We start from the raw sequence: 65,327 nt of genomic DNA on the forward strand, positions 1-65,327 counted from the left end.
CTCTTATGAATAAATAAATAAAATCTTTAAAAAAAAAGAATGTGGTGCAGATGGATTCTATATGGATGATGCTATGGAGGATGATGGATGTGAATAGGATTCACAAATCCAACCATGAACTCTAGTTCAAACAGGATTGATTCTTTATTTGGCATTCTTCTTGTGTTGTGAGACGTGTGAATGTGTCTTGGTAATCTCTTCATGTTTTTCTGGGGCTTGGAGATAGATGGGGGCGGGGTCCAAGCAGGTGCAAACCAAGCACCGTGGAGAATCAAAGAAAGGAATGCATGAGATTATGTTTCTGCATTCTGTGAAGTCCACTGTGGCCTCAGGCACAATGAGGTCTCTACAAAGCCATTGGTGACTTCCAGCTTCCATGCTTTTGCTATTTTATTTATTTATTTATTTATTTATTTATTTATTTATTTATTTATTATTTAGCTAGCTTTTGCTAATTTAATGCAGAAATCCACAAACTTTTTCTGTAAAGAGGCAGACAATAAATATTTTACATTCTCATGGCGATAGAGCCTCTGTCCCCCATATGCAACTCTGCTCTTGCATGAAAATGGCCACAGATAGTATGTCAATGAATGGGCACCAGCATGTCCCAATAATACCTTATTTATAAAAAAAAAAATGAGGCAGAGGTGGACTAGATGTCAGCCACAGGCTGTGCTTTGCCTACATCTGTTTAGACGGACATGAATGGAAATAAAAACACGCGTAATAGTGCACTATGGAATGCAGAGAAGGATCAACTTTGAGGTGCAAAAAAAAAAAAAAACCCATATTGGACAGAATTGCACAGAATTACCGTTCTCCTGGAGCATGACCTACATATCCAAGCCCCTTCCCGTATTCCTCATAAACCATTCTATTGCTCTCCATTCAGAGTTTATGTTATGTAGCTCACTCTGGCATCATTTCTAAGAATTGAGGCATAATTGACAATCTGCATTATATCAGTGTCAGGCATATGAGCGTAATGATTCGGTATCTCTATACGTTGGGAAGTGATCGCCATCCGGAGTCTAGTTAACATCTGTCAGCAAACATAGCTACACATTTTTTTTTCTTCCCGGGATGAGGATTCTTAAGATCTACACGCATAGCAACTTTCAAATATATGGTGTAGTATTATTGACTATAGTCACCATGATATACATCACATGCCTAGGGCTTGGGTATTTTTATAACTAGAACTTTTTTCCTTTTGACCCCTTCCACTCATTTTGTCCATCCTTTGTCCCCAACCACCAATATGTTCTCACTGAGGTCTGTGTTTTATTGGTCTTTTTTTTTTTTTTTTTTTTTTTTTAGATTCCACATATAAGTGAGATGATATACTATTTGTCTTTCTGTGACTTATTTTCTTAGCACAACTCCTCTGAGGTCCATCTGTGTTGTCACAAATGGCACAATTTTCTTCCTTGTGAAGGCTGGAAAATATTTCATTATATGTAGAGACCACATTTTCTTTACCCATTCATCCACTGATGAACAGTTAGGTTGCTACGCAGTGATGACATGTTTTTTTATCAAAAATGTTTAGTGTTGTTTCTTAGAAAGGTTCCAGTGGACATCCATACCATGGCTGCTCACATAATGCTAATGAAAACTTTGGGTCTTCAGTAAATGTTGGTTAGGATTACATGCAAATGACTTATCAGAGGATTCTCAAAAGATAGAAAATGGCCAGATTTGTTGGTCTTCCAGGCAACTGGAAAGAAAATATTCAGTTTTATTGATAGATAAAAATAACAGCTTCGTAGATGCAGGGAAATGCCCTGTATCTGGTGTGTGTCCAACCTCATGTCTCATTATTCTCACCCTACCCACATATGAATGTTACGTTTCCTAGAGGGCATAAACATTTTAAAGTTACAGGATTGGGGGAAAAGGAGAAAGGGACGGTGTTTATACAATAGTCACGCTGGTGATGGCGCTCATCTGAGTTTGCCTGTTTTAGAAGATGTTAGCGGTGCCAAACATTTGGAAAATCATTGAAAAATATTTCCTAACGTTCCTTATTAAGTTCTATTTAAGAAGCAAAGGAATTCTTTCGTCATTATTTTTGTGAAAAACTGAGGTATCTGTGTGAATGGGTATGTGCGTGTATGCGCGTAATTTTTTACTGTACTGATAACATAGTAATTTTCATTGTAAACGAGAGTGTCTTAAACAGATATAAAGTAAATAGATAATACATTTTCTTTGGAGAGGCGTGTCTGATAAGCACGTCTTTGGATGTTGCCTACGGGCTCCTATGTTCTGAGTTTCCTGGATTTCTCTTCTTCCCGCGTGTTAGGGCAATTGAGATGAATCACCAGGATCCCCACTAGTCCCTTTATAGAACATTCATAATGGTTGGATGGGAAAGTGCTCTAGTCCCAGTGGGGGTCTCTCTAGAAACCCTCTATAAATCTCCTTCTATTCAAGAAACCAGCCATTTATCACAATAAATAAGTAAATAAGTAATCCTCTTAAGATATGTGTGTGTGTAGGGCAATGAGAACTCTATAGTGTCTGCCTTCCCATACGTATTATGTTTCTTTTTTCATTTTTCTCCTTTTCATATATAATCCCAAGGGGGTCTGTCCCTAGACCAAGAGAAGTTTACCTATTTTACCACGAAATTAAACCATTCACACGTGTAATGAGAATGAGTAAGAGTAGGAAAAAAATCTTTCTTGCTAAAATGGTGCCTTCTCTTTTGTTTCAATTAGATAGTTAATGGTATCGACGTTTTCTGTGTTGACTCCTTTTCAGGTGTGTTTTAAAGTGAATTCTGCATCCCCCTGAAGCTCAACATTGGAAACCCAAAGGTCCTCTTCGATGAACATTTATTATTAGATACACAACGGATGCACTTTCAGAACGCCTTATTTATGCCGTAGAACAATCGGCTTTCCGATGTTAATTTTAAAGACTTAGAAAGGCCCTTTATAAATTGCTTCTACAATGAATGCAGTGAAATAATTCCTCAGGGGTGGGCCAGTTCACTCTCAGTGATTTTTTTTTTTTTTTTTTTTAGGGTAAGTTATAGAAGAAAGAAATGGAAACGTGAGCAGCCTGGAGTGGTATTCCATGGAGGGACATGCCCAAGGTCATATCTATGAGAATCACCAACTCGTGCTAAAGAGAGGACCGGGATTTGGTGTTTGCTGTTCACTTGTCAGAACAGTGAAATTTGACAGAAATCCTGGGATTTCCATTACTGTATCTGTGGAGTACATTTTTATAACTTCTTACCTTCAAGACATTTCAATATTTCATTACCATATTGAACCTCAGGAAAATGATCCCATCACTTTCTTCTTAGACCATTTTATTGTTTTACTCCCACACATGCACATGCCCTATTTTTATCCTGTGAACAATGAGTTTGAAATAGGAACATTTTATTTTCAGCCACCCAAAACTTTATTCAATGCTTGCCTACGGTGGTTTCGGTTAACAGCCGTTCTAGCTCAGTGTCCATGGGTGTGAAATGCCCTTGAAGGCTAGCTGATTTTTGAAGAACATATTCCTGTCCAACTTGGATCCTTGGTCTACACTGTGCCATCCAATATGGTAGCCAACCACCACACGTGACCACACTCTAGCTACAATGAGGTACAACTGAAATACATTTATTTCAATGCAGTTAAGATACGTGACATAAAAAGAAATGAAATGAAATGAACTCAGATGTAAAGCCCAGTTCCTTGGCCACATTTGCTACGTTTCAAGTGCTTAATAGCCACATGAGGCCAAGAGCTGGCATTGGCTTCTGGAAAGCCCAGGTGACATAATATTTCTATCATTGCAATGTTGCAAACTGCTGGACAGTGTTAGTTAGAAGAAGGGGATATTTTGTGCAGAATTTGGTAGCCAAAGAGCTTTTTAGAAGTTTTTGGGGCTTTTAAATTCCCTATTGCATGTCCCAAAAGTCCAGTATTCTGCAAACCCATATGTATTATGTTTCTTTTTGGATACAGGATTTGGATCCTGTATTTCAAATTATTAGATTTCAAATGATTTGAATAATCATTTGAAAGACATGAAAGACCAGAGTAGCACAGGACACCGATCTTTGTGCTGACTTTCGGAATGCGCGATGTGGACGGGTGGTTTCCTCTGTGGAACAAAGATGGTAGAAATCAAAGCAGGAAACCAGCGGAGAAATCTACTCCCTGTAAAGACAGCAGGTGGATGACATGAATCTTAACACTGTAAAATCTTTTCAAATGAACTTGTTTTCCATTTGACGGCACCTGTTAATCACCTGTATTAGCTTTCTGAGCCTTCTGTAACAAATGATCACAACCTGAGTGGCTTAAAGAAACTCAGAAGTTGATTCTCCATCAGTTCTGGGGGCCAGAAGTCTGAGATCAAAGTGTGGGCATGGCCGATTCCTTCTGGGGGCTCCTGGGCTCTCCCCAGCTTGTGATCCTCGGCATTCCCTGCTTTTGGCTCCATGTCATGTGTTTCCATGATCTCATGGCCTTTTTCCTCTGTGTTTGTCTGTATCCAAATCTCATTGTCCTTATAGGGACACACCAGTCAGCCAATGAGGATCCATGCTGACTCACAATGACCGCACATGAAATTGAATTTATCTGCAAAGACCCTATTTCCAAATTAGGCCACTTTCTGAGATATTGAGGTTTGGGACTTGAACATCTCTTTCTTGGGTGGGGGGGGACACAATTCAAGCCATAAGTATTCCTCAGCTTTCCAGTTAGACAGTGAGTATGAGTTTATAATGATTGTTGAATTGAAGGAACCAGAATCATTTGAAAGACATGAAAGGCCAGAAACTCTTGACATCTACATTTTACACCTTAAATGAAATATCTGGCTGCATCCTCTGGGGGATGTATTATTGGCCACCTCATTCTGAAAGGTGGTCATGGGTGTTAGATGTCTTTTGTTTTTGACCTCCCCAGCTGAAGCCTAATTGCAAGTGAGATAGGATGGATTCATTCTACACAGTCATAAAATTCAAGTAACTGCCCTGAAGGACTATTTGATAGCCTTAGATGGTGAACACATGATCTAACCTCTATGTGGATGTCACACAGAGGAAAGACACAGATAATAAATTTTACAGCTCTCGCTGTGGGCTGAGGAGTCTGACGGAGCTGCTGAAGACAAATCCATTGATAGCTGCTATTTTTATAGACTTCAACAAAATGCGCTGGAATGTAGGGTTGTTGCACAGAATCCCTGGTTTCTTTGAGGAGAAGGAGAAGCTAAGCGCTCAGGGGACATGGGAGAGTCTGGTCCAGTGAAGCAAATCCAGGACCATGGTAAGAGAGAGTGAGATCCCTAAAGGCAGGATTCAGAAAATCAGAACCTGAGGCTTCTAAGTTCAAATTCACACTTGGATGGGTCTATTGATTTAATTTCTGTTTTTATACGCGTCATCTGGTTTAGTTTTCTGGGGCGGCCATAACAAAGTACCACGGACTGGTTGGCTGACAATAATAGAAATGTATTGTCTCTCTCTGGTCCGGAGGCGAGAAGTCTGAAATCAAGGTATCAATGCCAATCTTGGCATCCCTTGGCTTAGAGAGATACATCGCTCCCATCTCTGCCCTCAGCTTCGCATGGACTTCCTGTCTCTGTCTCCACATGGCCCTGTTCTCCTAAGGACACCAGTCATCTAGGATTAAGGACCCATCTTCCTCCAGGATGGTTTCATCCTTAATTAATTAAAGCTGCTAAGATCCTATTTTCAAATACAGTCACATTCTAATATACCAAGAGCTAGAACTCAAGTATATCTTTTTTTTTTGCCAGGGGCAGGGTTTGGGGGAAGACACAGTTCAACCAGTAACACCCTCCATATAAAATAATCTGGTAAAATCATTTTTGATTTTTTGTACCTTTGAGTTTCACTCTCTCAAACATGCCAGGCCCTATTCATGACTCTGTTTTTCAGAAATATCCATACAACTTAATGACCAATTAATGACTAATCACTTCCTGCCTATTTGTTTTATTGTTTGGTATAGAATGAAAACTTTTTTAAAAGGAAAAAGCTATTCTTATAGGAGATTTACACTCCCCTCAACTCTAAAAGCCCTTAGTTATTAAAGAAAGGTGGGCTGAGCAACCACTTCTTTAAAGCAGTCTGCTGTATGCTGCAGAAAATACAATGCAATATCCTACGGTTTGTTCATTCACGGCCCCCTAATGAGATTGGAGGATACTTTCTCTTGTATTTCATGAGAAACACATTCTTAAATGGCAAATTGTTTTTATAAGTGCAGAGCAAGCACTCCGTAGGACAATTCTCAAACGGGCACAATCTCCTACTTCTTCTTTCTGCCATTCTGCTATCTGATGTCTTATGTGCTCCAACTGGGTTCTCTGGACATCTGCTTGCCCCTAGTTTCTCCTCAAAGGATGTGGTCATCGTTCCCAGGAAGACAAGAGCTTCCTCCTCAGTCAGTGCATCCAGAGGGAAAGTAGATTCTTTGCATCTCTGCTGAGCTCTCCAAAGTCAATGGTTTTCCTTATTTTGAGTTTGAAATGGGTTTTTACTGTACTGTTGGCAAATACCTACCTCGGGGATAAATGCAGTGAAGGACCCCTACGTTTATGTTTTGTTATCAAGAACCTGATACCTTGGGAAGATGGTCACATGTAGCATTGTGTGATGGGAGACACCGGAAGGAAGACAGAATTCTGATCCAGAAGGTGGTATGAGCACAGAGGGATCATGCATGGACATAATCGTGTATGTGCATCAAAGTTCTGAGCATCTTGCCAGTGACATGTTTATGAATTGACAACAGAATCCATGAATGGTGAGCCCAGAAGGTATCAGTCAGTCTTCCATTGAATACAGTCAGGTGTATACATACCTGCAATGGACACCAGGGGTTCCCCGCCTGCTGATTGCAGGGTGGCCACATTATGCCAGCACCAAAACCTACATCTCCAGATTTGGATATCTGCTTCCGTAAGATATGTTGGTAAAATGGCGGGTCAGCCACTGATCAAGACATTGCTACACACCTCTCCATGGTTTTGTATATCATTTTGGAGTTTTTAGGCTAGTTTCCAGAGAGAGAGTTTGCTGCTTATAGGGAATAGCCCAGGGTGAAAATGGATTTACCAAGGAGCACTACCACCCATTCCTTCTACTTTCTAGGTATTGTCTAGGCTTATGTCATCAAGATAAGAGCTTTCTTTGAAAGGGGCCATTTATCAGAAAGAAACCCCACAGGTGAATCCATCATCCTCCATTCTCTATTTCAATGTGAATCTATAGACTGTGGCTGAACCTGTGCTCCTGGCATGTGAGGTTATTGTTTAGCTCTTGGGCTCCAGTGAATTTAAATAAGATGGGGCACCAGCAATGCTCAAATGAGGGATTATTACAACCCCCATGCAGCAAGTCTTGCTCCGCTATGATGTCTTCTGTCTCATGCCTGCAGGTTCATTTTGTCTCCATGATTTATGACATAGAATGTTCCAAGAACATGTTTCTGAGTAGGCACCACCGTATGTGACCAGTAGAAAAGCAGGGGGAGTTTCGATGAGGTAGTAAGAAGGGAAACAGAAATATAATGGAAAATAAAGGCAAGAATAAAAAAAAAATTTGTAATTGAAGTGTGAAGAATGTAATGCATGTCACAAATATGGATGAGATGAGTCTTTTGATCACAGAGAGAATGGGAATGGCCAGGAGTGACACAGGCAACAGGCAATGATTCCTGTGCTCATTTATTGATTCCTATTCTTCTTCGGGAGGTGCACATCAGAAGACCATTTATTAGGCTTTAATTACAAGAGTAAATAACCCTAATGTGGCAAGAGAAAGAGCAAATAGCCAAGGGCCAAGAGTCTGGTTTTGGAGGAATGGTCCTGAACCTGAATATCTCAAACAGAAATGCCATGCTCATCATTGCTACAGCCTTTGGCAACCCAAATCCCTGTGCTTTTGCTCATGGTGAGGAGCATCCTTAGCACTCGCCAGTCTCAGAAGCCAGGTCTTTCCATGCTGCTGATTGAGGAAGATCAGTCTTCTAAAGAAGACTGAGCTGGATTGAAGATGCCCCACGATGTGTGATGCAAGCAGGGGAGACTGTAGGCTTTTCAGTATGAGTTGAGTATTAGGTCATTACATTCAATTTATGGCACTTACCAGCCTTTCCGAGCTCGTAGAAGTGTCACTGTGGAAGCTGAGCGTTAACTTTGAAGGTGGAAGGGGAGTATTTTATGGAGAGTAATTACAACTTGTAAAATCTGAACCCATCGACCCACTCAACCCCATGACCCGGAGAAATGTCAAGCACAGTGTCCTCTGGTTTCGTTTCTGGGAGCAGTCAGGCTGATGGCTCTGCTGTGAACTTTGGATCTTACCTTGATGGCAAGGCCGGGCCATTTCAGAAAGTCAATGAGAAGTTCAGTAAGAATCAGCGTCATGGTTCCCAACACCAGTTAAGAGACTCGTGAGTTTTACTTTCTGGCGCACAGCTATACACTCAATCTTTAAACCGAACACATGATACTCACATAAAGCCATGAAGTTGTTGCAAATGAATTTGCAAGTTACAAACAGAGATTCTAGAAACCTTTACAGGTAGGACAGTGGATGAACATGTGAGATAGTATACGAACATGTTTCTGAGGTCATAAATGTGAAGACGAGAACGGTGATATATTGGAATAAAATATAATGTGGGACCATATGATAGAGTATAATGCAATATGTAATATAACATACAACATATAATAATTATGGCACAGCAGGGTATATAATATAATATAATATTAATATAATATGACACAATATATTCAATTGTATTTCTAAATGCATACTTCTAGGCAATAAAAGAATAAGATAGACAAAATTCCCAGCACTCACCATTAGTGACATAAGACCCAATAAGCAATAGATATATAACGTGATTGACTCATATAGGATGCCAACAGGTGATCAGTGCTGTAGAAAAGAGAGGAGCAGAATGGAATAAGGGGATTTGGGAGTGCAGAGGGTGCAGGCTGCTGTCATGTGAAATAGGGGCCACCTACAATTCTTTGTGCCCCCAGGAGGTATTGTGGATGAGCCTCAGAACCACGATGCTCAGAAAAAGAACCCAGACACCAGAAGCCATGTGTTGTATGACTCTGTTTATAGGAAAAGTGCAGAACGGGCAAATCCATGGAAACAGAACGCCCACCATTTTGTTTTCTACCAATGAGATTAGATCAAGTTTATGACATTAGGAGGAGGAGATGTAAAATCAGTATCTTTGTTTGAAGATAAGCCACACTTTGCAGCTAAGTCTGTTTCTTAGAATGCTGATGGCGGAGGCAGCCATACTTATTCACGTTGGCTTTTGTTGCTTGTGGTTTCAGTGTCACATCTAAAAAAAAATTTGCTGAGACCAATGTGCAGGAACTTTATCCCATGAAGTGTAGTTTTCTCAGAGTTTTATGGTTTTGAGTCTTTTGTTTAAATCTAAATGCCTTTCAGTGGATGATTGGAATAGTACTGAGCCATGAGGAAGGAAGATGTCCTGCCATTTGAGAAGACAAGGATGGACCTAGAGGTCAAGAAAGTCCTCAGTCCCTAGACTCACTATCCCATGGGTAGGCTAATGTACAGACAAAGGAAAATACTGTCTTTGGTCAGAGCAAACTCAAGAATGTCTTGCCCCTGCCTGAGTGCGGAGACCCGCCTTGTGTGTGGACCAGCCATGCAACAAATGTGCACCAATGATGTTTGCCCAGGGCCGCTACGCAAACGAATAAACAAAGAGAAAGTCACGATTTGACTTGAGCCACTTGAGTCTAAGCAGTTTGGCAAGTTTCTTGTGTCACAGTTTGTCCATGAGAGGCTCCATTGTCTTAGAATCTCTCCCCGAAATTGTTCAACGCTCCATTTTGAGCGCTATTTTTATTTTGCTTTCTCATGGCTACGGGGCATCTAGAGTTCTGGATAAAGTAGGGAAACACACCTCAGAATCGCCGAGGGCACCAGGGGGCATAGGACGGGAGACTGGTTGGAGCCCCCAGGTGAAGGCACATGGATGCTTGGCCAAGATTGATGAAAGGGTGGAAGGCAGAGAACACAGGTGAGAGCCCCATCTAAAGCTTTGGGGCTGGGAGGGACATAATCAAAATGGAGTTTTAGTATCAGACAAGGCAAAAGTGTGGGTTTCTTTCTCCATTCTCAAGAAAAGCCCGAGACCAAACTCACCACAGAAGAAACATGACATTATCACAATGACGTTTGATTTATGAGCCTGAAGTCTCAGCAGTCACAGGAAAGTATCTTCATATTCAAATAAATAATTTAAAAAAACGCAAATAAATAATAAAATTTTACTGAAAGAAATTGTATGTGGAAATACGGTGTTTTCCTCTTTCCCCTTCTGTTTGTTCATTCATTCCAACCTCTCCTGCCTCCTTTCTTTTTCTTTTCTTTTTTTTTTTTTTTTTTTTAAGGGTGAAGGGTGGTGGGCAGAGAGTAAGGGTAAAAGGAGTTCAAATAAATCTCAAAAGCGTTCCGCGAAAAGTTGAAAGGTTGCGAGTCCCTTGATGCCTGGTTCCCATTACCAACACAGGCACTTCAAAGTGAAAGAAAAGGAAATCCAGATTGGATGCCTCCCAGAAGATTCGATTTAGATGCATTACTATTTCAAGGTTTGTCTTCAGAGGAGTGAGATGTGACCATCAGCACACACGTCACCCGCCGTTTATTAATACGTGATGGATTGCTTATCTTGCCCCTTTGAAAAATGCAGCGCCAAAATGCTTTTTCGCTTTTGCCCCTGCGTGGAATTTTAAAATCTTTGCAGAGAGCACAAGGTATTGACAAATGCATTTCTCTTAAGAAATAATAAGTTAGCTAGGTAAGCACTGTACAAAGTGGCTACATATATATTATTTTTATCATAAGAGCCTGGTGAGATAAGTGAGCAGAACGTTGGGTTTTAGGTCAGAAAAATGACACATTTTAAATTAATTCGACCCACCTAAATTTTGAGAAATACGGAATGACAATGCAGAGATCAGTAACCAGGGTTATTTTCATCACACTGCAGAGGGTATTATTAACTCATTCAAGCACAGGGATTCCTTATGATTTTTTGTTGCTGTTGGGGGTTTTATTTTGGATTATATGTGGTTTCTCTTCTCCTGCTCCATGATTCTCATCGGAATAGTGGTTGGTTCTGTTTTCCCTCCTCTATCTGTAAAGCTCTAATTAAAAAGAGCTTAGTTAATCAAAGACTTTCTTTCTGCTATTGTGTACCAATTGCAAATTAATTAGGCAAAAGGAGATTTCTGATATAAAGTGGGATCAAAATACAATAGTTTCCGTTAGTTGGGAAGGCGCTTAGCAGGGCCGATAGCTCACCACAGCCGCGGGGAGGGCCATCCCTGGGGGTCCCTCGACTTATCGCCAAGTGCCGACCCTCAAACCAGTATTGTGTACTCATGGTCACCACCACGTTGTGAGCCTCCATTTAATTTTTTAGAGTCACTAGAGCACTATATGAGTTTACAGTCTAGGAAAATTAGACTTTACCCACTGCAGAGTCTTAAACTTTAATATGCAAGCAAATCACGTGGTGATGTTGCTCGCGTGCAGATCCCAAGTCAGCAAAGGTAGGCGCAGGACGTTGTGCATTTTCCTCTCCGAGCTCTTAGGGATGCTGACCCTGCCTTCCAAGGACCATGCTTGGGGGAGCGAGATTCTTTGCTAAACGCCCCTCACTGAACACTAGGGATTTTCATCGCCCGACCACATGGTGTACAGGCAACCACCTTTAAGCATTGCTTGACTGTAGAGCACCTCTACTAACTCTCTGTCCCAATCTGCGACATCCCAGATTGGACATTCCCAATCTGGCTCATCGCTCTGACTCTCAGATATTGATAAGCCTGCTCGGTGTGATTCTAATGACGAGATCCGTAGGCCGGTGCCAACACGTCCTGTGGAAAGTGTCTTTTTGACATGGCTATCTCTACCTCTTATCTCTCTACAGATATTCTGGGCCTTTTTTCCCCCCTATTAACTTCCACATAGTCTATGCAAAAGAGATGAGCAGCTTTCAACCACTTTGTTTTTCTGGTGATAGTAGGGAACGATGATATGAATACATAAGATCTCCTCTTGAAGGAGGATTTTTTTCTGGTGAGACTCACCCATCTCTAACATGCATCTCTAGCTTCTTGGCTGAAATAAGAATCATTCCTTTTTTACGTGTCTCAGAACGCACTTTGAATACAGATGCCGATTCAACCACCTGGACTCCAGAAAACGTAGGTTCATCTCCTTTGCATTGGAAACTGTGCACTTCCTGTTAATATCTTTGCTATTCTCGGAGCCCACCTTCTTGTTTCAAGAGGTCCCAAGGATCTTTATTTTTTAAGCTGTAAATGCTAGAAATCTAGAAACTGTTTGTTTTAGAATGAAATTTCCTCTAGAGATGCTCATTTTCTCCTATAATGTGTGATCTTGCAGTATATCCTCACATTGCTAATCATTGTGAGCTCTTGCTAATCGCACTTGCTTTGACCATTGTCATGCAGCTGTCTTCCCCAAAAAGGAGGGCTGTGGTTCCCATTATGAAGACGTAGCCTCACAAATGGTGGTGGCCCAAAGGCACACCCAAAGACAGTCATGTTTTGCCCGTGTCCATCTAGCTAGTGTATCTGTCCTTAACGCTACAATAATCCGATTTTTTTCCCTCTTTTTGATCTACGACTGCATACAACACTGTGAAATCCAACTTTCCATGATGGTGGGAGTGCCCTTCATCAGGGCTGCCCATTGTGATGCTGCTCTCTGCCTGTGGCTATTCTACACTTACCATGTGGCTGGGGCAACAAGAGGAAATAATTTGATTTTTTTTTATGCCAAAAAAGAGCCATACGTGAAATTTACCATCTTAACTATCTCTAAGTGCACAGTCAGCAGTTTTCAGTATATTTGCACTGCTGTGCAGTAGACTCCCAAACATTTTCATCTTGCAAAACCCAACTCTATACCCATTAAATGCATTCTTATTCCCTTCCTCCAGCCCCCAGCTTGCACCTGTCTCTGTCTCTGTGGGTGCGACTCCTCTGGGAGCCTCATATAAGTGGAATCATACAGTATTTGTCCTTTTGTGACTGGCTTTTGCCACTGAGCACCATATCCCCAAGGTTCATCGACGTCTTGGCAGGTGTCAGAACATCCTTCCTTTCCAAGGCTCCATCAAATTCCATTCCAAGTCCATGGATGGACTACGTTTTGTTCATCCGTTGATGGTTGCTCATAAGTTTGACCACTGTGGCTAATGCTGCTCTAGAGTATGAGCAAACAACTATATTTTTGAGTTCCTGCCCTCAGTTCCTGAGAGTATGTACAGAAGAATTATTGGATCATATGGTAAATCTACATTTAATCTTCTGAGGCACCACCAAACTGTTTTCATAGGTGCTGCACCATTTTACTTTGCCACGGGGATCTGAATATTTTATTCTAATTAAATGTAAATAGCCACGTGTAGCTGATGGCCATCCTACTGGACAGCATAGTCTTAGTGAGTGAAATAAAAGTTATTTTCACTGATTACGTACAGATAAACAGAAAATAGAGATTGAGACCTGTGATGATTACAGTCATAATCATGACATATTTTACTTTAAAAATATTTGGACCAATGATCGGTGTTCTGTTTTGCACTTAAAAATTATCTTTTAGAAAAGCTATCTTGAAGTTCTAGGAGTCTGAGTATAAAAATGTTATGATTTGAGTAAACTAATACTGACTACTAAGGTAAAATTTGTGCTGGTATCATCTTGAATTCAGTATAGAGATGGGTATCCTGGCCCTACTGTTTGCAAGACCACTACAGGTGAAGCCATATGCAAGAATGTGTGCAAAAGTCCAGAGGGTACACCGTGTGTTGAGGACTCACTGTTCCACAGGAATTGGGGAAGTTTGGGAGACTCGGGATGGTAGATGAAAGTATCCCAGGGATCAGAAAGATCTCACCATACAGGTTACTATGGCTGCAAATACCACACCGACTATGCTAACAAAACACCACATGCTTATGGGCTCTGGCAACAGGAATGCAGTTCTGGAGACCAGAGTCTGAGATCAAAATGGGGAAGATCCAGTGAGTTCAGGTGAGACAAGGCCATGCTCTCTCCGGAGGCTTTGGGGAGCAGGTCCTTCATGCCTCTTCCAGCTTCTTGGGGCTCCAGGCATCCCTGGACTTGTAATCGCACCCCTCCCATCTCTGCCTCCATCCTCATGTGACTTCTCCTCTTTGTCCGTCTCCTCTTCTTTCTCTTCCAAGGACTCCTGTCACTGGATTCAGGGCCACCCTCACCCAGGATGAGCTCATCCTGAAATCTTCTATTAATTACGCCTGCAAACAACTTTTTTCTAAAGAAGATCCCATTCACATGTTCTGAGGGATAAGATATGGACATATTCTTTTGAGAGACACAGCTGTACCCACTGAACTTACCTCTGCAACCTTCTCTTGACTGCAGCCACCGCGCACTTGTCGACTCCAGAGGTGGGGGATTGAACTCCGTGTTATGATGGTGTGTTTTAAAGTCACATAGAAGAAGATTATTTAATTCAGGAGACAATTGTGTGGCCTGTTTTGAAAATACAGCCTGCCACACCTGTGAGCATCTCAATATTTGACCTCTGTCCAAAGCAAGTCCATTGGCCTGACCTGCTAACAGGAGGCATGGCACTGCCTCTGCTTTTTATTAAGGTTGACATTTTCTGACTACATTCAAAGTGAGCAGAAACAGCTACGGCTTGCCTCCTTTTGGGCACTCCTCTGCTTGGAGGTAAAAATATGCTATTGATTTTCTAACACACTGTGTTTTCTAATTGAAGTGAAATGATCAGTTCTTACCTATTAATGGATATTTCTGGTTCTTAGTGAGTGATTTAGCATCTTCACAGGTGAAATATAAGCACATATACACATTATCCTTCCATCAGTCCATCCATTTGTATTTCTGTCCATCCATCTATCTGCCCATCAGTCGGTCTATCCATCCACCCACCCACCCTTCTATCCATTTACCCATGAATCCATCTATTCATCCATTCACCCACCCAACCACATCCATTCATCCATGCATCCATCCATCCAACCACATCCACCCACCCACCCATCTACCCATCCATCCACCCATCCATCATCTGTCCATCCATCCACCCATCCGTCCACCCATTTGTCCATCTATCCATCCATCCATCCATCTACTCACCCATCTATCCATCCATCAATCCATCTATTCATCCATCCATCCATCCATCCATCATCTGTCCATCCATCCACCCATCAATCCATCTATTCATCCATTCATCCATCCACCGACCCACCCATCCATCCATTCATTAATCATCTGTACCTCCATCCACCCACCCACCCATCTATCCATTTACCCATGAATCCATCTGTTCATGCATTCACCCACCCAACCACATCCATTCATCCACCCACCCATCCATCCATCCATCCAACCACATCCATCCATCCACCCATCCATCATCTGTCCATCCATCCACCCATTTGTCCATCCCTGTCCATCCATCTATCTACCCACCCATCCATCCATCTATCCATCCATCAATCCATATATTCAGCCATTCATCCATCCACTGACCCACCCATCCATCCATCCATCCATTAATCATGTGTACCTCCATCCACCCACCCACCCATCTATCCATCCATCAATCCATCCACTCATCCATCCACATCCATCCATCCACCTACCCATCCATTCGCCCATCCATTTATGCATTCCAGTATGTTTACTCACACACACATGGAAAGAGATTGACAATGCTTCCCACCCTGATAAATTTGTTTCAAGAGGTTTCTTTCTGCATTTTTCAAGTGCTTATTTCAATGCTGATATGATGGAGAATTTGACATAGCATAATTGACTTGAAGGTCATTGCCACATTTTAATAATATATTGAAGAGAAGTCATCCAGCTGATCAAACAGCAGTAACACCCATTTAAGAGGGAAAATAATCCCCTGTGAAAATAAACCGGTACGGAGAGCTCTCTTTTGTGAGTCCTCTGCATTCAAATTGGTTTTGTGTGAGCAAAGACAAACATGGCTGGCCTTTCACTAACACAGCGATGCTTCAGAAATCATGACCCTTGTCGTAAATGACCTAACAAATATTACCAGGAATGAGATGATCCTCAATCAGAATGCAAATTCCTCCAGACGGTACTACCTGCAAGAGCCCTTACTTTCATATTTGCTTCTGTTTTATTAGTGTGTGGATTGAGGAATTCTCTTGACAATACCACCCAACTCAAGGCATGCGATTGTTTTCTTGTTCTTATGGTAACCTCTTTCAGGACAAAGAGAACATTAAATCTATGGTGGACAGAGGTGTGTAGAGGTAGCCCAGTGAGTTCTCCTCAAGTGTATGCAGATGTAGGGAGATAAAGGGACCTCAGCTGACGCTATTCAAATTAATTCCTAAGCTATGCCATACAGGATTGTGTATAGCTTTGTTAGTTTGCTAGGGCTGCTGTAACAATGTACCACAAACTGGGTGCCATAAACACCAGAGATTTATTCTCTGCCAGTTCTGGAGGCTGGGAGTCTGAGATCCAGATGTCAGCAAGGCTGGTTCCTCCTTCTGGAGGCCCTCAAGGGCTATCCATTCCAGGACCCTTTCCCAGCTTCTGGTGGCTTCCTGGCAATCTTTGGTGTTGCTTGGCCTCTACAAATATCCCCCTCCCCCCCACGCTCCCAATCTCTGACCTCATCTCCACATAGTATGTACCTGCCTATGTACATTTCCTGCCTCTTAAGGACACTGGCCATATTGGAATAGGAGTCACCCCTATTCTAGGATGACTTCATCTTAACCTAACCAATCACATTCAGATCTAAGACTCTATTTCCAAATAAGGTCACATGCACAGGTATCACAGTCAGGACTTTAAAATATCTTTTAGGAGGCATCAGGGTTCTCATTTGCTCAGTCAAGGCCAATCAATGGTGCTCTTGTGATGGTCTTTGAATGAGTTGATGGTTATTCTTTGCTTATCCTTTGGAACCAGGATACTCCAGGCTGATGGACTGATGAACCTAGAAGCATCCTCTCAAATCTCCTCACTCTGTGAGTGACTGAGAACCAACTGGTCCTTCCTTCCTTTTTGTGTTTTGTTTTGTTTTGGGTTTTTGGGGGGGAAGGGGAGAGAGAGGGACAGTACAAGGAGAGGGGCAGAGGGAGAAGGAGAGAGAATGTTTAAGCGGGCTCCATGCTCAATGCGAAGCCTGTCATGGGGCTCAATCTCAAGACCTTGAGAGCATGACCTGTGCCGAAATCAAGCATCAGATGCTTAACCAAATGAGCCACCTAGTCACCCTTGGTACTTCCTTTGTATGGCCAGGGTGCCGGAGTTGATACAGAAGGAAAAACAATGAAGCTTCTCTCATCATCCTTTCCTCAAAAACATACCTACTGTCCACCCAGGCTCTGAAATATCCATAACCAGAAGAGACATCATGCTCACAGAGATGAGACTGAAAGCAGCTCAGTTAGTAATGTCAGCAGCCCAACACGAAATAGAATCACAACCGGGATCCTGAGGAATGCACAAAGCCCACACCAAGGATGTATCTGAGCTTCCGCAGACTTTATAAACATGACTTCAAACGTGCGGTTTTTACAAATGCGGAGCTCCGTGCAGCACTGAACCCATGGGTGTGGCTGTGCAATGTGGTGGTGAACACTGATGTGGGCTGCACGTGACCTTCTTCTGGAAGTTCCCTGCACATGGAGGTCCATGTAGTAAGCACATTTTGCTCACATTTATGCAGGAAGTGTTGAAGCTCAGAAAATGGCTGGGCACAGATGTAAGCTGCTTGCCTCATTGCTTTGTTTGGATTCTCTCCTCCCTGTTTACCTGGGGCCCTTGTCCCACTGAGCAAATTCTTTCTCTCCCAGTGCATTTATTAACCTTCCATAGAAGTTAGCAGGTCATTATTCTATTAGTATCAGGACTTGCAGCCTGAGCTTCCCGCCTCCTGGCAACATGAATCACCACTGAACTCAAGGCAGTCTGCCCTGCTTTTCCTACTGATAATGCACATCACTGAGTTTGACAATGACCCTCCTTTTTTACATTTTATACTTATTTGAATTGGGCGTTCTCACGCAGTGCATCTTCACACAGCTCCATTTTGAGAATAATCAGCAAAATTGTCAACGTGGCAAAACAATTCTTGCTAAAGAATAGGGTGTTTCAGACCTATTTGACTGATTGCTCTCTTAATCGAAGGGTTTGGTTTTTCAACGATGCCCTCAGCAAACCCAGAGTACTGAACAGAGAATGTATTGGCATGAAAGATGAGCAGCTTCTTCCATCAAGAGCTTCCTAGCAGATGCTAATGGAGGACTGTTAACTGCAGAACCACACAGGTGTTAAGGCGCCGCATTTAAATAAATCACATGACTATTTTACATGCCCTGAGCAGCTCCATGTTCTCCTAACTGCTCCACTTCACAGCATCTCCCTACACCCCTTTCACACAACCCTGCATTATTAAACTTCTGTGTGTGCATTGTGGATTCACTTGTGTCCCCCAAAGAATGACGCCCTAATGCCTGGTACCTGTGAATGTGAACTTTTTTTTTCAATTTTTAAAAATGTAAATTCAATTAATTAACATATTAGTTTCAGAGGTAGAGTTTAGTGATTCATTAATTACATTATCACATCCAGTGCTCATCACATCACCCGGTTAACTTGTCCCCTACCGCCCTCCAGTGACCCCATTTTTTTCCTAGAGTTGAGTCTCTTATAATTTTATTCCTTCTGTTTTAATTTTTTTTTTATTTTTCCCTCCCTTCCCCTATGCTTCTCTGTTTTTTTTTCTTAAATTCCACATATGAATGAGATCATGTAATTGTCTTTCTCTGAGTGACTTATTTCACTTGACATAACACCTTCTAGTTCCATCCATGTTGTTTCAAATGGTAAGATTTCATCCTTTTTGATGGCTGAGTAATATTCCATTATCTTCTTTATCCACTCACTGGTTGATGGACAGCTGGGCTCTTTCCATAGTTTACTATTGTAGACGTTGCTGCTATAAACATTTTTGGAAATAGAATCTTAGGAGATGTAATCAATATAAGATGAGCTCATCACGGACATCCTGAATTTCTGGAAAATTAATCTTGAGTTGTGTGTCAAATTAAAATGTATCATATATGAATACAAGTGTTAGGATTATTTGTGTGCCTAATACATAATAAGTAATTGGAACTGCGAAGAACTGGTGTTGTAGTTTTACTTCCAAACCTTGAAGAAAAATATATATTTCCTATAGTAGGTTGATATTACAATTTAAGACTCTATGATGATAAAATTTAGTTAATTCTTTATCATGTACATCAGTGGAAGTATAGGTTATGTAGATAGAATCTTAGATAAGTAATAGAAAAGTAGTTGGCAAATATACATATGTATATGTATCACATGATATATATTAATATAAATATCACTCCACACACATGTTTTATAGAAATATATATAAAATACATGGATAATGCACCACAGATATATATTTATATGTGTATGTATATGTAGCATACCATGCAAGGAATATATATATAATTATATATATAATTATAATTATAATATATATAAATATATAAATATATGTATAATTTGTCTCAGCACAGAGTAATAGATGTATTTATAAATTTTATTATACATTATATATAATATATAGTATAATCATTGTTTATCATATATTATATAATATATATTATAATCATTGTATGTCATCATTATATACTGATCATTTTATATGATCAAATATTATATATTATATTTTAACATGGGATGAGACAAATAATTTTATTTCCTAAAACAATGTCTTATAATTTAAAAGTAACAATATCTTATTTCAGTTATTGTTTATTTTATTTTATTTTTTAAAGATTTTATTTATTTATTCATGAGAGACACAGAAAGAAAGAGAGGCAGAAACACAGACAGAGGGAGAAGCAGGCTCCATGCGGGGAGCCCGATGTGGGACTCGATCCTGTGATTCACGCCCTGGGCCGAAGGCAGGCACCAAACTGCTGACCCACCCAGGGATCCCCTTGTTTTTTTTTTTTTTCCAAAGATTTTTGTTTTTAAACCATCTCCACACTGAAGATGAGACTGGAACCCAAAACTCTGAGATCAAGAGCCACATGCTCCACCTACCAAGCCAGCTCAGTTATTTTTACAGCATATCTTTAATTAATCTTTTTAATTTTAGAATCATGTGCAACTATAAGAGTGAATATGGAAGGATTCCTTTGTCCCCTTGGCCCAGTGCCTAACATCTCTGACATCTTCCTGCCATCTATTGATTGCTCCTTCTCAGCTTGAGATCTTCCTGGTTCTTGATGTGATTAGGATTTTTGGTTGCAAGCTAGGCATTGTGGACATCATGATAATGAGACTCTGGGTCTTTGTTAACCCATATGTCTTAGCAATATCATGACATGGGGATTGAGGTGGCGTCTAGTTCCTGCCAGGGGGTATATAAGTCCGGGTTGCCTATTCAGCCCCCACTGACATGTGAGGGAGAAGAGCCACTTGTCACTGGTGCTTGGACATGGAGACACCTGCCACCCATTAGCCTCCTGGGTGGGAGGGTTGGGAATGCATCCTTGCTGCTTCCTACATGGTGTCTGCTCACATTGGGGTGGGAGAGTCTTCATTACTTCTGGCTGGTGGTTTAATTCTTGACACTCCATTAAACTTTTTAACTCAGAAATGGATTCAAAGTTACTAGTATTTTCAGAAGTTCTCTGCCAACTTCCTTAGGGAAGGTCTCACACCCCTTGGATGGAACAGAAGGGTCAATGACCTTCTTGGGAAAACAAGATTTTCTGAGGCCCTGGAGTGGCACACTTGTGTCTTTTCCATGTCTCCCCCTTCTCTTCTGAGAAGTAGCTGAGTAACAAAGCTCCTCCGTGAGCTCTCACAAAGTTTCCACAATCAACATGCTGCATGCCCTAGTAGCAAGCCTTTCCTTCCAGGGCTATTTCTTATTCTTGAGTCTCACATTATATTGATTTATAAAGACTCTCATCTTCTAATATTCTATCCTCCAACTTGTAAAGAGTCTGTGTGAGGGCCAATGTTTCCTGCTAAGACTGTTGTAGAGGCAAATACATCATTTCAGTGTGTTCACTTCATCCCACTGGCTTGCAGAAAATGTAACTTCTCTCTTAGTTCCTTAGTGGGAAGAAAACAAAATGAACCAAGCTCATTCATCGGCAAGAGTTTTGGGGCACTGAAGGAGGGCAAAACAAAGATTTATTGAACAATATATATGTTTTCTCATCTAAAATATTCACATTTTTGTACTTGTCATTTTTTAATGATTAACCCTCCATATTTCAAAAGAAATCAACCACTTGAGGAAACTTTTGTAAAGAAAATCAGGATGTTATAAAAACCACAAATCACATATAATCACACCAATGTAGAATTAGCAGTGTGAACCATCCGGTCTATTCATTTTCACTGTCTGTGTCTTTCAGTATCTCCCTCTGTCTACTTACGTGCAGCAGGCAGAAGGACATCTTGGGATAGGTAGACATTTACTTGAAATAATGAAACATAATCACTGATCTGTTGAAATAGAATTCTTCTTCACTTAAAAAAATACATATATAGATATATATGTATAGTTTCATATAAATATATATGTATATGCATTTATAATATATAAATATTTACATTATTTAATATATTACATACAATACACAATGTATTAAATATATTTAAAATAATAAAAAGTATGTAACATATATATGTCCAGAAACAATAATCTTTAAACACAGTGGGGATTGGGATGTGATCATATGATTTAGAGCCTCTCCACTGGCTTGGAAAGTGAATTTGTAGGTTTGGATACAACACCCATGTACCTTTTCCTAAGGTAGGACAAAATTTTTTTAATTAAATTCAATTAATGAACCTCCAGGACAGCATTAGTTTCAGATGCAGTTTTCAATAATTCACCAGTTGGGTGTAACACCCAGTGCTCATCAAATATTATTTTAAAAATAATACATATATGCAAATTCAGGAGTACCCAGTGAGTCCATCCTGAATCTAGTTTGATTATTAACTATGCACACGTATGCACGTGTTTGAACTAATGAGCTTCCCACTGTGCATGGAAATTATGCACATCGTCCTGAACTTAAACACATACTACGCACACACTTGCATATACACACACACTACAGATTTCCTTTCATATTATCTCAATGTGGCAGAGTCTGGCATTAACACACTCCTTTCATAACAAGAAAATGTTCTCTATTTACGGGGTCCCTGGGTGCACAGAATGGTGTCCATGTCCTAGTATCTGTTGAAGCCGGCTGTGATCCTGTGAAGTTCCAGTGCATAGGATGTGCAAGGAAGTAAGGCAGTCCTCCCCCTCTTTCTTGCCCTGAGAGAGCAAATTCTCTTCTCTCTGGCTGGACTGTGGCCATTGTGGTAAGCCTCCTTGGATTTTCAGACAAAAGCAATATCTAAGAATAGAAACATAAGATGAAAATATCCCAAATCCTTCACGCCCTGGAGCCATCATTAAACTTACCTGCACAAGACAGGACATCTCCATTTTCACAGGCTTTATTTTGAATCAGTTCCCAGAGCCAGGCTTGGATCCTAACTAATTCACTCAACACCTATTTTTTCTTTTTTTAGTGAACTTTGTAGTAAGATTATTTATTGAGTTCTGGGTTCCCCTAAATTCCATTTTCATGACTAATTTCCCCTTAATGAGTTTCGTTTTCCCTGAATCTCCTTCCCATTGCCTTGTCCTAAAAGCTTATCTTAGTCCTGCATTGATTTACAATAACTTTTTGAAATGCCGCTTTGTTTCTTTGGGCAAAGAAATTGCCGTTGGTCTCCCTTATCATATACCAAGACCGAGATTCTAAAAGTACTTATCGGCGTTGCATAGATAATGTTTCATAAGTAGCAAGAGGGTACATGTACCTGTGCAGTTATCCTGTGGCTTTGAGGTGAAACCCTCTATTTTTCACCAAATCCAAGAAGTCTTTAAGACCCTAAATGGGCTTAGAAATAGTCATATCCTTTCCTTGGGGTTTCCCTGAAGTTTTATTTATAATTCTAGTATGGCTCTTATTTCAACTTCTCTTACAACATTAGTGGACCTTACCTGTCTATCCCACTCATTCAGATGTTGTTAATGACAGAATTAAGGTTTTGTTCATCCTTTTAACTCCTGGGTACTACACGTGCTGTTATACAGATGGGTTTTTACTTGGGAGCTACGTGGCTTTCCATCCTTTGAAGACGGATAATTGTGTGCTTATTATATTTGTCCAGGAAGAACCTGTGGTTTTTATTTGTTTGATAAAGTTGCTTGAGATAAAAAGAATTTAAGAGATGGACCTTTCCACATAGTACGTGGTCAATAAATATCAGCTAAATGAAAATAAAATCAGCTAAATGTAAGTTAGTTGATGAAGAGGAAGTAAAAGTGTAGATGTGTGTAGAGATACCTTTTGGGGTTTCTTCATATACTTTTCCTACTTATTCTAAAATGTACATGGATATTGAGCCATCCATGAGGGTTTAGCATCTTTATGCAGGTATGTTCCTACAATGCCTGACCTTCCATATTTTACTTCCTTCTAGGGTTTGTCCATCTAGGGAGACGTACCTAGAGGTGCCTGATGAACAGGAGACAGAACCCAAAGGATAAATGGGTACATGATTCCCCCATCTGCCATGAGCATCTGCAGCTCTGAAATATACCTCATAGAGCCCCTGTTGATTGGTGAACTTCTTGCAGCTTCTTTATTTTTTGCACTAAATTTTTAAATCTTTACTTAGGTATAATTGATGCACAAAAATTGCACATGTTTCTTGATGAGTTTGGACACAGGTGGACGCCCATGATACCATCACCACTATCAAGGTACTAAAAATGTCCACCACCTCCAAAAGATTCCTGGTTTTCTCTTTTTTTTTTTTCAGTGTATGTGGTAAGAGCATTTAACACGAGATTTATCATCTTCACTCATTTCAAAGTGCACAATACCATACAGTTAACTACAGACACTGTGTTGTATATCAAATCTCTAGAATGTGTTCATCTTGCATAACAGAAACTTTCTCTATCGGAGGATTTAATATCCAAAGAATATTATACAACTCAATTGCAAAAGAACAAATAACTTGATTTAAAAATGGGCTAAAAGGGGCACCTGGGTGGCTCAGTGATTGAGCGTCTGCCTTTGGCTCAGGTCATGACCCCGGGGTCCTGGGATCGAGTCCCACATCGGGCTCCCTGCTTCTCCCTCTGCCTGTGTCTCTCTGCCTCTCTCTGGGTCTCTCGTGAATAAATAAGTAAAATCTTTAAAAAAATAAAAATGGGCAAAAACTTAAATATGAATTTCTCCAAAAACAACAGAATGACCAGTAGGTACATGAAAAGATGTTCAAAATCACCAATCACCATGGAAATGCAAATGAAAAGCTCGGTGAGATATAAACTCATACCAGTTGGAGTGGCTATTATTTTTCTTAAGGGTAACAATTGCTGTCCAGGGTGTGCAGAAATTGGAACCCATTTACACTGTTGATGGGAAGGTACATGATGCAGCCACTATGGAAACAATATGGAAGTTCTCAAAAAAGCTAGACGTAGAACTATCACGTGATCCAACAACTCAACTCCACTTCTGGGTTAATATCCTGAAATCAGGATGTTGGAGAGATCTCTGCACCCGCAGTCCATTGCATCGTTGCTCACAGTAGCAAAGCATGGAGACAACCCAAGTGTGCATCGATGAGTGAGTGGATGAAGAAAATGGGGTTTACACATACAATGGAATACCGTTCAGCCTTCAGAAAGGCTGTTAATCGATCTTCTTGCCATCCATCTTCCCCTTGCTAGTCTCTCATTGTTCCCTGGAATCACATTACCGAGCAAACCGTCTACAGGAATTCCAGAACCATGGGGATGCACCGTTGTAGAACTTCCTCACGACGTCTACACAGTCCTATGCTCTGTGTGATACGTGAATGTGATCTGTCCTTCAGAGGATGTACTGCTGCAAATCACATGGAGATTGTGCATGGATGGGTGCATTTCTCTGAACAACACCCTCTCTGGGTATGGACTTGTGCACAGTGAAAAGTCAGTCAATGTGAGTGTAAAGAGATGACAAAAATTCAATAGGGCTGTTTAAAGAGCCGGGGGGACCTGAAAATCCATTTCTCTGTAGCAATTACCCCAACCTGCCATCTACAAAACAAATTAACTTGCTTCTGGGATCTCAAAAGAAAAAAAAAATCATACGGTACTTATGTGCCATTAAACAATATTTTCTGCCTCCCATTTTTCCCCCAGAAAAATATCTGGGGAAATATTTATGCTTGAAATACAGTGTGTTATCTGCCCTCTTAAAGACACTGTCCACAGAAAATTCTTGGACGTTAGTCTACAAAATAATGCAGAAGAAAGATAGATCCCTCCTAAAAAGACCGTGTGGCCCTTGAGGCTGCAATTAGAACCCAGATTAAACCTGTCGACACCAAGGTGTCCAGTGTTTGGATAAGTCATGAATGCTCTACGCTCTCATTTCTTTTTCTTTTCTTTTTTTTTACGCTCTCATGTCTTGATGAATGAGGAAGGTTTGCTGTTTCCATATTAGGTGAGCTAAGAAAGTCAATATACTGTGACGCACGGAACACGGTTTTCCTATGTAAATCATAAGCTCTTATTTTGGGGAGAAAGGGAAAAGTAATGTGGCCACAGGAAGTTTTGATGACTGCACACTTGTGTGCAGAAAATGACCACATTCTACTCCAGAAAATTGAAGATTGAATAGAAGATGGAAATAGAGATTTCTAGTTACTCATTACTTTTCTGTTTTTTTTTTAAATTTAAATGCAATTAGCCAAAAACAGAAAACAAAAAAATAAAAATAAAAATAAAAAATAAATTTAAAAAAATGCAATTAGCCAACACAAAAGACATCCTCGGTTTCACATGTAATGTGCAATCATTTACCTGTTGTGTATAACTTTTAAACTATCACCTGGTTTCACAGGTGTAAATAAAAGCCTGCGTCTGCGTCACCCTCCATCCTGGCTGGTAATCACCTGTGCTCTCTGAAATGAGATAGGGAAAGAGAAGTATAACCAACATGATGAACATGAGGGCATGTGGCTTGGGGCAGCGTGTCCTACTTGACCTTGACCTTCCATGCCGCCATATTTAACATCATTGGGGAAACCAGTGCACGCGTCTGAAACCATTAGGAGGCAATGTGATAGCTTCCTTCTGTGTGCAAAAACTTAATCAAATAATGCGATGTGACATCACACTGGGCAAGAGTTTTAAATTAGCCATTACTACATTAGATACACCTTAAAAAGATACTCAACTCCCAGAAACCACGTATTTATGAAAATCCATGAATAGTCATCAGATAAAGCAGCACTGTGTGAAATGCCTCAATAGTTCAAAGACGTTAGGTATTTTGAGAGATTCACAAGTTGCTAGAAATGTTAGTGATGTTGACGGTGTGTCTATAAAATACATGATGTTAATGTGTGTAGAATACTGTCTGCATCAACTGCTAGAAACTGAATGATGTGATGTTTATAAGATGCATTCAAGTGATTTATCTCATTAAAAAAAAAAAAAGAGCCCTGAAATTTCCTCTTTGTTTATTTTCTCACTAAATGGTGCATTGATATGGACCAACCTGAGATTTCAGGTGATGCATTGCGGGCGGCGTCCTGGTTTCCCCAAGAGCAAAGCCATCCTTCCTTGCTGGGTCTTCAATCTTGAAATCAAGCGTAATGATGGAGCTCAGACATGGCTGACTTGCCCTGTTTTAAATTTAGATGCCGTGAGGAATTAAATGGGCAAACGAACATGTGGAGGGTGATTTTTATTAATTGGGTAATTTCTAATTACTTCTCTCAGCCATGTGTTCATTTCGAACAAAGATCTGGTAACTAATCGTTAGGTGGTTTCCAGATCAGAGACCGCTGACGGCGGAGGTCACCGTGACGATGCGTTCTGCAGGACGCTGCTACCCCCGGGACTGGGACGGGGATGGTCCAGGTATGTGGCTGCTGGCCCCCAGTTTCCCCAACTTTGAGCTGTTGGGGAAATGTCAGCTTCATTTTCGGACTATTTTCTGTATGTTTTCAATGTAGAATTCTATTCCTTCCTTCCTTCCTTCCTTCCTTCCTTCCTTCCTTCCTTCCTTCCTTCCTTCCTTTCTCTTTCTTTTTTCTTTCTTTCTTTCTTTCTTTCTTTCTTTCTTTCTTTCTTTCTTTCTTTCTTTCTTTCTCATGGAAACTCATGTGGCTCATGCCTTAGTTGTGAAGGACTCCCGTCTCTGCACTTCAGTTTATAAAAACTTCATTGTGTCCTCGGCCCTCCGTAGCTCCACAAGTATCTGTGAGTCTCACATCACTCGGGGGGCCCTCTTGATGTTACCATGGGAATGAGGGTCTCTCACTTCTTCCCACATCCGAAACCAGAAGTGGAAACCCAGGGCTCGTATTTTCTAGTGCATCCCATCTCAATAGGCATGGAGTGTGTGGCATTTTGTGTCCACCCAGAACCCACACCTTCAGGTTTCGACGAGAAATGAGAATTCCTATGAGAGTGTTTTTGGTAAGAAAGGGATGGGAGGAAAGGGCAGTAAAAAGCAGAGAGTGAGCGGTACTGAGATGGAAGGAACCAGGCAGGGACATGAGGTCATCACTTAAGCGCTTCAAGACACGAGTCTTTGAACTACAGCCAAGCTGGGGTGCACTTGAAGATGCGCATCCCGTGTTGACTTAAGAAAGCAAACACCACATCCACAATCATGCAAGAGCTCCACACGTTCCCCCACCAAGGCCCGCTGCTGCCCACGACCTTGAACGTGCTGCCTACATCCACAGCATGCTTTTCCACTCTACAACGGGCTTGGTGGTGATAGCACCTGCCCACCTCTCCGCGCGGACATGGACACCAGCAAGTGCAAATCACAAAGTCCTTGGATGATGCTAAGTGGCCGTGCGGTCTGTTCTCATTGCCATAGAACGGGCATTGGCGGACAGTTTCCCAATCTCCGCCCTTGGGACATTTCTGCCGTGCTGTCGAATTCGATGACCAAAGCCATGTCAGTTGCAGAAAGCTTCTTGGTTTTACTGTGCACAGACCTCTGCCCTCGCCCACATGGCCCACAAAACGAGGCCACCTGCAGTTGAGTTCTCTGTCAACTGCAACAATAGGGGTTGGTTGGCTCACATCTGCTGGCTCCCATGCCCTGGAGCTTTCCCGCAGCTAGAGAGGTGCTCTTGATGTGTCCCAATATTTCACCCTTGCTCCCTGCACAAGCTCAGTCCACCGTGCCCCCAGAGGGCTGCACTCGGGATCATGTTGGGTGATGAAAGCAGTGGACAGCGGCTCAGCGACTGTTGGATGTTGCAGTGAGCTGCCCTGGGCCGGCCCATTGGCTGGGCTCTGCCCTTGACCCCAGCAGATGCAGGGTCTGTGCTTCCTGGGGCCGTAGCCGGTCCCTGATGCCCTTGACATGCAGCAGCAAGCGAGCACCACCCACTCCATTCTGACCCTTTAACACCTCTCTGAATTTCTACTGGAGGCATCACACTGCCGGCGGCCCGGGACTGCGGGCATTACACAAGGGCACCTTCCAGAGATGCTGACTATCTGGTCAAGTCAAGGGTCTCAGAAAAGAAACTGAGGCATCAAAGCCCGTGCAAGGGAGGAACACGGTGGTGGGGGCAGAGGGGGGACAAAGACAGATGAGAATTTTTAAAGAACCACATTTCTGGAAATGTCCACGTATCTCCAATTTTTGTGTATAAACACTTGAAACTTAGACATATAGTGATATTTTCAGATGGTTCCTTAAAAATTTTTATTCTCTTTGACCTCCTAGTTCTGCCTTTGATAAATTTTCAATGACTGCATCAAGATTTCAGGCTAATCATTGATTATCTATAGCTACCTACACTTATACATACACATTCATTTATCTACGCCTCCATCCATGTCAATACCCATAGCCTGTCTACCCCTAGAGGTCTGTAGCATGTATTTGTAGGTAATCATTGGTTTTAGACCTGCCCCATATATAGACACATAGACGTGTAATATCAACAATTAGCCTGTGATATGGAAACTATGCATGTGTGTACGTGCACGTGTGTATATGTATATGCACACTTGTGCATATATGTATATATGCGATCAACGATTCACCTTCAATTCCTCATCAGAAGCCATGGTATTACTCTTACACTTTTAGATTCTTTGCTTAGGTTTTGGGAAGGACCAACCTGCTTTTTTTCACATGCATTGTTTTGGCTCTTTGTGGGTAGGATGTATGATTATGGCTAATGCTCCCGCTAGGGTCGCTTATAGGGTCTTATCTGTTATTTGTGTGGCATATGTTGTGTTGTGTTGAGTTACCTCTCTGTGCGATAAACCCCTATATACATCTATACCTGTTAGGGCAATGCTTTAAAAAGAAGTAAGCGAGGCGTTACTGCTTCCCTATCTTTGCCTGGGCTCATAAGATAAAACCAAACGTGTGTTTTTATGTGATGTCCTGTTAGGTGAGCTGAGAAAGGGCACTGTGGATCTCTAAGAGTTAGAGTCCAGCGCTGCAAAGTACATTCATGGAAATTAACAAAATTAAGAAGGGAGCATTAAATTCTGTCGGGAAAAGGAAGGGCCTGGGAAATTCGCAGGCCCAAGGGAGAGAGCTTCAGGTGTCTTTCCTGGCAGAGATGCATCCAGCAAATTCCGATTTTCACTTCTGGAAGCTGGTGAGGTGCCGTCTCCCAGCTGGGATGCAGTGAGGCTCCGGTGACGTCTCTAAAGCGATATGTGTTCAGTTAGCAATGGGATTATTACACAGTTTTATGAATTCAGGTTTTCGGAGCACCGAGTTAGCAGAAAATTGGAAATCAAGATGAAAGTTGTCATGCTGTGTTCATTTGGATGACTACCAAACAGAAACCGGCAAAACAGTCATAGAGTACAGGTACTCCCCACATGAGTAGCTGTGAATAAAACACCCCTGTTATGTGTGCAGAAGATGCAGATGCAGTTTTGATAGTCGGTAACGAATGATTATCAGTTTTGAAAAGGGGCGTTTGAAAGCCATGGGTTCCCTACAGGCCAAAATATCAAACACACCACAAGGAAATATCACACAGTCCCTATATGTCCATCTGTGCCACTGATGTGTGCTTCCCAGAGATCTTTCTTCCTATAATAACCACGCCTTCAACCTCATACTTTTATAGACTTTAGACTTTCCCCCACTTTTTTTTTCTTTCCCCCACTTTTAATGCAGAAAAGGGAGGCCAGTTTTATCTGAGTCATGAAGGCGCACACCTTGGAGGTGTGTCATTAAATTGTGGTTCATGACGATCTGCTTATACCCCGTTTGTGTATTTGCCTCTTTCCATGATGTGAAATCTGTCCCATTGGGCAATATTAGTCACGCTTGAATAGGAGCACATTGGTTACTATGGGAGATAAAAATTCAAGCTGAGCTTTTTCTAAAATGGATGTAGTTGCGGATGATGTTTTCTACGTGAGGTCACGTCTCTGCACCCACTAACGCAAAATGAAGGGCTATTATCCATTCTGGTTCACTCTCGAACCATGAATGGTGTCTATTTATATAGACTAGGAATGGCACACTCCCTCGGACTTCTTAATTTACTTGGTCTCATTATCCCCACAATATATAAATTAGAAATGACAGGACCGATGAACCAAAAAATCCCCATGCAGAATGCAAATTATAACTAATTGTTCACGATGCGTTTCCTTGATCTTCAATGGCATGGACTCAGTTATTTTTTTAAAAATCGGCATTTCAGCATCTAACGCTCACAAGCATCCTTTCTGTGGAGGAAGGATGGAAGTGACCCTGGGTAACGGGTGGGTATTATATTGATCATGGTAAAGGGCGTGAGGCTCAAGGTGGAGAACATTCTGTCTCTAAGGTTGTTCTGTGTTTGAAAGACTCGTCATTCAACAAACATTTATTGAGCACCTGATATGTGCAATGAGCCATGGGGAGGATCCCCACGTCCTAAACCAGGTCTGTACCCAGAGATCCTGAAAAGGTCTTTATCTGTCCTTCTGTCATGCCAGCTTCCAGAAAACGGACGTCGGCAAAACCCAAAGTAGGAATTTCAGAAATAGTGTTTGTTCTGAGCCGGTAAGTCTCTGAGATCACTTTCAAGTATTTAAATTGCAAAGAGTTTCGATGCTCACATTGCAAACACAGTTTCGGTATCCAAACCTAAAATAGTGTTTCAATAATCCATCAGTTATGGAGATAGGGGTTGGTTGGCTCACATCTGCTGGTAGGAGAGCTCATCTGTCCTTTTGTGTTTGCACACGCAAGCCTCCTGCAGCTTTCTGAAGGATCAGGGACCGCAGACTGGCTGCTTTGGTCTCTTACCTCGCAGAAATGGTCGTGTCCTACTTCGAAAAGCACCTGCTTCCATTGTTAGGTGCTTGACAGAACTGTGTTTAAACTAAATATACATTTGACATGACAAAATTTAGTAGGGCTCCCTTTTCTATAAGAGGCGATAATGCCAGAAAGAGGGGACAAAGAAAAGATAATCGTGTCTCCTTCATATTTGGGATCACCTTTATCCTCCAGGACCCGTGTCCTATTTCTTCTATAGCCTGCAAATTTAGTGTTCTGCTTGGAAATTCGTGCCTTTTTTTTTTTTTTTTAATTAAGAAAGGGGAAGATGGCGCCAAAGTGTGGGGTGATGACCAAGTGTTGGTTGAGCATCTGAAACAAAAGTGAAGCCCTGGGTTTTTTTTTTTTTTTTTAAGATTTTATTTATTTATTTATGAGACACACAGAGAGAGAAGTAGAGACACGGGCAGAGGGAGAAGCAGGCTCCATGCAGGGTGCCCGACGTGGGACTCAACCCCGGGTCTCCAGGATCAAGCCCTGGGCCGAAGGCAGCACTAAAATGCTGAGCCACCCGTGCTGCTCAGAGCCCTGGGTTTTTATGTCACCATACAATCCACTATGGAAACCTTGTGAAAATGTGAGATGCTTTAAATTGCAAACAGACTCCTGCACTCTACAAATATTTGCACGGGCAGCCTACCTTGCATGTAGGTGTGGAGTTGAGTGCTTGGGCTGCTGTGGTCCCTTCCAATGACAAGGGGTGTGTGAGCCTTCCCATGACCTCCAACAAGCTTGCCTCCATTCATGTATGACACTGGGAGAGTTAGGGCAGCTTGGACGCAGCGTGCTTTACTCTGGCTGGTTGCTAATGAACACATTCAGCACCACAACGTGCATGAGGCTGGACAGATGTGGTCATGCTCTTTGGAAGAGGACCTGGGGGTGCTCTGGGAGAAAATGGTCAGTTGATGATGGAGATGGGGCCGCCATGATTGCCTTCATCCATAGAGGCAGCTGAAGACCCAGGTGGGAGCCATGACCATGTGACTCCAGGGCCCTGACAAATGTGCACACAATCATTTTAGTTATTGAGGCACACATGGAGTGACATTGCCTACCAAAAAAAAAAAAAAATCCCATGTTTCAGAACACGCGTGGTGTGAGAATGCGTCTACTAGTAGGTCTCTGTGATTTTGACTCTCTGCGTCCATTCACTGGGATTGAATGTCAGTCAGGTTTCACGCGAAGGCTGTTTTTTCATGCAGCTGACTCTGTCCGTATTTGTCTCACAACTTAGCAGAATCTGGGCTCCAGGGTTAATTGAGGCCCATGGCACAGGATTTGGCCTCCCCACCCGGTCTTCTTGTCTAGGAAACTGCCGATGGCCGTGGCTGCTTGCTGCATCTCAAGTCAGACACTTCTTGTTCAGCCACAGCAAAGGGCTTTGTTTGTGAAAACTGGCTGCTTTTGAACCCCTTTAAATGGAGTGCAAACACAGGTGTGAATTTTTTTTTAAGGAATTCTCACCTTGCTGCTCAAAGTACATGCTCCCCACCCTTGGCCGCCTCCTGGCATCCATCCTACAGTCATTCGCGGGGCTTCACCTGTCTGCTCACACCCACAGGGATGTTTTGTGGTGCAGGATCCAAATTAGAAGTGGCGGGGCTCTGAGCAGTCACAAGAGAAGGTTGCGGTGTCAGAAAGAGCACCAGCAGGTCAGCTCGCCATTGGGACACCTGCTTCACGGTGGGCAAGTCAAGGGCAAAGAAAAAAAGAGAAGAAATACAGAAGGAAGAAAAAGGAAAGGATGGAACCCAGGAAACATGTCTTCGGTGGGGCAAATGTGAAGCATTTCTCTGAATGGGGATGGTAGATGGAACCCTCGAATGTCGCATTTTTATGTGGCTTGGACAGGAAGCGCGGCGCTCCAAATACAGCCCATAAGGAAACTCCAAAAAAAGAGCGCATTTCTTTGGAAGTTGACAAAGGAGGAGAATGTTGGCAACCTCATCTAAGCCGTGATTGGGAATCCCTAGGGGACCCGTGGCTGTGGCTTTGAGGATGACATGCGACCGTGGCTTTGTCCACAGAAACAATTTAATTTGCTTGGCACAATGTAACTTCTCTCTACGTTTTTACAATTTAGCTGTTTTCTTCCCCCGAAAGCCCCGCATGTTTCAGGGGCTTTCCTTTGTGGTGGACAGTTGGCACTGAATCGATATTTGATGGATAAGTGAGATGTGTTTCTCAACGAGGCAACATGTCCAGCAAATAGAACGTACTCTTCCATATGGAAAGAAAATCTTCATTAAATCACCAGCAAGGTTTGTTGTTTCCTATAATCTTTTTTTTTTTTTTTTTTTTTTTTTTCAGGATTTTAAGGCATGGTTTCTTTTTTTCTTTTTTTTTTTTCCTAACTAGGCTTTCCTAAAGAACAATGGCTGTGAAAGTGTGGCCTATCCGTAGAGCCCTGGGGTCACTGAGAACTATTCAGGGGACATGCGAGGTCAGGATTATTTTCATGACAATACCCAGAAGTTATTTATTTATTTTTTTTATCAGGTTGACATTTACAGCATTGCCACAAAAGATAGTGATTTAGCAAAAAAAAAAAAAAGAAAAAAAAAGATAGTGATTTAGTGTAAATGAAGTTAGTGTCCTGGGGTCTGAGGTGATGGGTGTGTTAATTCACCTGATAACGTAAATTATTTCATAGTGTATGTAATATATCAAGTTATCACGTTCTACGCTTTATATATATAGTTTTATTGGTCAACTGTATCTAGTAGTGCCATTGCTGGGTCATAGGGTAGCTCTAGTTTTGATTTTTTTTTAATTTTTATTTATTTATGATAGTCACACAGAGAGAGAGAGAGAGGCAGAGACACAGGCAGAGGGAGAAGCAGGCTCCATGCACCGGGAGCCCGACGTGGGATTCGATCCCGGGTCTCCAGGATCACGCCCCGGGCCAAAGGCAGGCGCTAAACCGCAGCGCCACCCAGGGATCCCTAGTTTTGATTTTTTGAAGAGCATCCGTAGTGTTTTCTAGATTGGCTGCACCAGTTTGCATTCCCACCAACCGTGCAAGAGGTTGCAAGAGGTTTCTCCACATGGTGGCCGACACCTGTTATTGTTTCTTCCAAAAGATGTTATCTTACGTATTCAAGAATTCAAGGGGGCAGGTCTCGTATTAAGTGATCTTACCAGAATAAAAGAAAAACAAAGAGTGGCCCTCAGCCATCCGCGACGTCATGAAATCCTCTGCCATCCTGCCTCACAGTGACCAGAGAGCTCCACCTGAGGATGTCCTTCGAGAAGCAGAACCACTCCCTTGATTACATCTCGACCCCTGAGTGCCCATCTTTTTAAGACGGAACAGCATTGTTTTTTGTTGTTTGTTTGTTTTTTACCAGAATGAACACAAGGAGTGACAAAGCATCATTTTTCGGGGTTTGGTGTCTGGCGGGCCTTTTCTCAAAAATGAATGAAATGGGTCCGTCCCTTCAAGGCAAACAACCAACGGCATTTGTTGACAATGATCGCTTTGGATGTGCAGGTGAACAAAAGCGATTTGGACAACGTGTGTGCAGCGCTGGAACGTGGACAGCCTCCCCTTATTTAAGGATGCTTTCTGACCAGATCGGGGGTGATTATTAACATAGGTGGGTTTGGCTACCGTGTGGTAAAATCTGTCAAAAGCTGCAAAATTGGCACGACTCACGGGAGCACTGTTTTCCAAATGAACAGTGTGTGATGTTATTAATGAAATCGTGCATGGATAATAGGGCCCCCTAAACTGCCAGCCATACTAGATGCGGTTATTGACTGTAGCAGGGCAGACTACGAAAACTTCCTTGATGATGACTTGACATCCCATATGGCGCGTCACATTTAAGGAACTACCATTTATTTGTTGGGCTCTGGTGTAATTTCAAATCACAGCAACCTGCAAAAGGCTCTTAAAGTACCCTTCTCTTTTCTAATTGCCTACCTCGCGAGCGCAGATTTTGTTCATCTGCCAACCACAACAACATGTTGCAACAGATTGGCTGCAGAAGAAGCTTTGGAGGATCCATGTGTCTCCCATTAAGCCAGACCTTTAAAACATTTGCAAAGATGTGAAAGGATGGCATTCTTCAAAAAAAAAAAATTATTAGAGAGAATGAGCATGAGGAAGGGGAGGGGCAGAGGAAGAAGCAGGCTCCCCAAAGAGCAGGAAACCTCATCACAGGACCCCAGGGTCATGACCTGAGCCAAAAGCAGATGCTTCACCAGCTGAGCCACCCCAACGTCCCAAGAATGGCATTCTTTTCACTAATTCCTATTGTCTTGGAAAATACGCCACCCGCCTTCATGCATGTTATCTGATACTTCGTACCGTGCACGGGCATGGTTGTTATTTTTAAATAAATTAATATGTGCACTTACAAATGCTCAGGTTTGATTTCTACGATGGTAGAAATGTAGACAGGGAAAATCCATGTGCAAAGCTCTTGCAGTGCGCAAAAACTGTTTTAAAAGTATACAAGAGACAAGGGCCACATATGGGGGCCACTGAGTATCCTTGATCTATTATTAGAAGGGCTTTTAGTGCTTGCTTTATATTTCATGATCTCTACGAATCTGCTTTGGCCTGGAGTTGGAAGGCCCCAAAAATTGCTGAGGCAGCACTGTGGAGTCTATGCTGGGTTTCAGCTGACGGCTATCCACAGCACCTTTGGAAGCTCAGGGGAGCGGCATCCATGGTTTACAGGCTACAAAGCAGCCCCAGGAAGTGTTAGGGAACCTGTCTACCCTTCACCCCCCACCCCGAAGCTAGGAAGAGCCTTCTGCAAGCCAGTAAGCAACCCCAATCGCAGGGCTCATCACCCCTTCCCTGCAGGAGACACTCTGCTTTTCAATTAATTACAGGTGTTTTGAGATTTCAAATATTACACATGTAAACGCATAAGTTATTCATACCCCTCGCTACTGCAAATTGGGAGATGTGTATTATTCAAAAGCTCACGGAAACTCATCAAAATGCTCTTATTAAAGGGAAATCTAAAAGGGAACCCACTCTCCAAAAGAAAACACAAACGTTATATATATATTTGTGTGTGTGTGTGTGCTAATTAGCATTTCAGACCTCACAAATGATCTCAAATAGTCTAAGATACATTGGAATCTGTTTCTGATTTTTCTCCCCCCTGAAATATGGGAAAAAATTAGTTTACCTTTTCTTCCTTCCAATTTGTGCTTTTTACAAAGACACTTTTACGTTTTCAATTTTTTTTTTTTTTTTGGAATGTAATTAAGTCTTTTGGGCTTCATGGTTGGTTGAATTCCAAAAATGTTCTAACTCAATAAAAGAAAGTATTTGAATATTATGTAAATATTATTCATTTAAACATTTTAATTGGATTCACAGAGATGAAAATGTATTCTTAACATCACTGAAACTTTGCTGCTAAACAAACACACTTCCAAGTGTCAAGGTCTGCTGGATTCTCTAATAATTTTCTTTGAGCTTTCATTTCTTCTTCTGATTTGGTGCAATTTCTGGTGACCTGGCTTAATATTTCTTTTATTTCTTTTCATTCAGATGGAAGGTCTCCTTAATGATCAGATTTTAAATGTAAAAAGCGTGTATGGGGGGATGTAAAGGAGACATTCTGGATTCTTATATATTTTTTAAACATTAATTGTTGTATGTTTGGCTTCTTACAACATTTCTGGGTTAAAATAATATATTTTCCCCCTCTTCAAGTGATTAAAGACTTTGATTCATTGTCTTCTAGCTTCCAGAGTAGTTGACTTGAGATGTATGACATTCAATTGACCTTCATAAATTCTTAGATGTTTCCTTTCTTGAGAGAGAGTTATCTCTCTTCTTACTATTGTGCATTTTCCTGTATGTGTATGTGTGTGATTTTATAACTGACTCACAGTATGCTGTAGACATAACCTTCTCTCATTCTTGATTTTTTAAAAAGATTATAGATATTTACTTATGAGAGACAGGGAGAGAGCCAGAGACACAGGCAGAAGGAGAAGCAGGCTCCCAGGACCCTCGGATCCTGACCTGAGCCAAAGGCACACTCTCAACCACTGAGCCACCCAGGCACCTTGACCTTCACTCATTCTTAAAAACTTTAATGTGCATTTTTTTAAAGGCACAGAAATTCCCTTATATATCACTTGTGCAGAACGATTCTCTAATCCACAGACCTTGTTCAACCTTTGCCAACTGTCCCACTATTTCCTTTTCTATGACAGAAGTGAAGGATTATATATTTTCTCATCCAGGATCCCAGCTCCTATTTTGTTCTCAGGTTTCTTTAATCTCCTTGGATCTGGAAGGGCTGCTGAGCTTTGTCTCTTGAGATGCTGATGGAATTATTTATTTTAAGGATGCCCTTGGTTTGGATATGATGGATGTTTTGTGATCAGGCAAAGTTATGCATTTTTGATAGTACCCCAAAATAGACGTGATGTTTCCAGTGAATCACATCAGCAGACACAGACACCTGGCCTGTGTTTATCCTATTTCTGGTGACATTTGCATCAATGGCTCAGTTCATGGATTTCTCTCTGTAATGGTACCAACTTTCCCTTTGCAATTAACAGATATCTTGTGGGGAGATCCTCTGAAGGCAAATATCTTTCTTTGCACCAACTTTTACCCACCAAGTTGGTTCTTTCCTGAAGGGATTGATTTTCAGATGGTTGACAAATGACATTATTTTCCTCATTTTCAAACTATATCACTTTTCTGTTTATTCCAATTACTTTCTTTAGCAAGAAAGTGTTTTCCCTTTCTCCCTATTCATTCCTTTTAGAATAGGTAGATTATTACCTATTTGGATGCCTACACTGCCCCAGATTTGGTCAGTATGTGTCTCTGCAAGATGTCTGCTAAGTTCCTCAAGTGTGTCCTACACATTGTCTGAACACTTCCTTACTTTCTGGCACAGCAAGATGAAGGGGCGTACTCTGCTTCTTCCATAATCCCAGCACTGGGATCAGCCTTTTGCCTCACTTCCTTTTAGTGGGGAATGGTAATTAGAAACCATGGTCTAGGTGATGGGTGTGCTCATTGCTAGTGGGGTGTCTGGGGGATGTCATTCTTGTAGATCCTCTCCTAGAACATAATATAGATTAATGCAAATAATTATATGATATAAATATAATTAAAGCACAATAATAAGTATAAGATAATTACACACAACACATATTAACATATTATATATAGTATGTAATACTATATATTATAACATATAAACACCTTAAAAAAGTTATATATAAAATATGTAGCATTTGTTGTATTATAATTACATGTGCTATGTATATATACTATAATATATTAATAAATTGTATCATATATACAACATATATGAAATCTAATTAATAGGTTCCTCCTAGCTTTCCTCTTTTTTTATCTTTTTAAAATCTATTCTCCAGCAGTGAGCACAGTGATTTCCATTACCCACAAGATATTGACTCATTTGTTCTTCTTTAAATTTTTTAATTTTTTTAAAGATTTTATTCATTTATTAATGAGAGACACAGAGAGACAGAGAGAGAGAGAGGCAGAGACACAGGCAGAGGGAGAAGTAGGCTCCAAGCAGGGAGCCTGACATGGGACTTGATCCCAGGACTCCAGGAGCAGGCCCTGGGCTGAAGGTGGTGCTAAACTGCTGAGCCACCCGGGCCGCCCTGTTCTTTTTTATTTTTAAAGATTAATTTATTTACTTTAGAGAGAAAAAAGGATATAGCACTAATGGGGGAAGAGGCAAAAGGAGAGGAAGATAAAGAAGACTCCCTGTTGAGTAGAGAGCCTGATGTGGGGCTTGATCCCAGGACCCTGAGATCATGACCTGAGTCAAAATCAAGAGTTGCCCAATTAACTGGCTGAGCCACCGAGGTGCCCTTTACCCACTTATTCTATCCAAGAATATCCATTAAGCCATTACAGAATGACCAATCCACACCAGTGACAGCCAGTGGCATCAAAGGGAGTTGGACATGCATTTAGATTCACCCAGGGAGACAGTTGGCATTCTGTGCAGAGGTACATTTCTGTCTGCCTTCTCTCAATGTGCTGATGTGACTCATCGGAAATAGAGTTGGGTTCATTTGTGTTTGTTTGAATTAACTTTTATGTTTTTCCCTCATCTTCTTCTTTCCTTTTGATTATGTCTATTTCTGAGGATGCAATGCATAATACAGTATTAAAAGTCACAATTTTGGGGTGCCTGGCTGTCTTAGTAGGTAGAGTATCCCACTCTTGATTTCAGGGTTGTGAGTTCAAGCCCCACATTGAGCATGGAGCCTATTCAAAAAATAAATATATAGACATAAAAAAATACAAGTAATAATTATTTTAAAAAGGCATACTCAGACAAGGGTTACTGCCATCAATGCCTTGTTACTCATCCCCACTTCACCGATCTTTCCATCTTGTTTAGCTTCACCCTCAAACATGACATATATTAGTACTTTCTGCTTTATTCTTGTTGTATTACTTTCTTTACAAATGAACCTTCTCATTTTCCACTTTACTTTTTCGATTTTGCGTGTGTGCACTAGAGAGAGACTGCGTTACTCTTCCATCCTTTGCTTTTTTAACTTAGCAATATTATCTGATAATTTTCCATGCTATCTCAAAAGAACCTTTTAAAACTTCTCTTTGATTCCATCTCCTAATTGTGTGTATAGTTTATTCAAACACCCTCATATATATGGACATTTGAGGGCTTTTTCCTCAATATTTTGTAATTTCAAACAGTGCTACAATGAGTCTCCTTTGGGGTGTGTGTTTTCATACTGTTGGAGGCATATCTTCAGGGTAAATTCTGAGGACTGCCTTTGATGGCTTAAAAGTAAAGGAATTCATAATGATTTTGTCATTGTTGTTTGCTGTTTTCTTTGCTTTAATGTTTTTTTAGATATCTCCAAATTTGTCTTCAAAGGGGTTGCAAAAATTTGGGTTCCCTGGAAACCTGTGAAGACTGAAGTTTCCTCAGAGCCACAGCAAATTTTCAGAAAAGTTTTAGGAGGGAATTGGCCTTCTGGTGAATGTTTAATTCTAGTGGGCCTGAGCATTTTTTTCCTCTAATCAAGGGCCATATTGTAAATATATTCTTATTAGTGATTTTTGGCCAATTAAAAAAAGATTTTAGTTGTTTTTTCCTCAATTTACAGAAAAATTTTATATATTAGGTTTATGTAGCACTTAATCTATGATCTATGTTGTGACTATTTTCCTTATTTTTGCAAGTTGTGTTTTGACTGTTAATAGTATCTGGGTTTGGGTTTTTTGTTTGTCTGCTTGGTTTTTGTCTGTCTGTTTTGTCATTCAAAAACACTTGGAACATAGGATTTTTTAAAAACTGACATATCTGGGTATTTAGTCATAGTTATGAAAAGGAATTTACTCATATTATCTTTTGGCACTAATAATTTTATTTCTCTCTCTTCCTTTTTTTTTAGTATTTTTCTTTTAGCATTTAGTGTCTTCATCCAGAGTGTCATCCTTCCTTTGGTGTGAAATACATAACTCATGCCAATTGTTTCCCGAATGTCTAACAAGTTGCCCCAACACTATGTAGTAAAAAGTAAATCTCTGCTCAATAACTTGAGATGCTGTTTTATGCACATTCACATTTATATTTGAGCTTAGTTATGAACTTTCTCTTTGACTCCACTTATTTATTTATTTTTTATTATATAAAAAAAGAATAGAGATCCTGTACTATTTCAGTGTCTGGTAGGGCTACTTCTCAATCACATTGTTGTTGTTTTTTTCTCTTTTTAGTGTATTTCTAATTATTCTCACACATTTTTTCCATAGAAAATTTAATATCATCCTCCCAAGCTCCATAAATGTAATATGTGCATGTTTTTATGGTTGCCTGGATTGCATTTATTATTACAGGAGAATCAACATCTGGAAATGTTTATTGTTCATCCTGTGTCCAATATCTTATTTTTAAAGACCCGTCCTGTTTGCTCTTTGTAAGAGCCCTATTTGAATGTGTTGGGCGCTGCTTTCTTTCTGTATCCCATCATTAATCCTAGTTAGAAATCACTGAGGATATTGCAGAAAGAGTAATCCCTCCATGTAGCCAATGATACGAGCAACAGATTTATCATGATTGTCGAAACAATTACCAGTTTACGCATATTTTAATGTCAGGATCTGAGACAGGCTTTGTATTTGACCGACTCAGACAAATGTGAGAGGCGTCGAGTGTATTCTTTATGGCTGTACCAAAGATGATATTTCAGACTTGTTTTCTTTTGCTAGCTCTTTTTTTTTAAATTCTGCCAGAAAAAAAAATTCACAGTTTTAGAATTCACTCCAGAGAAGCCTTCGTTTAATCATCCACATTAGCTGTACTAATTAGACTTTTCGGTACTCGACGCTTCCAAACCTCTGAGTGGAATTACCTTCGAGTGTTATTTGTGGCGTGGCATTAGCATTCCAAAGCTGTTGTGTACTTCTGCCAAACTCCTGAGATTTTATAGCTATAATGTCTTTTATCTGACTTCCACTTTCTTTCAATAAAGAAACTGAAGTAATATTTTCTTTGAGATGTCTAAGCCTATCCAAATTGATAATATCTGAATGACACAGTTCTAAGATTAATAAAGACCAGTGGCTGTGTTATCAAAAACCTGCCAAACATATTTATCTTCACAGACTATTATTTTACATAAAAATCCAGCAGTGACTTTCATAACTTTTAAGCATATGGGCCGGGTTCATTAATATGCTAACTTCTTCACATTATTCATAGAAGCTCTTCTGATTAGACATTAACATGCAATATTATCATTAAGTAGCAAGAAAGAGCCTTTATTTTCCACAGAGTTGTTAAGCCAGCTGGTCTTTCCCCAATTTTTCTTTAGCATCAATTGTATATTAATGAAAACCATTGTTTTGAAATATTTAACAGACACAGAGGAGAGTAATCAAAGAATTTGGATAACTTAGCCTAAAGAAATAAAACCTGAGGAATGATTAAACTTTAAAAAAAAAACATCATGCAGAGAACAACTGTTTCCAAATTCCTTAAAGACACTGGCATTGGAAGCCAGCTAAGTTGGGAGAAAAGTTATGCATTGTAGGAATTTTATTAGAGTACATGGTGTGCGTGCATGTGTGTGTTTTAAAGGGTGTGATTGCATGGTGGTTATTGTATTTTTCCCTTTAGGATGATTCCAAAGCCTTAAGCGTTTTTTTAAAAAAAATATTTATTTATTTGAGCAAGAGCATGAGCTGAGGGAGAGGCAGAAAAACAGGGAGAAGCCGACGCCCTGCTGAGCAGGGAGTCCAACGTAGGGCTCCATCCCAGGACCCTGAGATGGCTTGAGCCCAAAGCAGATGCTTAACCTACTGAGCCACCCAGCACCACCCCCACCCCCAGCTCTTGACTACATTGTTCATTCATCCAATGAGTCAACAAATGTTTGCCACTTTCAGCAAATAAAAGTACAAAGTTTCCAGTTGAATGTGAATTTCAGATACACAGTGAATATTTTTGTTGTTAATGTGTCCATGCAGTATATGGCAAGTACTTTTTCCAGTAAAAACATATATTGTTTATCCACACTTCAAATTTAACTGCATCTCATATTTTATCTGGCTAACTCCATGCCATGTAGCAAAACAGACTAATGAGCCGTAATCACTGTGTTCGGTCATGAGGGGGCCTACCAGTGTGGGTGCAGGCACTTTCTCATAAATACAACCATGTCTTTAAAAAAAAATATGAAAATACCCAAACATGTGAGTAGATCAATATCAAGTATCGGGTTGGCCTCATTGGAAGGTGGAGAATTTATAGTGGCCTAGGATTTGCCTTCAAAACCTTCTCTTTCCTCCAAAAATGTTAAGGTATGGAGTCCCACCATACCAATCATGGGGAATTTTGTTTCTGTGTCCAGTGGTAGGTAGTACGCACTGCCATTTTAAATGGCGCACATCAGTGATGCTTGGGCTAATTCAAAATATATTAAGAAAAATTAACTCTGAATACAATGTACTTCACATATATTATATTCTTATGCATTCTAAGATTATGCAGGTCTCCTGAAGTATGGAAATGTGAAAGATGGAATGTATGTTTTATTTTATTATTATTATTATTGTTTAAAGATTTTATTTATTTATTCATGAGAGACACAGAGAGAGAGAGAGAGAGAGGCAGAGACACAGGCAGAGGGAGAAGCAGGCTCCATTCAGGGAGCCTGATGTGGGACTTGATTCCAGGTCTCCAGGATCACACCCTGGGCCAAAGGCAGGTGACAAAGCACTGAGCCACCCAGGGATCCCCTTATTATTTTTTTAAACAGACTCCTATGGAACCCAATATGGGGCTTGAACTCATGACCTTGACATCAAAATCTGAACAGAAATCAAGAGTTGGATGCTTACCTGAGCCACCCAGACCCCCCCAGGAATGTATACTTTGTATGTGCATTAAATACCTTCTCTGATAAGAAAACATGTGATCTGAAGGGAAAGAAATTCAATGCAACATTTATTAAGTAGCGACGACTGAATTATGCTAGAGATTGTCAGAAATAAATCGACGAATAAAAATAGTCTTTGTTCTCCCAGAATTCATTATCAGGTGGGGAAGAATGATGTGTGCATAAATAGCTCTAACACAAGGCATATGGAGATAAATGGTTTTGCTCGTTTTGCAAGCTTCAAAGACAACAGGTACATTGTGTTTTATAGAACTTCCACTTTCAATTAAAAAAAAAAAGACCGTAAAATAGTCTTCATGAGATGTGAATAATCCCATCAACGTGGTTGATAAGGGAGCATTTCCTAATCCTTTCTATGTATAATTAATATAGTCCTTCTTGCCAAGAGTAGGATGTGAGAGGAGAAGCTTTCATGTGGGAACGTCTAGAATGTTGATGGTTGTAGGTAGGAAAGATATTCCAGGGAAGTGCAACAATATTAGCAATGATTTGCTGTTCATTGAGTTTGAAAATTAGGTAATCAGAAAGCTTAGCAAACGTGGTGTCGATGCCTTGACGATGTGAAATCCAGATTAAATCAGGTTAAGGCATAACGTTGGGGTCAGTAGATAGCAATGCAGAGCGGAGACAGAATGGCCATAGCGAGATGAAGCCATGATGTTGAAAAATTATCATTATAATTATTATAGTTTTGAGGAAAATATCAAGGATTTCAATTCTCTCCATAGCACAAAAGCCTGAATGCGCTGCGTGATTTTTAAAGTGTCTGATTTATGGTGCATGTTTAATAAAAGTCTTCCCAAGGATATGATGACAGGTGTCCCCACGTATCTGAACAAAAAGGGATGCATCTAAACTTTGAAACTATGTTTCTTACATCCACTGTTCAGCTGGTAAGGAATGTCAAATATCTTATTATAAAGACTCTGAAACATTCAAATCTCTCTTTCTTTTGACCATATTTGAGTGGGTAAGCGTTTTTAAACAAACTTCTGTAATGATTCATCCTATTTAACAAAAGTTAGTGTCAACGCTTCAGCCCTTGTTTGGACATATAAAACGCGAGGGCTAACACATTGCAAAGCAAAGACCATAAAGTTATTTTATTTTATTTTTTAGACTTTATTTATTCATGAAAGACACAGAGAGAGGCGGAGACACAGGCAGAGAGAGAAGCAGGCTCCATGCAGGGAGCCCGATGTGGGACTCGATCCTGGGACCCCTGGATCCACCCTGAGTGAAAGGCAGACGCTCAACAGCTGAGCCACCCAGACGTCCCAGACCATAAAGTTATTGATATGCTTCCAATAAACCAATATGGCCTATGTCCTTTAACTTTATAGGCGTACCTCGGAGAGCTTGCTGGTTGGGTTCCAGGTCACCTCAATAAAGCTGATGTCACAATAAAGCATCTAGAATTATGTTCACACAATACTACAGTATCGGTTACTACTTCATTATGTATAGTGTCCCGCATGTCTCTCTACGTACACATACAAACGGACATATAAGTCGATATAAAGTGTTATCTGTCATCAGTGGTTATAACTTGCAGAAAGCTCCGATGATGATGAGCTATTTTTTTGGCCATAAAGTATTTGTTAATTAAAGTGCAATAGCTAATCACCCTCAGAGCTTTCCGAACGGTATAATTATTGATGACAGGTAACATTTTGTATCGACCTATATGTCCGTTTATACGTGTGGATATAGAGAGATGCATGACACGATACATCTATAACTGGTAAACATATGTACGTATATACATATGTGTATACACATGTTATGTACTTGAATGAATAGAAAATTATATAAATTATACTATATATTTTTTTCATGGAAGTAAAAATGGTCCAAAAAATTGGGCTACTTTTCTCAATTAAAAAAAATAACCAAGGAGATCAGTCCCTACAAAAAGGCATCAAATACATTTGTAAAGTTATACAAGTAGATTCTTTATTATTTTTATATTTTTGCATAATATTGTGTTTAACTTTAGCCAAATAAAAGCAATACTAGGGGCACCTAGTGGCTCAGTCAGTTAAGCGTCTGCCTTCGGTTCAGGTCATGATCTCAGGGTCTTGGAGTTGAGTCCCTGCATCCGGCTCCCTGCTCAGGGGGAGCCTGCTTCTCCTTCTCCCTCTGTCCCCTCCTGCCCGCTCACGTTCTCTGTGTCTCTCTCTGTCTCTCTCTCTCTCTCTCTCAAGTAAATAAAGTCTTAAGAAAAAGAAGCAACACAAAGCTAGATACTCTGCAAAAAAAAAAAAAAAAAAGGTGGGGGGAGAGAGGATAATTGAGACAAATTCATGTATTTTTATTGAAATGACACCATGCCCAGTTCCACTAAATGCTCGTTTTAATGCATGTCGCATTTTACAAGCACGAAACCCCACTTACATTTTGGAGGCACAATTACATTTGCAGGAAGAGTAATGCTGAATACAGAATGTTCTTTTCTTCCTGCCGAACAGAATATAAAGTGATAGCATGCTCTCGGGACCTGCTGCATCAGATGTAGTCCATTAACAAAGGACCGGATTGGAATTCATCAAATCCTCCTGATTTCTAAGCCTCGCTGTCAGAAAGATCGGGTTTTAAGATAGCCGCGCTGAAGTTTGCACTCTGAGAACCTTACGTTTCATGTTGGCTTTTATGCGATTCGAGTGAATTAATCAATCCTTAAAACCTCAACTAAAAGCATTTCATCAGAAACACTGCTAATATTATTCCCCTTCCATTTCACAGGTCTTGCTATAAAATGCTTTTAAACAGAGTTGGTTGAAGAGGGCGAAGCGTAATGCGGGATGTGCCGTGTCACAAAGTAGCCCTAGGAAATGCCTCCAAACCAAGATTTACAGTATTAATGGGACATAAACAACCATGAATGAAAATAACAAAAATTCAGGATAGATCAGCAGTGCGATTCTTCACTTCAGTTGAATATATCCAAGAAGCACGTAGGAAGAGCCTAAGGCTACTCTTGCATGGACTTCCCGACTCTTCATCAACACAATATTGATTAGCCTATATTTTTGCAAGTAGATTAAGTAGAGTTGGCTTCTAAAAGTTAGTTGGTGAATGTCTGCTAGGGCTGTATTTTATTTTCACGAATAAGTGCCATGTGAAATGGCTCCAAACTCAAGCCCTCGACATGATGCAAAGGAACATTGTAGAATCACAGAGTTAAAAATCTTTAAGCTGGAGGTTTATTCATAAATTCTAAACATTGATTTTCATGATGACTTCCCAATGGCACTTTTTGAATATGAAAAGCACCTGTGTTATGTGTGTGTGTGTATTATAGATATTACGTATGGTGTGTATCCATGAAAATATGTGTATAGGGATCCCTGGGTGGCACAGCGGTTTAGCGCCTGCCTTTGGCCCTGGGCGCGATCCTGGAGACCCGGGATCGAGTCCCACAGCGGGCTCCCGGTGCATGGAGCCTGCTTCTCCCTCTGCCTGTGTCTCTGCTCCTCTCTCTCTCTCTCTCTGTGACTATCATAAATAAATAAAAATTAAAAAAAAGAAAATAAGTGTATATATATACACTCACACACATATATGTGCACACACTGTTTGCATATACACACGGATATATAGACACATAGGTATATGTATATACCTGCATACACATTACACGCACATACAGCTGTCTATGACCTCATCAGTCTTATGTTAATTCAATTCAACATTTATGCTCATGCATAAATATATATATATGTGTCCCAGTGATGTTCATTTTTAATACACACATAAAAGAAAAGAATCCTATAATATAATAATATAATAACAATATACATATCCTACTGTGTCATTCTGGGGCTTCTGAAGCTGGCAAGTGGATTGTCCCACTGGTCAGTGCCATATTTATTTCAAGGGATGGCTTGAAATGGCACTCACTCCTCTCTCTCTAAAAAAAAAAAAAAAAAAAAAAAAAAAAACCACAAAGTTTGAACCACACAATAATCTGTAACGTGTTATCTCTACTTAGAGTTCAATTCCATGTATTCCATTGTCAGTGATGAGCCCTCATTAACACATTCATGAAATGCTTGCAATAATGGACCATCAATGTAAGGGGATTTCCAGTACATTATTTTTATCTGAACCGATGCTTGAATGTTATGATCAAAGGCACTCAAATTTTTAATCTCAATGCAGGGCTTAGTGAAGACGGTGGTTTGGCAATATGGAAGACTCCAAAAAGCCATTTTAATTGGCTCACGGGCAGTAAGAGCTATAGATTCAGGTAGGTATTTCTTACTGTGCAATGGGGTTTTTTTTTTTAAGATTTTATTTTTAAGCAATCTCTTCGCCCAATGTGGGACTTGAACTCACAACCCCGAGATCGAGAGCTATGTGCTCTACTGTCTGAGCCAGCCAGATGCCCCATGATCTATGGATTATTTTCTTTTTTAAGATTTTATTTATTCATGAGAGACACACAGAGGGAGAAGCAGAGACACAGGCAGAGGGAGAAGCAGGCTCCTTACAGAAGCAGGCTCCTCACAGAAGCAGGCTCCTCCCATGTGAGACTCAATCCCGGGACCCCAGGATCACGCCCTGGGCTGAAGGCAGATGCTCAACCTCTGAGCCACTCAGGGATCCCCTGATCTATGGATTCTTAAAGAAAAAAAGAATTCCTGATTCAAAATGTTATTTCTTGGCATTACTAGAAAAGAAGGGATTTTCCAACTTACCTTTAAAATAGGTTCGATTTTTTTTTTTTTTTATGGGCCCAGGTTTGATATATGTGAAATTTAGTTGGTGATGTGCTACTTGGTTTCAACAAATTATCATGGGCAAGTTTCCTTAGTTTCTGGTCAAGTTGATGGGGAGGATGGGACACTCCAACGGTTGTTATCCTTTAAAAAAATATTTTATTTATTTATTTGACAGAGAGAGGGCATCCTGACATGGATGTTCCCTCACTCATAAATACCCAGGATATTTCAGTCCTGACCTTGTGGGAACACCCTATTACATCCTTACCTGAGATGTCATCTCACCTGAAATATCAGCTCACCTGAGATGTTACCTCCCAAGGGACTGTCATTTCTCTCTAGGCCCCATTCTTTTTCTTTCCAGTGACCTCCAGAACGATCTGAAAAGTCAGATCCCAGCTGGCCTTGGGGTCATTTGTATTAAATGAATCCAGGAAGAAGAGAAGCATGCCCTACAATGAAGGCAATATTAAGCTTATTTTTTTTCCTCTAAACCAGGAAATCCAGGAGAACATGTGTGGAAATGGGGAAAGATACTGAATGTGCTAGTCAAGGAAGGAGGAAAATTGTTAAAAATTATTTAAATTTATTTTTACGGCTCCATCTACAAGAGCATCTGGGAGGGCCTTTAACCGTTTGGTGTGTTGATTAAAGACTGAAGAAGGTGAGATGTCACACAGCCCCCAGAGGGATGTGAAGGGAAGAATATGAAGACTCTGGGCACATGTGACCCGCCTGTGTTCTCCATGGGGACTCATGATAAGGTCCTCTCCCTTCATAAGAACTCCAAGAAGTATACATATTTAAGATTTACTTATTTATTTTAGGGAGAGAGTGATTTGGATATAGGGCTTTTGTGAGGTAATGAAAGCTCAATGAGGTCATAAAGAGGTAGGGTTCTGATGTAAAAGGTCTGGTGGCCAAGGAAAAGGCCAGGAGAAAATACAGGAGAGTGGCCCTGTCTACACACCAAGCAGAGAGATCTCACCAGAACCCAGCCTTGCCCATGCCTGGATCTCTGATTTCCAGCCTCCAGGATTAGGAGAAAGGAATGTCTGTTGTTTAAGAGTCTCTTAATGGGGGAATCTGTGGGATTTGGCCATGGCAGCCTTAATGGACTCAGACACAAGGGATGAGAGTCATATCCTGTGGCATCTGAAATGTGCTCATGTCATCACTGGGGAGGAAGAAAGTGAGTGAAGTCCACGTGAGATTATTTAAGCACTCAACATCATTAGACGTGGTGGATGAGATCAGGATCAGTGTGGGAACCGGCAGGTTTCACTCACCAAGATCTCTGTTGAAGGCTAACTTATCATGACATCTTCGGGGCCCAAGGAGAGAAGCTGCATGTGTTATGCTCCAACATTGGGAAACTATATAGTTACGATGAATGGGTACTTCTAGTGTGGCATGTGGTGCCTCAACTGTACCCAGAGCTTCATTATTTCCAGACTGGGAGTCATCCAGGAAGGACCCTGTTATGACATCCAAGGCGTGTTCCCAAAGTGAGTCGATGCCATTTACAAAAGTTACTTTATGTTAAGAATGAAAATGACCAGGCTTTTGAGGATTTGGGGTTACTGGCTCTGAGTTAGCACACATCCTCCATGGCTCAGAACACTTTTCTTGAAACTGAGAAGGGGATTTTTCAGGGAAGGGGTTCATTTAAATGGAGTCATGATACAAATCCTTGTCATTGGTCTAAGCCACTATGTCACTATTTCTTCTGTTTCTCAACATAGTATTTTGAGTCCATATACTTAATACCTAGCAGGGACCTCAACATTAGCTTTTTACATTCAAGTCAGGGTTATAATAGCAGGACCTGTCAGGTAATCTCTTTTTACCAAAACCGTAAACCCACCCAACAACCCAGTAAGTTCCTGGGAAATACTGGAGATGAGTGCTGTCTTTAGAGTCTGTCAATAATGTATGGATAGTATTCCTTACTGTGTGCTTGTTATGAACTGAATTGCGTCCACCCAAAACTCACATGTTGAGGCCTTCACCCATAGGACCTCAGCATGAGACTGAATTTGGAGGCGGAATCTTTGTAGAGGGGATTAAGGTAAAATGAGGTCACTAGGATGGGCCCTGATCCCATAAAAAGAGGGGATGAGGACAAGATACACATAGAGGGGCAGCCACGTGAGGACATGGGAGAATATGGGGTTTACACACCCAGGAAAGAGGAGGCCACAGGAGAAACCACCCTCAGCCCTGCCTGGATCTCAGACTCCCAGCCTCCAATACTGTGAAAAATAAATGGCTGTGGTTTAAGCCCCCCTATCTGTGGTATTGTGTTATGGAAGCCCTAGCAAACTAAATCAAGCCAATATAAGGAGTCTCTTGGGCTTGACTGGAAGCTGGAGGGTTGTAGAGATTTCATGGATCATGGAGAGCTTACTCATATGGTGGTGCTAATTTCTTTGCTGTTCCACACGTGGTTAACATCAACTCTGGAACCTGGAAGCACCCATGGATATGGCAAATGCTTTTGTGTCACTTTTCTTATCATCAAAGGTCAACTGTCAGAAGGAGACAGTTCAAGAAGCAGGGATGTAACAGGAGACGCCATGTATTATGCCAACTTCCATCAAGGAGCCATCTTCAGTGGAGGAGTCTGTGATGACCATGCTACGTCAGGAGACAGGCTCATCCTTGCACCCAGTTTTGATTACATCGTGCCGATAGCACCTGCTAAGCAAGAAGCAACTACCTTGAAGGGCTTGGAGGAGAAATGTTAGCCAAGGATAGTAGAAGAATATCACACACAAATTAAGAGATTGGTCACTCTTATGAAATTTTTGTGGGGTCTGCTGGCTGTGACTTGTCGGAGCATTTCATCCAAATTGGAAGAAGAGGTATTTTCCAGCCCTCCTTTGGGGTATTCAAACATACTGGGTTTCAGTGCTTCCAAAGAGACCACATTAAGGAGAGGAATTTTAGCAGCTCGGGGGAAGCAGCCATGCTACTTGGCCTTGAGGACCCAATAGCACCTGTAGAGTTTGCTTAATCAGAACCTGATGGAAGCATCTACATGAGGACAAGAGTCAAGTTCTCAAGGTTATGAACTAAGTCTCCCTCTGCACAGAGCCAGCCTTTCAATGAAAACCAGCTTCAGAGCTGCTTTTTGAGTCCCAGCAAATAGAAAGAGAGGCTCAGTTAGAACTTAGTGACTACACAACCCAAGGTCCCCATCCTGAACTGCCCATGCCCACCACCATGGAGTTGGTGTGGGCATCAGCCTTTGGTCATAATTGGGACTGAGCTTTCACAGTTCCTGAGGGTGGAAGCAGGACCTAAATATGAAGGATCTTTGGTCTGACAGTCTGTGATTCCCATTCTGTTGCACTGCCTGTTCTTCTGAAACCTATACCTAGTGGCCTCATGGGGTGGGTGGGGGTTCCCATGACCATTTGATGGTGGAGGCATAATGGCCGCCTGGTTTACTGATGACTCTACTGGAGGTGTTGGCACCAGTAGAAGCAAATAGCTGCAGACTTATGGGCCATTGGTGGTTTTCAGATGCCTAAAATGGGGAGGGAGACTAAAGGAGGAAACTAAGGTCACCAGTGAGAAAATTTTCGAGGTGTATCCCTTGGGGTCCACTTGCTGAGGAAGAGAGTTGGCTACAATGATGGATGAACTACCTTTACTAATACCTCTCTTTCCATTTCCCCTGCAACTTTGCATGGGGTATTGGTAGGGTTTTTGTCTCCACCGCAACTTTGTGAGGGCCTTTGAAAGGGTAACCCCACCATTTAGGTCATTTAGGAGATGAACGTGAGCTTGCCACTTAAGTAGAGGAGGGACAGACAAAATCCAGAGAGGTTCTCAGTGATGAGTGAGATTCTGACTATTCTCAAGTCGGGGAAGATATTATGTTAGGTGATCAGGGTTGGTCATTGCTGTTTGGGGCTCACTGATACGAAAGGCGGTTTGTAACAAAATAGAGCAGCCCAAGGAAAGTTCTCAGGTAGACGCTGCCCACCGGCCCATCCTTCATAAGGCCAATACTTTCCCAGATGACCTGCCTCTTTCGAAGTCTCGAGATCCCACCTCCTCTTGTGGGTAGGTGCCGCCATTTGCCCCATATCTCAAGCAGATGCACACGGTACCTGGAAGGTGCAGTAAACAACATGAGTGGAAGAACCATAAAGAACTGTTCAATTTTGGGTTGGGGTGTTCGTTTTTTCTTGGGAAGCTGAGGCAAGGTGTTTTTCTTTGTGTTTAAAAGTAATTTGGTGGCAAGTGCCCTAAGGGGTGGTTAACCGTCTCCTCTGGCCTGATCCTTTCTGTGTGATCTTACTGCTGTGTCTACCTTCTCAGATATTCAGGGAGACACTTACTACCATGTGAGAGCCGTTTTTAAAATTATCCTGGGACTGAGTCTAATGTGGACATGAAAATGTCTAGCGGTTTGTCCAATACTTCTTATTAGAGTAGAACTCTGATATTATTGAATCCATGAAGATGTGTAAATGGTGGCAATAAGCTTCAGAGATATTCCTCCTGTCGTAGGCCAAAGGAAGCATCTAAGGTATACGATCACACGTTTCTACTGATGTCATGAAAGGCACTATAATGCAAGAAAGATCTAAAGGCCTATTGTGAAGGAACGGTGGTTTAATGTCTCAAAGGATAATAGTAATAAAGAAGGTAAGAGGGAAGGAGTACATGGGAAGTAAGAGGGAATCTCTGAAGGGCGAGTACAGAAGGTCCAAGTGGCTTCCACTGAGAGCCTCTCTGGTTGGGAGACAGAGCGTACATCACCAGGCAAAGCAGCTGAGAATTGCACACAGAGCTGTAGGGCCCGTTGCAATGATGAAAGAGAAAACTTTCGACATAATCCGCCTGCAGGAGCTCCGACCGCACACAGACAGGGCAGGCGTTAAGAGTGAGAGGCAACAGAAACTAATGCTTGTGGACTTGTGTCTCCAAAGCGATAAACAAAACCAGCCTTCTGCACACAAAGCAAAGCGTCACGAGGGGTTTTGCAAGGAAGCAGAGATAAGCGCTTGTCCCCTCTCCATAGACAGCAGATGCCAGAGTTTGTTTAGAAGAGCGGCGGGGAGGGAAGTCAAGTAAACACTCTCTCTTACGGAAATGCATATGATAGCAACAGGAACGTGGGAAGGTCTGCAGGAATGAAGACAGACTGACAGCCCGCATGGACCCGGCTGTTCACAGAGAAGCTAGGAGTAAATACTCTAACCAGAAAAGAACCTGAAATTCCTAAAGCCACCAGGTGAGCAGAACATACGTAGGGGAACGTGAACACATTCTAAGTGTCCAGCTCAGTGGCTCATGCTGAAACCCAAGCTAACCACTACAGGAATAGGTAGGGCAGTGTATGCTCCACATGAAGGTGGGTTATAGGTGGGTTAGCCAGGGCGCACCTGTCACTCAGAAAGAAGGGTGATGCCCTCCTCAAGGGTTGGTTAGAATACCTAAAGCTCAGGGCATCTGTACGAACGTAGACCTGGTGCCAAATACAAGTCCTCCCCTTCCAGGCATGGGGCAGCATGCCGAAGAGAAGTAGCTCTTCCCTTCTTGGGTATTTGCAAATGGTGCCCAGCGTTGGGCAACTCTCATTCTGGTGACTGACACTCAAAGGTGCCAGGGATGGAAAACCCAGGATGGGTGCTGTGCGCTGGACGGGCTATGTGATGACTCCGAAGTACGCCTGATGGCAGCACAAGCATGAGCATCAAGGCTACACAGGCTTCTGTCCTCAACTCGGCTTGCAAGCACCCAGTTCTGATTCTCCTCCACCCACATAGCTTCCTGCAAGGAGTCCAAGGGATCAAGAACCTGCACTCCATTTTAGAACCTGCTCTGAGTATCTGGGACCCTGGAAATTTCTGTTGCAATGGCTCTGCCTGCATCCACATTCAGGGCTTGTATCTTATTTCATGAGCCACACACCCAACAGCATTACTGGGCTTCCAGGTGATTGTGAGCCTGTTGTAGGGGTGAATGGAGCATGGACACCCATGGAGGGCAGGGCTGGAACATGGTGTATGTGAGGGGGGTGGATGGAGCATACACGCCCATGGAGGGCAGGGCTGGGATATGGCGTATGTAAAGGGGGTAGATGGAGTATGGATGCCCAAGGGGGGGCAGTGCTGGAACATGGTGTATGTGACGGGGTGGATGGAGTATGGATGCCCAGGGGGGCAGGACTGGAACATGGTGTATGTGATGGGGGTGGATGGAGTATGGACGCCCGGGGGGGCAGGACTGGAACATGGTGTATATGATGGGGGTGGATGGAGTATGGACGCCCATGGAGGCAGGGCTGGGATATAGTGAATGTGAAGGGGGTGGATGGAGTATGGATGCCCAAGGGGGGCAGCGCTGGAACATGGTGTATGTGAGGGGCGGTGGATGGAATATAGATGCCCATGGAGGGCAGGGCTGGGATATGGCATATGTGAGGGGGTGGATGGAGTATGGACGCTGATTGGGGGGGCAGGGCTGGACATGGTGTATGTGAGGGGCGGTGGATGGAGTATGGATGCCCAGGGGGGGCAGGGCTGGAACATGGTGTATGTGAGGGGTGTGGATGGAGGATGGACGCCCATGGGGGGCGGGGCTGGAACATGGCGTATGTGAAGGGGGTGGATGGAGTATGGGATACTGAAGAAGTGAAGAGCCAGAACTAGAGGTGGAAAGAAATCAGGCCGGTCTCAGGCACAAGACCCTTAGCGCACCCCCTGCCCCATACGTGTTGAGAACTTTGAGCCTGTCCTCCAGGCTGTTATAAACTACATCATCTTAAAATACGAAAAGCAAAGACACAGATACACGTTACCAATTTTTAAAACTTTGACTTTATAATATCTCACTCTAAAATATTTAGGCAGTTTCCTTGCAAAAGTAAAAGGCAGGTGTGCTCAGGATCTAGGTCCAAGACCTGCTCTCGGTGCAGACCCAAGATCTCTGCTCCATCGTTCTTGCTCAGTCATACATGCCTCGTTGAACTTACTGGAACAGAGTAGAAACAGTATTGGAAAGATAATGGGGAGGTCAAGAAAGCGGATCCATAAAGAGATGGGAATACGGTCGTCGTATGTTATATGGTGTGAGGCTGCGTTTTGTCATGTATGTTGTGGAACACACGTCCTGATGTACGTATGTGATTATTTGAAGACGCATTTTGCATTCAAATATCCAAAGAGAGGTGGAAACGTAAGGGAAAAACGTGATGATTAATGCAGATTAGGGGATTCATATAGCTTCTGGGCCAAGAGCTAGAGAAGAGTTTTTTTGTTTTGTTTTTTTGTTTGTTTGTTTGTTTTTTTGCAGGAAAATCATGTGGAGGGAATAGAAAAACTTTTCATTTATGACATTATAGGGAGATGCTGGTAGTGTTTTCCTGCAACGGATGAAGAAACCCAGGGCTGCCCAGGAGAGATAACTTTATACATAACCGGAGATCGACTCGGGGAAAGATGTCGAGGCTCGGAAGAAGAGAAACGCATTGGTTCAGAACAGAACGGAGCAAATCAGCGATCGCGGGTGAGTTTTCCTCTTCCGTGTGTTCATGGTCGAGGGAAAATGAGCACCGTGAAGGAAGGCTGAGAAAAGCAAAATATGAAGGGACACCGGTCAGGTAAAGAGATGATGTTCCCATAGGTGAAGCACAGGCCAACAAGAAGGCTGGACCGGGGCGGTCCGGAGTGAGCTTTGCCGCATTTTTGTTCTGCCTCCATGTGCGACTGTGATGTTGACCAAGAGTGGGCATCTCCTGAGGTTGGTGAGACACAGACACAGACACAGACACAGACACAGACACAGACACAGTGGGGTCAACAGGAAATAAGGACGCGTGATCACAGTTACATAGTTTAAGGCTCCTTGCATGACGACTCAGAAAATGAATGTGTGAACATAAGTGAGTTTGATACGATTTAGGGGGGGAAGAAAATGCGGCCCATGCCCTATGACTCAGGGGAGTGGTAGGGGTAGGGGTGGAAATTAAGGATTTCATGATCCGTCGAATGTCCAAAGCATGAGCACCACGTGGGTGGATGAGAAATGGTGTCCCTTGGTTGGATAGCGGGGACGCATTAATGAACGACCTGGCTTCGTATGGCGAAGAAGGGTTTGTGTTGAGGTCAACCACCCTTCCCAAGATCACTGAGTGGAAATCCATTAATAAATACGCTCAGGAATACGCTTGGGTACCATTTTTGACATTTCAGTAGACAAAGAGATCAAGCCCTGTCTTTAGGACGCGGCACTTTCTTAAATCCCAGCCCTTGCGACATTTCCGTTTGGTAAGAAACCCAAGGGTTCAGGTGGATTTTCCGTGTCTTGGACATGAGGGGAGTAAAAAAGTGAGTGAAGCAGATTTCAGGCAATATTGACATCAGTTGTTCAAAGCACTTCAGCCTTTTTGTTTTTTTGTTTTTTTGTTTTTCTCTTCCCAGATAGCAAACAGCATTAAATAATGCATTATGAGCTAAAGGAATGTCACGGAAAGCTTCGGGATCTTTCAAGGCTCAGTGGTTGCTCATCCAATTTCTTTCTACCTTGGCCGAGCGACAGTCCGGCTCATTATTTTCCCTCATGTCCCTGTTATCTTCTGATAGGCAAAACAATTTATTTTTAAACAAAGGTCAAACAAATTATCAGCTTTGGACTTTTCTGGTCAAGCAGAACATTCACGCGGCGGCACAGAGACGTCGCACAACAACTCGAAGGCAAAATATTTGGGGGCCAGGTGGAAACGGCATGTCTGCTGAAAAGGGTAGCATGCTTCTAATGACATATCGGATCGTTTTTAAATATGTGTAGTCTGCGGTTTCGTAAAGGTCAGGCATCAGATAGGGCCAATGTTTGGAGCCACTTATCCACGCGTGTCTGCAGAAGAATAGGATGTGGATGGATGAAGGCAGCTTCAGGATGGCTCATGGCATACCTGTGGGCTCAACATCCTTGTCCCCTGCGGCAAGACACCTGTCAGCCCAGGATCCCTGTCCCCTGAGGCAAGACACCTGTCTGGTCCATTTTGTCACATCCTTAAAGGGTTTCGGAAGACACGAGGGAATGAACAGGTGCGGATGATCACCCGCCCAGATACACCTGACACACACACACTGGCTGTCTCTAGTAAGATGCATCAAATTGCAAAAAAAAAAAAAAAAAAAAAAAAAAAAAATGCATCAAGTTGCTCATCGGCGCCTAAATCCCCAACAACACAAATGGACCATCCACAGCCAGTAAGAACCCACCTCTGATTTTGCTTTTTTTATTTTTATTTTTTGCCTGCCATTGGCATTTGGATGTCTCTGCATCTTTTTTTTTTTTTTTTGTATCTGCATCTTTTTGAGAGTTCCTAGATAATCCTTCTTTTTCTTCACCAGGAGGTAAATAACACTTTCTTCAATATCTGCATTGTTTTGAGTGATGCTGCCAAATAACACTGGTTATTATTAGTTGTCTTTCAATCTGGGAAGAAGAGAAAGAGGTTTTTAAAGACACTTAAAAACTCATATCCACTATTTTTTTTTCATATCCACTATTTTTAATAACACTTGCATTATTTAGAAATGTACAGGCTGGGATGCCTGGGTGGCTCAGTGGTTTAGCGCCTGCCTTTGGCCCAGGGCACGATCCTGGAGTCCCGGGATCGAGTCCCACGTCGGGCTCCCTGCATTGGAGCCTGCTTCCCCCTCTGCCTGTGTCTCTGCCTCTCTCTCTCTCTATGTCTATCATAAATAAATAGAATCTTTTTTTTTAAGATTCTCAACATCATTAGCCGTTAGGGAAATGCAAATCAAAACTACAATGAAATACCACTTCACACCCACTAGGACAGCTAGACAAAACATAGACAACATATTATAGATCAAACTAGTGTTGGTAGGATGTGGAGAAATTAGAACTTTCACATATTGATGGTAGAAATGTAGAATGGTGCAGTATTGTGGAAGACAGTTGAGTGGTTCCCCGAGAAGTTAAACACAGAGGGGCCTGGCTGGCTCAGTCCGTGCATGTGACTTTTGATCTCGGGGTCATGAGATCGAATCCCTTGTAGGGCTCCATGCTGGGTGTGGAACCTGCTTAGGATTTCTCTCTCCTTCTGTCCCTCACCACCGCCCAGTGGTTTTCTTTTCTGAAACAGGAGGGGAAACTGGTTGTATTGGACTCACTGTGGGACAGGTTGGTCCCCCACATGGCACCTTCCCAGGGTGTTTGAAGAGCAGTTTTAAGCCGGAGCAGCTTTCACCTTAAGTGCTAGCACGAATGCCTGCTGTCCATTTCCACTGCAGTCTTTCGTTGTGTCTGCTCTGTGGGTCGGAGCGCTTAATTTTCACCTTGGCCATTGTAATAACTCTCCACTATTTTCTCACTACAAACATCCATTTGCTCCGCAAGTATTTCTTCAACCTCATGCTCTTAGCTGGAGGCCATGCTAGGAGCTGGGGACTAGAGCAAAGCAGAACCTGCCCCCACCTCCTGGAGCTGGTGGTCTGGGAGGAAATGCAGACGAACCGAGTCATTGTCAAATCCTGTAATGCACAGTATCAATAAATAAAATCTTAAAAAAAAGAAAGAAATGTACAGCCTATATATATGCAAAAGAAAGAAATCACAAATTACTATTTGGGGTCCTTCATATAGGGAAGGTATGCAACATGCACATTCATTTAAATCTGAATCATATCATTTATTTCATTGGATGATTGTTGTATGATTTAGTTAATTATTATGGTTTTTTGGCACATTTAGGTGGATTTTTCTTTGTTTTTCACTTTTATTTAAATCACGCTAAGGGTGGCTCAGTGGTTTAGTGCCTGCCTTTGGCCAGGGCATGATCGTGGGGTCCCGGGATCGAGTCCCACATCGGGCTCCCTGCATGGAGCCTGCTTCTCCCTCTGCCTGTGTCTCTGTCTCTCTCTCTCTCTGTGTCTTTCATGAATAAATAAATAAAAATCTTTTAAAAATTATTAAAAAAATAAATCATGCTAATAACAAGGCAAACAGAACTATATATGTATGTGGGGAGTCTAAATCCTATCTAGTGCTTTTCTTAGACTCCATTCCCGTGAGCACTGTTGTGGGAATAAAAAAATCACAGTGTTTATTTGGAAGTAGTGTATGATTCAGACAACTATTTTCTTAATTGTCCCTTATAACCAAATTGTGGTTATCCTAGTAATTTAAGAATGGTTGATGACTCACAAATACATGAACATGACTCAATCCAGTGGGAGAGTAGAGGGCAAAGTTTTGTTTTGTTTTTTTTTTTTTTTGTTTGGTATTTTTTTGTATTTAAAAAAAACATTTAATAAATCTTAATAATTCATGATAAAAAAAAACTGTTAGCAAACTCTTTTCTTTTTTTTTTTTTTTTAAAGAGCCCCTTTGACCTGATAAAGTCCATCTTTCAAAAATAGACAATTACTCCTAAGGAAAGTTTTTTCATATCACCAGAACTGAGTTTTGCCTGTAAAATGAGGTTGTTGTATTGGGCCAGTTTTAGCTGGAAAATATGATAAATGTGTTATCTCACATGCTTTCACGATCGGCATTTTTCTACCAGAACAACACAGGCTAAACTGCAGGTATGAGTGTCTTCTGGATGCTGTAACAAAGGACCACAGACTAGGTGAGCCTAAAACAGTGTGAATCCATAATCCCTTGGCTCTGGAGACCAGAGGTCTGAGGTCTACATGGGGCAGGACCACTGAGATCAATGGGTTCCAGGGAGGGTCCCTCCTGCCCTCCTGTCTGGGGCCCCAGGCGTCCCTGGGCTGGTGGCCACATCCCTCCCGTGTCTGTCTCCATCCTCACGTGGATGTGTCTCCTCTTGTGCATCTTATCAAAACACCTGTCATTGGGTTTAAGGCCACCCTGATCTGGGATGGTCTCATCTCCAGATCCTTCACTTAATCACATTTGCAAAGACCCTATTTCCAAATAAAGTTGTATTTGAAGTACTGGGGGTTAGGACTTCAACATATCTTTTTTCCCCTCCCCATGAGGGACATAATCTAATCCATCACACTGTTGTGAAGAGATGTGGAAGAGGGTTTTCCTGTTGGCCAATTGAGCAGAGAAAAAGAATGGAGGGCAAGCAGATTGGTTTGGAAATGACCTGAATCTGCCTTCAGCATCTCTCCTACATGTGATGGGCCAGAAATGAATGTCACGGCCATGTCTGGAACCAAAGGAGGCTGAGGACGCTTTTCCGTGCACAGTCCCATGTCCAAAAACATCCATGGAAGATGTTCTTCTCAAAGGAAAGCGTGATGGATAAATTGCACTTCCACCCAGCTCTCTCCCCACAGACTGTGTGAAGAAAGATAAAACCCCAAAAATACGTGAACTGATTTTTAAGGTCTGCAATTACAGCATCAAGCTGGCATCTTTCAAAACTGCATCTGAGGGCGGGTCACTTTCTTGGCCCAGAGTTTTCCAGAATCAGTATTCTGAAATGCTGCGGCATTCTTCTAATGGATTCATCTATTTTGACTAGCTCGTTTATTTTACGGTCTGATCAATCTATTGATTCTTCCCTATTGTCACCTCCAACAAAATGGCAGGAGAAGCAAAGTCTTGGCTTTCACATTCTTTATAAAGTCAGCGGAATTGCAAAATCTGTGTTTTCACCTTTGCTAGAGCAGAGGAGGAACATTCCAGAGCTTGACAGAAAATTAGGCCAGAGGCAGTAATTTGTGTGTTCGGATTCTTTGGCCTTTTGGCCTCAGATTATAGGTTTGTGAAAGCAAACAAAAAATAAGGACTACATTCTGGTTTTCTTTAATATTGACTTTATTATTATGCTGTATTTAAAAAGTAGTCTTTACATTAAGTGGATTATTTCATAAACGGGAAATAGGGACCTCAGGATACTTAGTTAATGTGCTATATTTTGTATTATTTTTCCTTAAAGTCTTAAGTTCTCATTTGATTAAAATATATATTCCAGGGACGGCTGGGTGACTCAAGGGTTGAGCGTCTGCCTTTGGCTCAGGGCCTGATCCCGGAGTCCGGGATCGAGTCCCACATCGGGCTCCTGCCTGGAGCCTGCTTCTCCCTCTGCCTGTGTCTCTGCCTCTCTCTCTCTGTCCTTCATGAATAAATAAAAGAAAATCTTTAAAAAATATATATTCCAAAGAGAGGGGACTATTAGTCCTTTCAGAAGGAATGAGAATTATATGTATATATATCTCTAACATGATATATATGATGTATATATAAATATACAGTGCAATGATACATTATACATAAAACTATATATTTCATACAATTATATATTTATATACACATATACTATATTTTATATTAATATAATATGTTACATATTTTACATAATCTAGTAACATATTATAATATACATACATATATATACTCTTGAATAATATATAAAATATTTTGAAATACCTCCACTTCATATTATAGTAATGTAGTAACATAATATATTATAATATACATACATATACATACTCTTGAATAATATATAAAATATATTTTTTAAAGATTTTATTTATTTATTCATGATATTCACAGAGAGAGAGAGAGAGAGAGAGGCAGAGACACAGGCAGAGGGAGAAGCGGGCTCCATGCAGGGAGCCCGATGTGGGATTCGATCCCGGGTCTCCAGGATCGCGCCCTGGGCCAAAGGCAGGCGCCAAACCGCTGCGCCACTCAGGGATCCCTAAAATATTTTTTTTTTTAAATTTTTATTTATTTATGATAGTCACACAGAGAGAGAGAGAGAGGCAGAGACACAGGCAGAGGGAGAAGCAGGCTCCATGCACCGGGAGCCCGACGTGGGATTCGATCCCGGGTCTCCAGGATCGCGCCCTGGGCCAAAGGCAGGCGCTAAACCGCTGCGCCACCCAGGGATCCCCCCTAAAATATTTTAAAATGCATCCACTAGTTCTTCATATTACACTATACGGCAGCATTCGACACCGTTGTAGAATTTATGAGATTCTGTCTTCCATGCCCAAATCTCTTAATGTTAATCTACATTTGTGTAACACTTTAAAATTCTCACTACTCTCCTATTCCAGATTTGAGTGTCACAAGAAAACCTGTGAACTATCCAGGCCTATGACTATCATTCTTCTTTAACAAGTTGGAAACTTGTGGCCAGGTTTTTTTTTTTTTTTTTTTTCCCCAAGATGAAACAGTCACTAAAATGACAAGTCTTGTCTCCTAAATGCTGCAAGTTTGCTATTTTGTTTTTATTTTTTTTTTTATAGTCTTAATCTTTCAAGTGATCTTTTTGGAAAACATCCATCCAGAATGCCTTTGAAAGCCAGTTATCATCGTCTTGCTCTTGTGTTTGGTTTTCTTTGTCATGACCAAGTTAAATGCCTAACAGGTGACTCTAGGAGGAGGCATCTGCAAGAGAGCCTGGAAGCCATCCCGAGTGCCAGGGTTGGAATTCCAGCCGTGGCAGCTGGGGTCCCACCAGGATGAACCACAGTTTGAGGGCTGTGGGCGATGACCTCAAAACAGGAGGATAAAAGCCTGTAACAAAACATGGAATTGCGACAGGATGCCTGGGATGATACACACAGGGTCCTTAGAAGGCAGATGAGCATGTGGGAATTCACTCAAGGATGGGATTATTTGATCTTGGCACAGAAATGGCATGCTAGTGAGTTTAACCAGAAGAGCCTCTGAACAAAATAGCAACAACTGGACATTATCTCCATAGAGAGTAGTCCTGTGTGTGTGTGGATGCATACAAGGTCATCTTTTTATGGAACTGGTGCAAGAAAGGTCTTTGCAAGCCGTGGGTAAGGAGCAGTGGGGTGTGTGTGTATCTGTGACCACAGGTCCCTGAACGCTGATTTCAACCTGAATTCTCAGAAATAAGTTTCAGCCCCATCGTTCGCCAAGTCATTAGGGATGAACCAGGAGTCTACCAGTTGGCATAAAAGGATATTGGGGATGGCTGGGAGGTTTCTAAGATTTATGGAGATGGGAGTTAAGGACGTGATGTGATGGAATGAGCACTGGATGTCGATGAATCACTGACCTCTACCTCTGAAACCAATAACACATTATATACGAATTAATTGAATTTAAAGTAAATTTTTAAAGATTAAAAAAAAAAGATTTATGGAGATAAAAGATTTTCGGAGATACAAAAATCAGGTGTGTTACCCATACCTGATGTTTTGTATTTAAAATGAAGCCCTTCTCATAAACAGGTGGTGCTGTGCTGTGCTTGAATGCGAGACTTCATTCTCATATTTAGTGTATGTGTGAATGAGGTTGTATAGAAACAGTGTTGGTATTTAGTTTCTTAATGTCTTATTTCTTAAAATTTCTACCAACAATCACTCCAGCAGTAGACGATGACTACCACTACTCAAATGTTATGGCTGGAATTGTGTCTTCCCGAAGATTCACGTTGTCAAGTCCTAAGCTCCAAGACCTCAGAATGTGGCCATATTTGGAGATACAGTCTTCTAAAGAGGAGTTAAGGTAAAATGAGGTCATTAAGGTGACTCTAATCCAACACAATTGGGGTTCTTATAAGAGGGGATGAGGACATAGACACACATTGAGGGACACTCACAGGAGGACACAGGAAGAACATGGTGTCTACACCCCAGGAGGAACCAGGCTCAGCCCCACCCTGGATCTCAGACTCTCAGCCTTTCTCCCAGGACTCAGAGAGAAGGTGTATCTCTAATAAAGGGTTTTATATGTTTATGCATTAAATTAAAAAAATGTTTCCACTAGCATTCTGATTCATTTAATAAAAATGAACGTAAAGAGAAAAGTAAAAGACGTTCTGGATAGATTGTACCATGCATGAATGAGGCTTTTTGCGTGGCTTTGTTTTGCATTTTTAATGGGGTTGTTTTTATTATTATTGAGATGTAAGAGTTCTTTATAAATTCTGCCTATAAGTCCCTCATCAGATCCGTGATTTGCAAATAGTTTGCGAGGTTTAAAAAGCTCCAAAGTCTAGAAAATACGTCAGCCCTATTTCTGTGTCTAATTTAAACTGTAGTGAGCCATATAGTTTCTATTTAGCTATGGCTGAACTTTTCTGAACCCAATTGGTCTCCTGAAAGCACCACATTTTCCATAGATTTGCAGAGGTCTTGGACTGACCTTGGGGTTAACGTCTGCCATTGGATATATAGATCCTCCTCCTACCACGTTACAAATGAGAACAGAGAACAAGCAACACCACCGAAATATTTTTGTGATTTTTAAACATTCTCCTAAAAGGCTCTGATAGCTGTCAAAATGTTTTAAAAGATGCCATATTTTCTGTAAACTAGACTTAGAAATGTCCCTGCCATGGTACATCTAAGAGAATGAGGCTGGATAACACTGATTTAGCAAATGATTGAAGGGTTGTTGGTATATGTATACATCAGATGTATATACAGTATATATTGCACCACTATATATACTGTTTTCACATTTAGCAAATGTTTGAAGAATTGCTAGTATATATATCTCTGGGGATGCCTGGGTGGCTCAGTGCTTGAGTGTCTGTCTTCAGTTCAGGGCATGATCCCCAGGTCCTGGGATCGAGTCCTGCGTCGGGCTCCCTGCATGGAGCCTGCTTCTCCCTCTGCCTGTGTCTCTG

General features: G+C 41.5%; 1 long non-coding RNA gene across 1 annotated transcript; it reads left to right on the forward strand.

Annotated features, from left to right (window-relative positions):
• The first annotated feature begins 49,657 nt into the window (after window positions 1–49,657).
• Window positions 49,658–58,344, forward strand: LOC140629008 (uncharacterized). The gene is made up of 3 exons (XR_012026883.1): window positions 49,658–50,238; window positions 56,097–56,494; window positions 57,175–58,344. It is a non-coding gene; the product is annotated as an uncharacterized lncRNA (long non-coding RNA).
• The last annotated feature ends 6,983 nt before the right edge of the window (window positions 58,345–65,327 follow it).

This window comes from Canis lupus, chromosome Y (genome assembly GCF_048164855.1).
Source record: "Canis lupus baileyi chromosome Y, mCanLup2.hap1, whole genome shotgun sequence".
NCBI classification, from domain to species: Eukaryota; Metazoa; Chordata; class Mammalia; order Carnivora; family Canidae; genus Canis; species Canis lupus.